The following is a 72089-nucleotide window of genomic DNA, read 5'->3' on the forward strand; positions in this document are numbered from 1 at the left end:
GAGTCACTTCTCGCGCTAAGCGCATCAATCCCTACTCATTGGCTGAAAGGGCCTCTCCGAGCGAGCCCTGTGCACTAAGCCCAAAATATTTTATGGAATTTCATCTTTTGGAATTGGGCTAAGTGAGTCATCTCGCTAAGCGCACAACTGCATCTTGCTAAGCGCCTCTATGTGCTAAGCGCAATTTCCCCTCTATTTGAACATTTATGTGAATTGGGCCCAGTGGGTCAGCCCGCTAAGCCCAAATCCCTCTCAGGTTTGGAGTTGCGCTAAGCACGAGTCTCTCGCTAAGTGAGCCCCACCACTGTATTAGGAAGCATTTTATTCGCTAAGCCGGCCCATAGCCTGCTAAGCAAGAGTTGCAGACCAATCAAAGCTGCATAACTCACTAAGCACGAACTCTTCGTGCTAAGCCCAAATCCTTCTCTAGATTTTCTAATTTTTTAGTTGGGCTGAGCGAGTCTGCCTACTAAGCGCATGGATTTGAATTTTGAAAACTCAAAATTAATTGAGTGCTCTCTTAGCAAGTGACCCGCACTAAGCGAGGCAGATGAAACTACCAAAAATAAGGCTTAACTTCCATGGGCAGTTACTTATGTGCAAAATTAAAACACTTTCTCTCAGCTTCTAGCATTTTTGCATTGTGCTCACATTGTCTCTATGCTTCTCTTGCTTTCCTCTTGCTCATTTTCTTTGCAATCCAAGTAAGTGTTTCCTAACTGTGCACTTTAACTCTTTTTTTTAACCTTAGGATTAGAATACTTACTGCAGTGGTTTTAAAGCTTTAATTTTGTGTTGATTTAATTGTTGTTTAGTTAGTTAATTGAAAGCATGTTTTTAGGGGTCTTGTTTTGCACATAATGTATGTTCTTTTGCTGTGTTTTGATTAGGTTTTGAGGCCTATGGTAGAGGGCTAAAAAGCCCCAATTTTTCTAGAAATTTTGATGTGTTCGCTAAGCGCGCATGTGCGCTAAGCGAGTTCATCATTTTTTGTTAAATTTATAGGTTTTTGGATGAACTCGCTAAGCTGGCCTTGTCTTGCTAAGCGTGTTCATCATTTTTGTTTGAATTTATGAATGTTTGTATGAACTCGCTAAGCCATTGCACCTTGGGCTTAGCGTGAGCTTAAATTTCTAGTTTTGTTTAAGTATCATATGAACTCGCTTAGCTAGCACGCCGCGCTTAGTGAGTTGTGTTGCTTGAGTCACAGTCTAAGAGGATTTTTGTCTTCTGTTGGTGCTAAGCGAGTTAGTCTCGCTAAGCCACCCAGCCTTTGTAGGTTGAATAAGCCTGGGCTAAGCAAGTCAGTCTCACTAAGCCCTAAGCAATTTAGTTTTCTGACTTCTTGTTCATGCGTTAAGCGAGTCAGTCTCGCTAAGCGCAATTTCTTCTTTGTTTTGTTTTATTTTGGAATTGCGCTTAGTTAGCCTACTTGCTAAGCCAATTAAGTTCTAGTAGTTAGTTTGGGCTAAGCGCCTGATGGCGCTAAGCCTGTTTAGTGTGTCATGCTAAGTGAGTCAGTCTCGCTAAGCGCAATTAGCTCTCTGTCATAGAATAAGGCTTAGCAAGCCTGCTCGCTTAGCCATTGTGTTGTGTCAGCTAAGCGAGTATGTCTCGCTTAGCCAATGTCTTTGTTTTTGTGTTGTCGCGCTAAGCGTGCCCTGTGAGCTAAGCGAGCGCTGTTATTTTCATAAGGCATGCTAAGCGAGTCAGTCTCGCTAAGCGCCCAGTCTGTTTTTCATTTTTGCTTTCAGTTGAAATAAAAATCTGTCTAATTTGATTCATGTGACTCTTTTTAATGTAGATGGCCTCCAGGAAGAGGAAGTCCAGTGTATCCCGGCCCCAGGAGCCTTATGACACCACCAGATTCATCTCTGAGGCTACCTAGTAGAGGTATTCCCAAAATGTTCACTCCTGATACATCCTTCTGGAGAGGAACGTTATTCTTTGTCACAGAGTATGATGAGTTCCGTCGAGAGCTCTAGAGGCGATGCTGGCATAAATCCTTGACCAGGCATATGGATGGGCACATAGATGTAGCCCTGGTCAAGGAGTTTTATGCAAATCTTTATGACCCAGAAGACAAATCCCCCAAGCAAGTCTGAGTGCAGGGGGAGCTGATCAAGTTCGATGCAGCCTCTTTGAATGCCTTCCTGGAGACACCATTGGTTATTCAGCCAGGGGAGCAGTACACTTCTTACTCTCTCTTCTGTAGGACGGGCACTGATCCTCAGGAGCATACCTCCAAGCTGTGTATTCCAAGGCGTGAGTTCGTTTTAAATGCTGAAGGAGTGCCCTGGAAGCTCCTAAGGAAGGATCTGACGACACTAGCCCAGACCTGGAGTGTGTTATCATACTCCAACCTCGCCCCCACTTCTCATACATCTGATTTGAATATGTACAGGGTGAGGTTAGTCTATGGGATAGTTATGAAGATGGACATGGACGTGGGCTCACTCATATCACACTAGATTTCTCAGATGGCCTAGTCCAACTCCTCACGGCTCGACTTCCCAGCCCTTATCACAGCCTTGCGCGTGGCCCGAGGAGTGATTTCAGATTCTCTGACTTTTGAGTCCCTCAGCCCTGCCATTAATTTGGCATACATAAAGAAGAACTGTTGGAACCTGGAAGATCCCACAATTGTATTTCCAGGGACCCGCAAGGCTCGGGCTCAAGGATCTGAGGGCCCATCTTCTTCTGCTCCCCCTGCTCCTACTTCTACACCTCCTGCTCCTTCTCTAGCACCATCTCCCTCTGCTCTACCATCATCAGTTCCAACACCTACCGACACCTCCGCTCCGAGCTCCGATGTCACAGTGCCGATGTTGCGGAGCCTCCACCATGGCTTATGCCTGGTGATGCAGAGTATCCACAACTTGGCTCAGCATCGGCCCATTATGAGCATGGAGGATTTCATGGCACAGGTGGCCTAGCCAGGAGTCCAGCCTTCTCCTTTAGGGGGAGGTGAGGCTTCCACAGCCCAGGAGCCTCAGCCAGAGCCTCAGTCGGAGGTCGCGCGCAAGGCCACACTAGAGACGACTCCATAAGTTTCACCTGCTACTTCACCTGTTGTGGAGGTCTCTGAGGATGAAGAAGGCACCGAGGACACAGATTACACAGCAAATTTACAGGAGGCGCAAAGTACCTGGGATCCCTGGCCTACAGCTGCATAGGAGACACCTCAGCCAGCCTAGGATACTCCTTCTTCACCTCATGGCGAACCTACACTAGCCCAGGACGAGTGATGATAGGGCTATGATTTATTTTTCTGCTTTATATACAGTTTATGTTTTTAGTTTCAGTTTTATATTTCAGTTTATTTAGTTGGTAAATTTTAAAGCTTGTTGAACAGTTTACAGTTTTGATTGTTATTGCAGTGGTTTGATTTGATCTGAAAATCTTGTGTTTCTTGAATGAATTGAATTGATCGATTACATGGATTGAGTGAATTGTGATGCATAGATCATATGCTTTGAATAAGTATGACTGAAAATGTTAGTTGGTTTGACAGATAAATTATGAAGGTAATCATTAGCCACAACCCGGTAAGTGTGTGATCTTTAACTGTGAGAGAACGACTAGCATTGAGTACCGATTTTTGCATGAATCTCTGATTACTAAATGAATGCATGAATTTGAAGATGATGAAGGCCATGATTGATTGAAACAGCCACTTAGCCAAAAAGCTTACCCTGTTCATGAATGATGAATCCCTTGCACCCATGTTAAGCTTGTTTTTGATTGATTGAACTAAACCTTGAGCCTATAAAGTTATATCTCCATCTACCTTGTCTTAGGTTGTAGGAGAGCATTGTGGTTCAAAGCAAATTTGTCCCAAATTTGGGGGAGATTATTGGGTGAAGATAAGAGTGGTAAGACAAATAACAACACACACAATAATATCAAAAAGCAGTAAGTAAAAGCTGCTAAAATAAAATATAAAAAAAAAAAGCAGAGAGAAATTCAAGAATAAAAGTTGAGTGTGTGCTGTTATTGAAGCTAAGTGAAGCAAAGTGCTGTAAATATTGAAAGGCAAGTAATAGAGCTGGAATAAAAGAGAAAAAGAGTTGATCTAAGGATGAATGCTCTCCTAGAACTTAAGCTTTTGCATCCTAGAAAAACCATGAATTGTTTGCAGCCCAGCCTCATTACAGGCCAAGAAAAGTCCTTCGGATTCAATTTGTGTTTTTGTGACTGTATGGCATTGGATGAAATGCAAAAGTTGAGAATTATGTTGGTTGTTGATTGATAAATAGCCAAAACACTTGTGCTTGAGTGAAACAGTGACTATCAGGATTTGGCTTGATGATCCTTTTTTTATATTTGTCTTGCTTGCTAGCTTATTTCACTTGTGTTTCTTAATAATCATGTTCCTATCTTTAAAAATCTGCATATCTTGTGAAAAGTTGTTGGTTGAAGCATTGTATGCCACTTGTGTCATGTGATTGAATGCTTGGAAACAAACACAATTTTGAATAACCACTGTGAGCTTGTCACTTGAGGACAAGTGAACTATTCTTTCTTTGCTTGAGGACAAGCAAAACTGTAAATTTGGGGGAGTTGTTAGTCGTCATTTATGACTAACTTTTGTGTTGAAAAGCTTTATGAAAATCATGTCTTTTCCCCAATTTATGGTTCTTTTTGTAGGTTTGTACATATTTTTAGGTTTAGTTTAATTTTTATGCAGAGATATTCCCTTCAATGTTAATTAATGTGTTTTCAACTTCAGTTTCAGGTGAAAAGATGAAGAATAAGAAGGTTGTTGTGGCTGGAGTCTCGCTAAGCGAGGCTTGTGCGCTTAGCGAGGCACTCAGCCCGCTAAGCGAGTTGGGAGAATCTGGAGGAGAATCTGTCAAGCATCTACGCGCCCAATGTGTCATCAACTTGCTTAGTGAGTCGTTTGTCTTCTCTCGCGCTAAGCGCACCCAGCTCGCTCAATGGAAAATCATTTACTTGCGCTTAGCACGAAAATGGTGCTAAGTGAGCCTTCGAGGATAGAAAGCCCTTAAAAGCTAAAGTTGGCGAAAAGTAGGGATATGCTTGAGAGCCTATGCAATAGAGCGACATAACAGGGCAAGGGAGCACCAAAAACCTCATCTTTCAAGAGGATTCTAAATTTGAGAGTGATCTTTAGGTTCTTAGAGGTGGAGGAGACATCCCTACCACTGTGTAGTCTGAATTTTGCTTCCAAAACCTCCTATTGTAACTGAAAGGTGATAACTTTCCATGGAAGGCTAAAGCTTTTGTTGGGAATTTATGTTGAGTCTTGATGTAAATATTCTTTACTATCTATTTAATGTTGTTTTGATGTGTTCATTGCTTCTATCTGCACTTAATTCTTGCATGCTTTTGGTTTGATCACCCATTTGTGTGTAAAGTTAGGATTTTTAGCATTGGAAAATGTTTTGAATCCTTAGAACTAGATAGAGCAGGGCTAGATAACTGTATTGTCTGGACCCGGAGTGCAAGGACTCTAGTTTGTAATATGTTCTAATCTTAATGTTGTTCGGTTAGGCTAAGTTCGACGAGGGATCTGAGAACGAAGTTTAATTAGAATTAGCCCATTCACACGAGACATTGGTATTTGGGATAATTGTCCTCAGCATAGAACATAGAAACAACATTAGATAGAGAAAAATCCTTAATTGCATCAAGTCACTCGGTAGAAAGGCTCAACGTTTTAATCATCTGTTTATTCTCACATTTACTTAGTTAATCTTGTAGTTATCTCTATAATTGCAATTATATCCTATTTTTATTTCCATTTCATGATGTTACACAAATGTCTACTTATTGAATGAACACTTTTCTAAATGAAGAAACTCCCTGTGATTCGATACTCAGTTCTTACCATTTTATACTACTTGTATGACTCAATGCACTTGCTGATAAATTCCGTAGTTTAGAAGCAAATACTTTGCCTTTGATGTTTTGATGATGTCATATGATCGTGTGATGATTTGATGTCTTATGAAAATGCACTTCTCAAGTTTAATTCAAGACAACAATCCAAGAATACAAGATACAACATCAAGAAGATCTCTAGTGTTTTAGGAAGGGAAATCCAAATTGAAATAGCAAAAGGTTTGGACAAGAAATTTAAGTTAAAAAGTATTTTTCAAGAGATTTACTCTCTGGTAATCGATTACCAGAGGAAGCAATCGATTACCAGTGGTCAAAATGATTTATAATAGCTATAAAATTTTGAATTCAAATTTTACACTGTGTAATCGATTACACAAGAATGGTAATCGATTACCAGCAGTTAATAAACGTTTTGATTCAAATTTTAAAGCCTGTAATCAATTACACAAATCTTGTAATCGATTACTAGAGGAGATTTTCAGAAAATTATTTCCAAGAGTCACAACTTTACAAATGGTTTTTACATAGCCATCAAAGGGCTATTTATATGTGACTTGGAACACGAATTTGCTCAGAGTTTTTCAGAACAAAAAGTCTTATCCTCTCAAAGAGCAAAAACATTTTATCCTCTTAAGAATTCCTTGGCCAATACACTTGCAATTCAACTCAAATTGTACAATCTATCTCTTTCAAGAGAGATTTCTTCTTCTCTTCTTTCTAATTCTCAAAAGGGATTGAGAGGCCGAAGCTCTCTTGTTGTAAAGAAATTTGAACACAAAAAAAGGATTGTCCTTGTGTGGTTCAGAACTTGTAAAGGGATTTTATAAGATAGTGGAACTCTCAAGCGAGTTGCTTGGGGACTGGACGTAGGCACAAGGGTGTGGCCGAACCAGTATAAATCTGAGTTTGCACTTTCTCTTTCCTTAAACTCTTTTTTTTATTATTGCTTTACATTTATATTCAATATTTTTTAATTTGAATCATTATTTAGAAATTCATTTTTAAGGGAACTTGGAACTTGCATTGAAATTAAAGTAGAATTTTAATTGGGGAAATAGTTTGTAGTATCTTAATTCAACCCCCCTTCTTAAGATATCTGAGGCCACTTGTCTAACACGCAGTTGTAAAGAGGAGTTTGACAAGTATTTTGGCGCCGTTGCCGAGGAGTTTCTTTCCATTTAGGAAAGTTTAGTTCAGTTTGTAGGCATTGATTCTTTTTTCTTGCCATGGAAGGCTAAAGCTCTTATTGGGACTTTCTATTGAGCCTTGATGTAAAACTATTTACTATCTATTTAAAGTTGTTTTTATGTGTTCATTGCTTCTATATGCATTTAATTCTTACATGTTTGTGGACTGATCACCCATGTGTGTGTAAAGTTAGGATTTTTAGCATTGGAAAGTGTTTTAAATCCTTAGAACTTGTAGGGCAGGCTAGATAATTATATGTCTGGACACAAAGTGCAGGGATTTAGTTTCCAATATGTTGTAATCTTAATGCAATTCATTTAGGCTAAGTTCAACGAGGGATCCGAGAACGAGGTTTAAATAGAATTAGCCCATTCATGCGAGGAATCATGGTTTGGGGTAGTTTCCATCAGCATAGAACACAGAAACAAACTTATATAGAGAAAAATACCTAATTACATCAAGTTACTTAGTAGATGGACCCAACATTTTAATCATCTATTTATCTCTCACATTTAGGTAGTAAATTTTGTAGTTAACTTTAGGATTACAAAAAATATCTTTGTTTATTTCAATTTCCTGGTTTTATACAAATGTCTACTTATTTAATGAATGCTTTTCTGAATGAAACAAACTCCCTATGATTCGATACTCAGTTCTTACCGTTTTATATTACTTGTGACTCAGTACACTTGCTGATAAATTTCGCAGTAGTGCAGACTGTTTCGGAACAGCAACCAGGTAGGGAGGTTTCCCATCGACATACAACCCACATTTCTCTTAGTCACCTATGTTTGGGTCTTGCCCACACAACATCCCTTTGTGCTGACACAAGTAGTAGTAGAACCAATCTTTGGCTCAAAAGGCAGTGCGAGTCCCTGTGATTGCATCTATGACTACATCTACGACTACATCTAGCTGAAAGACAACATTATTTGTCGAGTCACTTTTTCAGTGATTGACTCCAGGGCTTCGAGAGTCATGGACGTAGACGTGCGGGAGCTTCTCGAAGCCGGTCCAAAGTATTGTTTGATCGTGACACCGACTCCAGCATCATGGACATGACCAGAGTGCTCTGGTCACCCAATTACAGCAATCAGTACATCCTGACATCCATGGGCGACAAAGCCTCCCTGTGAGGCCTGCTCTTCCAGGGAATCCTGTAGTCAACAAATGAAACAATTTTTTTTATGATCTATTATTATTATAACAAATTATCATTGAAACAAAAAATGTCACTTACAATCCTATCTATTATTACCTTTGCTGCCTCAGAAGTCATTTAACCAGATTTTTTTGGGTAAGCCATCTTCCACTTCATGTGTCGTCTAATGGAAGATGGAGGATCAATGATTGTATCAATGCTCCTGGATTGGGCCGCTTCCTCCAATCATTTCTTTTTCTTGATATGAAGTTCCAAAAATAATGAAAATCAACTAACCTCCCATGAAGGGTATGTACGACTCTAATAAAACTGGTTCTACTTCTCTTTGCTTATGTCATACTTTTCACAAACTTTATCATCCTTGCCTTCCTTGCCATCTGCCAAAGCCCATTTGGAGGTCAAATCTGACTTAAACTACCTTCATCACTCTCTTACGGTCTAAAGGATTTTTTTTCTTCGTCCTTTGATCGAATGCTTCTGGGATATCAAATTTAGCCTGCTATACAGTAAATACATTTAACAGTTAGTCAATTACAATTTAAGATTTTTAGTACAACCAATTACAACAACATTCAACATTTAATCAAAATACTTGAATGTCTTCCCATATCAAATCCTTCTGAGCTACAGGGACTTCTTTTCAGTTAACAAATGTAACATCCACCTTGTCTCGAGTGACGATCCCCAAATATGTTCTTAATTTCTTTTTGTAGGGACCATCAACTTTCCCAGTGGCAGGATCCACACATGAACCATTGGTCTCTCTGCCCCAACAGGTCTAGAAACCAATGATCTAAGTCGTGTTGCTTTTCTTGTCTTCTTCGACATAGATGGCAAAGGTGTTGATGACTCAAGAAGAGGAGGGGGGAGCTGGGGGTGTAGCCATGTGCCTATTAAAAAAAATTAATTAAAGTCAACTCAAAAGTATATTAAGTTATGTAATTGAAATTATGAAATCAAGTAAATATAAAACAAATTGCATTATATGATGTGAATCAATTCTCCTTCATCATGATCATTACGATTTGCATGGACGTCGTCAACTTCTTCTCCAATGACGTTAGGCAACATTTGTGTGGAGAAAGGACTAGCACAAGTTTCAACAATTGAATAATCATCTTTAACATTAACACCAATGGTTTTTTGTATAGAACCATTGACCACCTTTCATCACAAGGATCTTGAACATAAAACACCTGTGTAGCTTTATCTACCATGATGAAAGACTCATTCTGATAACCAAGCTTCTTTAGATCTACCAAAGTAAATCCGAGATCATCGATTCACACACCGATATTGTTATCAACCCACTTACACTTTGAAACAAAGACAATGAATTTTACATAATTTAGCTCCTAGATTTCTTCAATGACTCCAAAGTAAGGCCTGGACGCCAAACGGGAATTGTCATCATGTACAGTAGCAAAGTGTTGAGATTCAGCCCTTAGATTAACCCCATTGTTTTGCATTATACTCTTGTCGTCTTGTGATTTTGTGTAGAATGAATACTTGTTGATATAATATCCTTGTCAATTTATAACATTTCTTTTAGGCCCATCTGCTAATTTCCTTAATGTCTTAAAAACATTATCGTCACCAAAGATTGTATGTTTAAACCAATTTAGGAAGGCTTGTTATGCTCTTTCAACACCTTATTCTTGGTCATTTTTAGGTTACTTTCCTTAACTAAAGCTTTGCCATGAACTGTGTATGGCAGAACTTCATTACTATTATTCAGTATATACAAATGAGCTTGTTGCAATTCTTCTGAACTTGGAGTGATAACATGTAATCCTCTTGAACCCTTACCTCCCACTCTTTTGTCATCCCGAGACTCGAGAAGCCCAACAAGTTTTGCTTTTTTAATGTACTATGAGCAAAACTCAATAGCTTCTTTAGTAATGTACCTTTCAATAATAGATACTTCAAGACGATGTAGATTCTTTGTATACCATTTTAAGATCTTCATGTATCACTCAATCGAGTACATCCACCACAAATAAATGGGACCACAGAATTTAATTTCTCTCACCAAATGCAAAATTAAGTTAACCATGATGTCAAAAAATGAAGAAGGAAAATACATCTCCAACTAAAAAAAGATAATAGTAGTCTCATTTTCCAATCCATCTAACTTGACAGGATCAATGACTTTGCTACACATGGCATTGAAGAAAAAACACAGTCAAGTTATGGAATGCCTCACCTAGGTAAAATGTCTTGTATCACCACGGCTAACAATTGTTGCATCAAGACGTGGCAATCATGAGACTTTAACCCAACTAACTTTAGATCTTTCAAATGCACAAGGCTCTTAATATTTGAAGAGTATCCCTGTGGCACTTTAACATGATTCTAGACCAGTTGGGGCAAAAAGACCAGTGGTTCATGTTGATCCTACCACTAGGAAAGCCGATGGTCTCCACAGAAAGAAATTAAGAACATATTTAGGGATTGTCGCTAACGATAAGGTGAATGTTATATATGATAATTGGAAACAAGTCCCTGCAGCTTAAAAGGATTTGATCTGGGAGGATATTCAAGTATTTCAATTAAATGTTGAATGTTTTTGTAACTGGTTGTACTAAAAATCTTAATTTGCAATTGACTAACTACAAATTGTATTTATTGTATCACAAGCTAAATTTGAAATTCTTGAATCATCTGATTTAAGGGCAAAGAAAAAAATACTTCATACCATAGGAGAGTGGTGGATGAAATTTAAGTCAAATTTGACCTCCAAATGAACCCTGGCACATGGCAAGGAGGGCGAGGAAAACAAAGTATGTCAAAAGTACGACATAAGCAAAGAGAAGTGGAACCAGTTTTGTCAGAGCTGTAGAGACCCTTCATGGGAGGTTATTTGATTTTCATTGTTTTTTAAACTTCATATTTATGTATTATTGTCAACCATATTAAGTTCATGGGATGTTTGAAAGAAGGCATAGGCTATTCAGAAACAAAACACTACCCTCATGTGTTATCTCGTGGGGGCTATGATTTTCTAGGACAAAAGTTGATGGGGTAGAAGAAAAAGAAACAATTAGAGAAAGCAGTCCAATCCGGGAGTACTAACATAATCATTGATCCTCCATCTCCCATTAGACAACACGTGAAGTGGAAGATGGCCCGCATGAAAAAAATCAGGTCAAATGAGGTCTGAGGCAAGGAAACTGTAGCTAGGATTGTAAATGACTTTCATTTGTTGGTGGTCATTTATTACAATAATTGTTGGGTGAGTATACCAAATTTGTTTAATCTGTTGACTACAAAATTCCCTGGAAGAGCAGGCCTTCAAAGGAAGCTTTGTCGCCCATGGACATCAGGATGTACTAAATGTTGCCATTAGGCAACCAGAAAAACATAATTATGTCCATGCTGCTGGAGCCGGTGTCGCGATCAAAAACTACTTTGGACCGGCTTCAAGGGATCCCGCACCTCTTCGTCCATGGCTCCTGATGACCTAAAGCGGCTGACACAAAAGATCAGAGACCAGCTGGAGGAGTCAATCACACAAAAAGTGACTCAACAATTAATGATGTCCTTCAGCCAGATGCAGCCACAGATTCAATCACATGGACTCGCATTGCCTCCTGAGGCTGAGGTTGGTGCTTTTGCTGCTCGTGTTAGCATAAAGAAAAGTTGTGTCGATCCTTCAAGGCAGGACCGAAAAATGGGAGACTCAAACAAAGGTGGGTTGTATGTCAATGACAGTCTTCCCCAACTGGTTGCTCTTGGAAGAGTTTATGAGGGGTCGATGACCGTCCACAATGTTCCTTTGGGCAAAGATCAAGTGAAGGTCGGTATTGAGGAACTTTGAGATGTTAAGGCCCGTGTTCCTATACCCACTCATAGGTTTAGTTAGTGGGGCAGACACTTAACACCTTCCTTACTTGACTGACACATCTTGTAAAGCCTTTTTCATAACAGGTTTCATTTTGTTTTTTTTTTTAAGAATTATTAAAAAGGATTTGTTACAAATTAAGTTTTCACTATCATTTTGTTAACTGTGTAGGAAAAAAAAGGAGCTGAGGAACCAGCAAAAACTGTAGATATGTCGGATCCTGATGTTGATTCCCTATACCTAATGGCATTGAGCATATCATAGCTTTCTCTTAAGCTGTTGCAGGTGTCGTGGAATGCTACCGTGTTTGGGGTGTATAATGATAACTTCCCATTGTACATAAAGCATGTAAAACTTTCTGAAATAGCACACGGTGGTCATTGTCTGAGCATCTCTATTATACAATTATGGATTCTGTAAGCCACTTTACATTATTGTATATTACCTAACTAATTGTTTTAAATTCATGCATAATTTAGTTTATTTTAACAATAGGCATATGAAAGAGACAAGTATGCGAGCAGGGAATGTCGATGTGTATAGATTCTTCGAGCCACAGTCCATACAAAAATATGGGCAATCACAATTTGAATTAGAAGATTATATTAAGAAATGGATGCACAATTCACAAAGACATATGTACCTAGGAGCTTACTTGAATGGGTAATAACTTAATGTTCTCCAATGCAGTGCACATTGGAAAATGATCGTTATTTTGCCTAAGGACAATGTTGTCATCTAGTTTTGTTCCTTGCGCAATAGGCCTGACAACTACTTGAAATGAATTATTAACAGGTCAGTTGTATTTTGTAATACATTTACTTTATGATTACAATTTGACATCAATATTTTAATTCTACAATACGCGTGCATGTTTCGCTTAATCAATGCTTTGAAGGGATTTAACTAGAGTCAAGGAAGTAAATCCAAAACTGTTGGTAGATGAATTGTAGTTAAAGTAAGTCATTTAAATAATGTTTCATGCCTTAAAAATTAAATGTTACTACTTTGTATACTAATTTTTGGTTAACTTTGAATATCTAAATATTCTATTCAATTTAGTGTAATAAGTACAAAGGAAACACTGAGTGCAGGTACTACGTAATGCATTGGATGTCAACAATAGTCCTAGGAGGTTTCAAGGATAACTCGGAAATGATAATTGTTTACTTCAAAACTAATTCAATTTGTTATAATTGTTATTATTTACACTTATATATTAACATATGTTTTATTATATCATGCAGTATTTTACTGATCAAATACCATTGGAACCAAATAGGATGAAGGCAATTCGCATTCAGTGAGAAAGATATTATCTAAAAGTTAAACATCCAACACTAGGAGTTTAAGTAATTTTAGAATTGTAGAGTACTTATGTTAATTTACATTAGGTTACAAATAATTTCATGTATTTACTTTCATTACTTCAAATATTTCTCTTAATTCATTGTAAATATTCAACCATATATTATGGACAAAATTTAAATTGATTGATAAAAATTGTCTGGACTGTTTCTGCTCTTCACTTTACAAGTTAACTTAAGGTAATTAAAAAAACAAAAAATATATTAAAAAATTACAAAAAACAACATCGATTTTTCCAAAAACCGATGTTGTTTCTCAAAAACAACATTGGTTTTTAATAAAATTGACGTTGTCGTTGACTGACAACATCAATTTTTCTAAAAACCGATGCTGGCAAGTATAAACCAACAACGGTTTTTTTATAAAAAAAAAACGATGGTTTTCTACATATTTTACATTTTTTTTGTTATTTTTTACTATATGACATTGGTTTTCATAAGAAATTGATGTTGTATAGTTTAGTTAACATCAGTTTTAGAAAATCGATGTTAACATTGAGACTTTTTAACATCGATAATGTCAATATCGGTTAATAACCGATGTTGAAAGTCCTTAATAACCGATGTTAAAAACCTATTTTCTAGTAGTGACTAATTTTCAAAATACAATGGATTCTCTAATCAATACTTGATGGATAAAAATTGAACCAACTTAACAATTAAAGAATTTGTCGGTAGTTTTCGACCAACATTGTCCAGGATTTTTTTGGTCGTCATCAATTGAAACTATTTTTGGATTGATGTCTGCGAATAATGGTTTTTGACCAACATCGGTCGAGACTATTTTTTGACCGATTTCGACTGTGGCTATTTTTTGACGGACTTTGGCTGGAGTTTTTTTGGTTGACATTGGCTGATGATGTGTTTTTAGCTATCATTGAATGATGTTGTATCTCGGTTTATGTTTGCAAGGCTTTTTTTGCCGAAGTCGTCCAAAAAAAAATTTGTCGACGTTGATTGATGATGTTTTTCACTGACATTGATCAAGGCTATTTTTCAGTCAATGTCAGCTAGGGTTTTTCAGCTATCATTGATGATGTTTTTCAAATCTATGTTTTGGTCGACGTCAGCTAGGATTTTTTTGACAATGTTGGTCGGTACTATCATTTTTCCGACGTTTATAAAAAAAACACTATCTAAAGTTAGCCAAAAATAGCCTTGACAGGCATCTAACCAAAAACCCTAGTTGAAGTCAGCAAAAAATATCTCGTCCAATGTTGGTTAAAAACCCTAGTCGACGTAGGCTAAAAAAATAGTCATGGCCGATGTCGGCCGAACTACATCACCGAAATTGGCAAAAAAACCTAGTTGATATTGGCCAAAAAAAACCTAGTCGATGTTGATCATAGCCCTGACCGAGGACAATTGAAAAAACCCTAGCCTGCACCAACAAAGAAATAATCCGGACCAACATTGACAAAAACAACCTTAGTTGATGTTGACAAAAAAAAAATTAGTCATGGCTAATGTCGGCTAGGGGTGTTTGAGGCTCGGTTTGGTTTGATTTTTCATCAAAAAGTGATCCAAACCAAACTTAAATAACATATGCAGTTCGATTTGGTTTCATTTTCATTTAAAATAAAATCCAAACCAAATCAAATCAATATTTTCCATTTTGGTTGGTTTGATTTTTGTAGTTTTTACTAAAATATTGTTTCATTAAAATTTATATACTTTCTTTTCAATTTTTAAATTAAATTACGTTAAAAATTGCTAATAACAATATACGAAACTTATTAATATGCTAAATCTTCACCAATAAAATCTATCAATTTTAAGCCAAACATATCTTTAAAAAGTTGTTTGAAAAAGAAAGTGATATACATTGTATAAATTCATATACATAACATTACAAAAAATTGTGAAACTCAAGTGGTATACACATAAAACGCATAACACTAAAGTAACATAAGTATTAGTATAAGTATTATGATTTAGTTTGGCTTCAAAAATACAAATCGTGAACTAAACCAAACCGATCAGTTTGAGAAAAAAAACAAACTAAACTAATCCAAAAAGAATCGGTTTTGTTCAATTTTTGGTTTTTTTAAGTAGCTTTCAATTTTTTATTTTGGATTAGTTTGGACACCCCTAATGTTGACCAAAAAACATCACCAATCGATGTTAGCCAAAAAATAACCCCGAATGATGTTGCCAAAAAAACTCTAGCCAATGTTGGCAAAGAAACATCACCAACCAACATTGATAAAAAAAAAACCGTCAACTTCGACCAAAAAAATGTTTGGTCGACATTGGCCAAAAATAGCTTACGCCGATGCCAACTTAGAAAACTTGGTAGATGTTGACCAAAAATTAGCATCCATCATGCCAAAAGCAACCTCAGTTGATGTTTGGTTGGACTGTTATTATTTTATAACGTATTGTGAATTTTCTTAATGATATTATTTTAGACTAAAAATAATCAAGTTTTAAAATTTTTTCTTTTTTTGTAGATGGATTGGATGGGTATCCATCCATAAAAAAGTTTTAATTAATGGATTAGATTGGAGTTTTTATCAAATGGATCGGACTAAATAAAGGTTTTTAATGGATTAAAATGGATAATGAATTATCTGGATCCGATCCATTAGGATATAAATTAAGAATTATACAATTCATCTATTTCATCACCCCTACTTGAAATATTATTTTTTAAAACACTAACTTTTAGTTTCTAACTTTTATATTTTATTTTCTTTTTATCCTTAATATATGTATTAATTTTTTTATTCCCTTTTTAATAAAACATGACTATTATTTATGTTTTCGTTCATTCCTCCTAGTCATTTTTTATATTACACTTCTTTAAGAAATATTTTTTTAAATGCTATCTTCTAACTTTATGTATTTTAATTTTTTTATCCTTAAAATATTTATTATTTTTTATTCATTTTTTAATAAAACATGGATCTATTATTTATTTGTTTTTTTTTCATTTATTCCTCTTACACATTTTTATACTACTATTACACTATTTTATTTTAACCATTTTACTATTTATAACATTTAATTTACTATTTCAACATCATACTTTATGAAATTGACAATGATAGTTAGATTTATTTTATTTTTTTTAATAATTTTCTATTATATAATGCATTTTAACTATTATGGTAATTAAAATAATACAATTATAATACCTGCTTAAGTGTATTATTTTTACTTTATTTTAAACTTGATTAAAAATATTTTAAGATTTTAAAAAAGAGTAATAGTAAAATATATAATATAAAAAATGTAATAATTGAAACTAAAAATGTAATGAAAATAATTTATATATAAATAAAAAATTATAAGAGTTTATATTAATTTAAAAAAATTATAATATCTCAAAATATATTTTATCTCTAAAACAATATTAAAATGTATATAAAATTATCATAAAAATATTTCTATTTATGTAATTTTATATTTTTTAACTATTTTAATAAATAATTTTATAAAATACTTATGATTTAATAAATTAATTTTTTAACTTTAATTATTTATTTTTTATTTTTTATTTCCAACTAATTTTTCAACTTTTACCTATTTCAATTTTTAACTCATTTTTTCAGTTAGTTTTATGTAACATACATCCAAAATCATTATAACATCTTATTAGGCCAAATTATTCCCATAAAAAAATTAAGCCAAAGTCTTAATGACTCATCATTAATGATTACTGTTTAACACATATGAACGTGTCAATCCTTCGTATTTTTCCCCCATAATTTTCAAACGTGTCAATTCTGGTAATATGTTTCCAGCTCCAAATCACATAATTTTGTTAATTTAAAGTTAAACTATTAAAATATGACTACTTTTTTACTTTTTATTCTGACGCAAAAATATGACTACTTTTAGTTACCTTTTTTCTCTCTTTATGTCTTCTTTCTACCTTCTCAGTTTACACCTCATTAATTTTAAAATAAAATTTATCGTTATGTATATTTATTATAATATAATTTCTTATTATATATATATATATATATATATATATATATATATATATATATATATATATATATATTAATTAGGATAAAATATACTACTAGTATATGATTAATGGAAAGAAGTGGAAAAAATATAAAAATAACTTAAAAAATTTAACATTTAATTACCTATTTAATCTTTATAATTTTTAAAATTATTTCTTTTAATCCTATAATTCCTTATCATTAATAAGTATATTTTTTTATAATAAGTTTACATTTAATCTCTAAAAAATTTCTGTCGTTAAGATATTTTAACTAATGAAGTTAAAAAACTTTAGAGAATGTTTTGAAAATTAAAACATAAACTTTACTGCTAACAAATTTTGTTATTAACAATAAGAATTAAAAAAAATTAAAAACTATAAAAATTAAATAAATAATTAAACCAATTAAATAACTCTAATTTTAACTTACGTATTTCTAAAGCTCTTGCACAAATAATTAGATTCAGTGCTTATTTATAGGATGGCTATATGAAGCCACATGGAGATTGCAGATGACGTGGCATTTTCTTAGTTGTCCATGTAGACGCGTGTATATCATTGTCGAGAAATAAAATTGGTCGTGTCTCATGAACGACTCTATTGGCTTCACCCAATAACCATTTACCACTTTCCAAAAGTAAACCTCAAACTTTTATGAGTCATTAATAGCAGAATGTAGAGAGGTGCAATACATAAATAACGTGATACTTACCTGCCTACAGTTTTTTGTCTCACTCTCTTTATTATATTTCGTAATTTTAGAATTATTATTCTCATCATACAACACTTTAAAAAGTAATGTTTTGCATGTATTTTCATTAAATAAAAAATATTTTATGTTCTTTTAAATTTTTGTAAAATCTTTAGACGACAACCAAAATTCGTAAAATGAACAAAATTTGTACAAGAAAAGTTTGCGAAAGAAATCTAAATGTAAAGATCATCAATTCTCACAACAGATAAGACAAAATCAAATAACAATAATTATATTATTGTGTGATATAAAAAAAGAGTATGTATTCGTATCATATAAAATAATGATATATTTATCGTTGAATGATTTAAACTAAAATAGAAAAGTGACAGACATTTTTCAATTCGTTCTCATTTATTGCTTAACCTTTTCTATTCCGCCTTTTCATTTATTTATCTAACACAAAATTCTCTGTACCAAACAATAAGCCCCAATAGAAAGATAGCTTATGGTCAACCACAACATCATCAAGATTCCCCTAAAGTGAAGTTTTTCCGATTTCTTTTATGCCAGTACCGTTCTTTCAAGCAACAACATAAGAGTAACATTATTTATTCAATAATCTTTAAATAAATGAGAGTTTAATTTACATTTGTTATGCAAAACTATTTTATGTAAATATATATGAATTTACCTTATCACAGCATTAAATTTATGAATGGGAAGATATCGGAAAAATGACTAAACCTTATTAAATATTTGTGTTAAAAAGTTTTATTCAGAATATTTGTATATATCAGATTTGTTAATCTACTTTTTAGGACACATTTAGTATGTTAAACCTACAATTATTTTAAATAATAATAATATATAAAATTATTTTATGAATGACATAACTCTCTGTGAATATATAAAATTGATTTAATGATTGAAAAGAAAAAGATATATAATATATTTGATAAAAAAAAAGATAGAGAGAGAAAAATACTAATAACGTTATATTTTTTTGGATTAAGAGAAAATAAAAAAATATAAATATAAATTTATTTTTTTTCCTTCTATGTTTCTTTCATTTTAAATTTAATTTTCTTCTTCTCCACTCTCTTTTAATATTTGTCTATAAAAAAAAATGACGTATCTATGTAAACATAGAAACACATAACCATGAGATTTTTTGAGCTGGATTGACAACAGCAAGGATCCATATATCCACCCACTTCACGAAGCATATCACTCCATATTTTGTGCCAAAACAGGAAAATTTGTGACCATTGTCCTCAGTAATTAAACATTTAGGATTAAATTCAGAAGAAAAACATATATCGAATACACAGCAAACAAACAGAGTAGACAAAAACCCGATAATCAAACAAAGAAAGCAGTGTCAAACCCCTCAACAAAAAACCACAAAGGGCTTAGAACACAAAGCCAAAATAAGAAAAAAAGAAGAAAAGAAAGAAAACAATAGTAAGCTACATTATAAATAATAAAGAACGTACTAACGAACAAAATTTAGGCAAAGTATTTTTATGCAGTAGTTTTGATGTGAATCTTTAATCAAAACTTGAGTTTTATCACTAATAATCATTATGATAAAACTCTAATTTTAATTAAAAACCACCAGCACCAAAACACTTGGAAATACTCCACTTAAATTTTGTCAAATCACAAAAGCATCCATAAAAGGAAAAAAAACAGAAACAGAAACAGAAACAGAGAAAAGAAAAGAAAAGAAATCTCAGTAGTCCCACAGAAAACTCTCAAAACTAGTCACAACCCCACTCTCTGGCACTACAAACTCATCTGCATCAGAACCGTCGTAGGTAGTATGCAACCACGGTATCGGTGGCTGATACATCCACGCGTCCTGCGAGTCCATGAACACAAACTCGTTCCCCAGCTCGTAACTCGTTGTTTCCAGCCTCGGCAACTTGATGATCTCGCTCAGTTCTTCGGAGGCAGTGGGCAACAAGTCAGCGGAAGTCAACGACGATAGAGAAGAAGATGACGAGGACGCGGACTGAGTAGTTGGAACCAAAGACGATGAAATGGAAGATGAAGTAGAAGGCAGGTCCATGTGGGCCGCCTTGGCTGCCGCGGCCTGGACATCGCGGGGAGCCAAGGACACCGGACGAGGGAGCGAGGCCGCGAGTTCGGGGAAGTTGAGAATGGCGCTGTTCCCCTTTATGCTTAGTGCTGCCACGTCATGCGCCCTCGCCGCCATTTCCGGCGTGGGGAATGTGCCCAGCCATATCCGCGATTTCTTCCGGGGCTCGCGGATTTCGGACACCCATTTTCCCCAGTTCCGCATGCGCACCCCTCGGTACACGGGGTGCTTGTTCGACTCGCGGTTGCGTTTCTCCGTCTTGAATTCGGATGACGGTGGTGACGACGGTGATGGTGATGGTGATGGTGGTAAGAATGAGGTAGAACTACTCTCCGTCTCGGAATTATTCTGGGTGGAAACTCTCATTGTAAGAGGTTTTAAATTGGGGTTACGATGCCGTCACTGCTTTAGTTGTGTACCGTAGTTTGGAACTATGGTTGAAATGTTTAGGAGTGTAAACAAGCAAGACATGAAAGATTGAGAAAATCAACTTAACTGAAGTTGAGACAGAATAAGCTAGTCTCTCACAATGTTGTAGATTAAGATTTATGTAATCAACTAGATTTGAGTCCAACAGAATAAGCTAGTTCCTGGTAACATTACAAACTAAGGTTTGAATTTTGTGGGAAACAAGATTGCTTTCGGAAAATGATATATGTGGGAACAAAAACAAAATATTGAGGCAAGTCAAGTCGAGAGAGAAGTTTTATGTGGAGCTTGGAAGAAGAGGAGCAAGGGGGGTTAGGAAGGCATGCAAGGGAGCAAATTGATGAGCCATGCTTTTTTTTGTTTTTTATTTTTAGAGTCACTTCTCAATGAGTCATATAACACTTATAAAGGTTGATAGAGGAGGGCCCACAAGAGAAATGGGTCACTCTGCTTGCCCCGGTGGGTACAAATAGACGATGGGTCACCCTTTCTTTGTGTCACGCAAATTTGCTTTTGGTTTTGCTCGTATAATGCTCTGTGCACTTTCACTCTTCGACAACCTAATCTTTAACCAGCCCCCGGTTTCACCCACATTGCACTGTTCATTTATCCCTTATCCGTGTATTCGTTCAAGATCACACAGCTTTTCAGCCCAATTATACATACCACTCACTTACCCTCTCTGCAGGATCTCCAATTTGCCCTTTTTTTCCTATTGCGATCTAGCATTTTGTATGTATGTATGGTGGTGTGTAAAATGTAACTTATTCGATGCATCTTGGTATAGCACGATTGGTTGGTGGATTTATGGATGTAAATGGTGACGTAACGTGATCCCACAAATTAATAATATAATTAGGCTATCATTAATGCGTTTTTTTAATATTGGCACCATGCTGCGTTAAGTCTTCCTTGGGACCCTTTTGATTACGTGCTTAGGGTACTGATATAGGCTTTGTCATTCTGAAGAAGTTTGATAGAAAGCTCTTAATTCTTTGCCCCCAAATAACTTCAACAAAAATGTGATTGAAACTAACTAACTATATCATTCCATTATCATTATCAGGTTCTAATGCCTTTATATTTGGCAGTTAACCTATTAATTAAAGTACTGATAAGAAATAGATCATTTGTTAAAGCTTGTGCTAAATAACTTGGTATACACTATATAGTAGTATATACCATGCACGTGTTAGGTTTGGTAAAATAATTGAACAAGGTATATATCATCTTTATGAGCTAGCTAGAGATTTATATTTATGAAACGAAGCAAGGCATGTGGGTGCCTTTAAAACTGGATAGTAGTAGCCAGCAATGTTTAGGTTTTTGGACCCTTCTTTGATTTCTTTCCTTTGGCTATAAATTATTTTTCCATTCCTAGCAGGGGCAATCATCTCTTTGTTTTTTCTTTAATTTCAGGGTCACAAGTATCTAGACAAATGAGTCTGGTAGCTACTTGAATCAAACTGTTCCATGTAGTGATTGTCCAAATTCACAATCTGGTAGTAGTTGCAATGTGGTAGAATTGATATCAATATCAATATCATCACCACCCCACATCTCAGGGGCACCAAACAGCAGTCACTCACTGCATATATGGGTCCCAACTCCTCAACAATGCTACGTTTGTGTCGCACGTATGGTGCACCATAGGTGGTTCCAATTGTGCACCTCTTGCCACGTGTAGATATGTGAACACCCATTTAATTCTAATAAATGGACTAACCCCTAGACATCAATTTTTTTCATATGGACCTTTTTCCCTATTATTAAGACTTGACCCCAAAACACAAAAATTGACACATTACAAATCTATGTAGTAATTTACGGTGCCAATTATTGAATAATGATTTAAGTAGATAACGAAGAAAGTTAAGAGAAAAAAAAAAAAAACTCAAAATTGAAGTGACATATATAGTGTTAATAACGACACGGAAAATTAATTTTTGTCCTCATGGTGGTTGTTTTCTATTGTACGTTCTCCAGATTATGCTTATTAGTGAGTAGAAGTTGACATTGTACCTATGAAATGAGCTGTTGTCTGTTGATGGATACCTATTTGGATCCATAAAAATTAATCTTTTTTCAATCTACAATGCCCAGGTCTTAATAAGGCTCACGGATCCATCAGCACAAATGTGCAAAAATGAAACCTCTTGAAACCTAACCATTGCCACTCATTTTTAATAAGAAAACGATTAAACAACCTTAATGCTGACACATATGGGCCATATTCGAGCATGGATCATCGTCTCAAGGCCCGACAAAATCCACTCCTACTTATGATCTATTTTGGTGAATCAATGAATTGTGATTCCTTATTCTAAGAAAGTCAAGAAAAGAAAGCATTTAATCCCGATTTCAGGACTCGTTTAATCATTGAACTCCCATCAAATTTCGAGCACTAGTCATTAATTATTTAACCGTAGAGTTACTAAACTTGAATGTAATATCTTTGGCAAATGGCACTGTCTGGTGAAACAGCAGGGCTAGTAATTAGCAACGTCCGAGATTGAGTATTCAAAATGCTTAAAATTTATGTACATAAGTATTTGTGTATGTTTGGATAAACTTCTCTATAAAAATTTATGTGTATATGTTTGGATAAACTTTTTCATAAAAATCTATAATAAAAATAAGAACCATAATGAAATAAATATTTTTATTAGCTAAAATTAACTTGTTTTAAAAACAAAAACAAATTTTCAGAGAAGTTAATATTAAAAAACTTTTATATATATAAGTTAATTTTAGCTTATATATATGTTGATTTTAACTAATGAAAGAATCTTTTTTTTTTTTGTGTAAGTATTTATTTTCTTGAGAAATTTATCCAAATAAATTCACAGAAAATATGCTTAATATCCACGACTTGAGTTGCATTTACTGAGAACTCGGTCTGACTCAAGCATACACCTATAAGCCTCCATTCTATATGTAAAGTACATGTCATCATTCAGGACTCTTTTAGTAGTTAATAAGGACTTTCCACCCTGTAGTCAAAGGTAATGGAAAATGATCTAACTGTCACAAAGGATAGGGCTTTGGTTTGGTCCATATTCCTACGTTTGTAGACCCTTCTGTATTTATGTACCGAAAACCACAATGCAGTTAAATACCTCGGGTGTTACATGGATATTATAATTGTACATCACAAATACTATAAAATAAGAAACTGCAATGTGTGTGACACTTTTGTTTCATTGGGTGGTGTGCTTCTCTGAATTTAATTATTCATGGGTCAAAATAGAGGTAAGGGAAGTGAGTGAGTCCTCATTGAAACATGCAGCTTCACCGCCTGCTAGCTATAGTGTCACATGCATTGCCCATACATGGAGGATGTAGCACACTTCTACCACATTAATTACATATGTAGCAAGTGGGGCCTCTGATTACCAAATTAAAGATGCAATAATAAATATATATCTCATGCATGATATGGTCTCTCGATGATTATGATGTTATCTCGTGTTCTATTCACATGGAATTCAGGTGATATCTGCAGTGTCTTACCAGGACTTTTTTTTTCAAGTTTTACTTCAATGTAATTCTATATTTTATTGTATACGTTTTCATTGGACAGGGGGTCTCATCCAGATTTCGTTAAGGACAAAAACTTAAATACAGTATCATAGGTATTGTTAGTACTGTTCTCCGATCATATTAGAGTTCTACTTCTGTAATACACAAAACAAAAGAATTCATTAAATATTATTTACCGAGGTAAAACTCCAAATCTGATTGCAGAACATCCACAGGCAACCGTACCTATGGTACTTATCGGTTATTTTCCTTTCTTTAATTACCATGCTGCCAGTGTGTTGTTCTATTCAATTGTGTACTACTAGTTTACGTTCATACTAGCTAGCCTGGGATTGAGATACTGAAATACGAATATCTTTTAGGTTCTTGTCCAAATCATATGATTAAATGCTTGCCGTGCCTCCAAAGGTGCATTCAGAATCTCGTGCTAATCTAATTATCTTCTGTTGTTGTGTCACATTATATAAGACAGAATGCAAGTTCCTTTCAAATGCTCTCTTTAAATAAAGTTGCTACTCATGTCTGACTCGATTACGAAAAGATACAATCTTCATGCATAAGCACGTTCTAAAATACTCCATTTGGTGGATAAATGTCATACAGCTACCTGTCCTTTCAGACACTTGAAAGTCAAATCTAGTCCCACTTTTTCAGTGGGACAATCATATCTAATAATAAGATTGTGTAGGAATCGAATTATTCTCTTGAGTTTGTCACTTATAAATATGTTCTTGCTAAGAGTGAAAATGAAGATGAGTGAAAATGGAGACTAAAATTAACAATAAAACCTCTATAAACACGGCTATATATATCTGCTAGTTTTACACTTGTGTTTCTGACCTTAAATCACTTTCCATAGTTATTATCTTGAAAAGTGAAAGAAAAAATGGGGAAAAGGCTCCACTAAAGTGAAATATCTAAAGTGCACAAGTAAGGTGAATTTTTTGCCCATTTAAAATTGAAGTGTGTTGTGAACTTTTTACACTTAAATTCAAGAGTGGATATTGTAGCCTTTAGAGGAGCCTTATCTAAAAAAGGGACTTTCAAGACAGACAATCTGAATCATGCTCAACCATGTTACCAAATACATGAGAGAAAAAGAAAAGAAAAGGAAGTAAAGAGAGACACAGATCTTAACTTCAGAGGCAAATATATAAGAAGAAATAAGCTAGTCAAAAAGGTTTGTTAGTTTCAATCTCACAGAAGTGAAACTGTCAAATAACAGAAAAATAGTTTCAATGGTCATCATGTAGATTGCCAAAGTCTCGTAAAATTGTATGTCCCTTCTTGACTCAGTAAGTTAGAAACATAAAGAATGTCTTGATCTAACAATTGTTAGATTGTCTGGCAAATTTCTTCTCCTTATTTTGTATTTTCACATTTTTTTAAATTTTTTCCCCAAGTTAAATAAAAGTTTTATGAAGCAATGTAAAACACTGCTACAACCATTTGGAGGCTGTCCTTCTTACTATGCTTTTCTTCTTTTATGACTTAAAATGAAATCATCATCATCGTCGCTCTCAACAATTCTTTTCTTGGCTTTTATGTCACCATTTTTGGATGTCTGTTGTTGCTTTTGTGAAGTTTCAGTTTTAGTTTCCGGCTGCCTTGATGACTTAACCGGAGTTCCTGTCCTTAGCTGCTTCTGTTTCCTCTGCTTCTTCTCAAATGCTCTCTTAGCTCTTTCTGGAGATAGCAGCCCATGCTCCATTAACCTGCACATTGAAGGATATACGCCTTAGTTTTTAATTTCCGAGCAAGTTTTACTCTACATATTGGAGTATATTATATTGCCTAAGTATTTAAAATGCTTAATGACCCCTTCAATTAAAGAAAGCATTATTGCATTACACCCTATCAATTTCCTTGAAAATTTTGCCTGTGATGACTGGAACAGAACATGTCTTATCCATATTTCAGGGAAGAATGGTATTATTGAAATCAACATTTGATGAAGTGAATTGCTGTCATATTTCAGCCTCTGGTATTGAGTTACATTAGAACAACTTTTTTTTTTGTATGTAAATTCAATTACTATCAATACTTCTTAAATTCAACCATTTTTTTCATCAAATCAGGCCACGAAGATGTATAGTATGAGCATCCATTGTCTAACCAATCTCTACATGGAATGCTCAACATTTGCCAGAGTGTTGCATTGTAAAGGTTTAATCAAGTTGCTGCCCTTTTCATTGTTGGAGAATATTCAACTCTAGACTAATTGTAGTTAAATCCAGAAATTCCTATGTGAATAGAAGAAAAAAAAAAGGGAAGATTTAAGCACCCGAAAATAGATCTAACATACGTGACTGTTAGGACAGAAAGATTCATGACAAGTACCATAGACAGATGAGCTTGTGTTGTACTATAGAACAGGAGCAAAATCCAATTATTAAATCCTAAATTACAGATTCCTTCCTTTCCTCATGACTAATTTTGTAAAGGATGACCTTTGTACTTGTATAGAGCATGGTTACTCAATTTACATGAAATGAAAGGAAAAGGAACATAAACAAAAAAAAATTAGGGTGAAAATTTGGAAGGTGTGAAGAAAATGAAATATAATGAAAATTCACATAAATAGTCTTCTAACACTATGCTTTACATTAACCAATAACAGAAGTTGCAAATTTCAAGTACAAAAGATCCTGCCATAGGTCTACAAAAAGACTGATCCTCTGGTTGATACATTTACTGACATTCCAAATTCCTTTAATACTGTATGATGTTCTATTATGATTAGTCAATCAATTTGTCAGTCAACGGTTAGGGTAGTCCTGTATGGAAGTACTGGAACTGGTTTGTTTGTCAACCTTCAGTAAGCACACATCTAAAAGGCAGGTATTCAGTTGAAAATGTCACCAGCAGCATCAGAACAGAGATCATTTCCATTTGTTTCAAAGTACATTAACCAATGAAACCATATATAATTATTTAACTCATCAAAATGCACCAATGCAAGTGATATGAATAAATTATTGTAATCAACTAAAAATATTCTCAATTCTAACAAAGGATTACAGAATTTGCTGAGGCAACTTTGTGGCATAATGGATTAGCTCATGGAACTTATAATTTTCAGCAGCTTTTTAGTTTAATAAAACAAGGTCATGGTCTAAAAGAAAAGTTGGAACTTCTTGTATTGTATATGGGCTTTCAAACAAATAAGGTATACTTTAAAGAATGAAAAAAAAACACATAGTGTCCAACATATAAGGTCAAAGATGAAATTGCTTTATTTTTTTTTTTTTCCAAAAAAACAATTTGATTTAAACACATAAACAGGGAAGCTATAAAGCAGAAAGAAGTTCTACATCAGGAAGCTGGAAGATAGGAAGAAAGCAGATCACAAGGATATCCAGGTTGAATCACCCTCCTGTAATAAGCATTTTACTGAGACCAGGCACAGAATGATGAAAGACAACAAGGTATACTTATGCACAAAACATTCCAGAGACCTTTACTATAGCTGCCAGTCAGGAGTGCTTATAATCTCATCTGTTATTGCCTATGAATTAGTTCGAAAAAATGGAGACGATTTATTAGACATCACAATTTATTTTAATTCTGGGGTTGGATCGGATAGGGTTTCTACCCTTGTCCAATCAGACAACCTTAGCAGTAGGACCAAAAGAGAGAGAGGCTTTCTTCAATGAAAAGGACGTCTAGGGTGGATATCAAGATTATATGATGGTGCAATGAAAGGATCTTCATCATGGGACAAAGCGTCTTCAAAAGAATGAGAGAGAAGAGGTCTTTCATTTTTTCTAAGATGTAAAGAAAGGGTGCTGCTTTGGGTGCTCGAGATTTGGCCATAGAAGGATCCAATTGTATCCGAGGAACAGAGTAATACAAAAATGTGTAGCGCTAGCATTAGTGCAGGAAAAATGGATAGTGAAATGGCACCGTTAGATCGCATAGCAAGTAAGAAAACAGTAACTTACAAAAGTCACGGAGCTAAAACTTCAAACTGGAACCTACAACGAGATTGGAAGCAACATTGCTTTCAGCTGATACATGCACCCTTAATTGAAAAGGTAGGTTATCCCTTCCTTGCTATTGACTACAAATGTTAACAGGTGATTTAAGACATGAAAGGAAAGGAGTTGTTGAAACTCTTAAAACTAATTCTTTAAATGTAAATAAGAATTAAATTGGTTTCATACTAAGATATATGTACAATACTTCCAGTCCTCCAGGATATGCAATAAGAAGTCCAGAACCGATTGGACAACAGCAGAACAAGATGCCTATCAGTCAGATCATCAAGGAATAAAAAGGATTATGAGAAAAAAGCAATGTTCCATGCCATATCTTCAGATCTATGGAAACAAACACAACCATTTCTATGGTAAACAGCTGAATATAATAGATAAATTTGCAGAAGACCCCAACTTTTGTAAAGTGAAGTTGGAATGGCCGAATGGGTGTACTGGCAGATGCTCTAGTGGTATATTATCACTAGTAGCCGAAATCAAAACGTGAATAGTAGCAGGTAGTGTGAGTCCGATGCATGGCTATGTATAATCACAGTAATAGTTTGTTAAATAATGTGGTATGAGTAAATAATTTTTGTTAATAGTATTATTATTGGGTAAGTTATTCGTTCAGAGAGATATTTAAATATATTCTAACATCAATGTGTAAAATATATTAAAAAATAATAAATTATTCAATTTGGAAAGTCTTTTAAGTATCGAAATTTTCAATTATTTACCTCATGTATATAATTCCCTCCTCGACCAGAAAAAACAAAATGTCAAGCTTCCCTCCTTCACATAAAAAGAAAATCTCTAGCTTTCCTCTTTTCCCAAAAGACCAAATTACATCTAAGCTTCTCACACATACTGCTTTGAAACAATTGACACCATATATAGTTCCTACTATTCTCTACTTGTATGGCATACTGTATGGGTTCTACCCATAAGATCCAAATGCAATATACTTTGAATCTTCTGATCCATTGTTTCAAAGCAGTATTGGAGGGAAGCTTGAGATTGAATTTGGTCTTTTGGTGAAAGAGGAAAGCTTGAGGTTTTCCTTATTTGTGAAGGAGGGAAGCTTGACATTTTGTTTTTTCTGGTCAATGAGGGAAGTATATATGAGATAAATAATTGAAAATTTTGTATACTTAAAAGACTTTCCAAATTGAACAATTTATCATTTTTTATATATTTTATGCATTAATGTTAGAATATATTTAAATATATCTCTAAACGAATTGTTTACCCTATAATACTATTAACAAAAATTATTTACCCAAATAATACTCATACCACATTATTTAAACACTAATTCGTTTCAGAGTGATCTTAAATCATCCTAATGCCTGTTTAATTACTCTAAGCAAAGCATTAAATGAGAAGTAGAGGCATCTAATTCCTTCAAAAGTCAGAAAGCTTTTAGTTTATTCTTCTTTAAGTAACTAGAAGCCTTATAAGGAGGATATACAATTATTCTCTGTTTAATTATAACAGAACAATTGTAGTTGTTAACTTATTACATAGCTATTGCGAATAAGTTAGCGTACATACATGCCCAAAAAAACCGAGCAGATATCATTATTAATCTATTTTGCATAACCATTGCTTGACTTTGTATTTGGAGTATGTATGATACCAACATTGATCAGAGAAACTGACTGAAACTAAAACTGGATATTTTTCAGCTATAAGGAATGTAGCTGAGGCAAGAGAAATTCTCTGACAAATCAGAAAATTATAGCCAAAACAGAGAAACAAAACAGGAAAGAAAACCAAAAATCTAAAAAAAGAAAAATGGAGATTAAGGACGTGTTTAATTTATATTATCAAAAACTGATTTTAGTTTTCAAAATGCAACTACACAGGGTTGCTTGAAGAAGAAAAAGAACAGGGCACACTCCTCCCCTATCCAAGGCCACCTCTATAACCAAAGATTCACAGATATCCCCTTGTGTTCCAGTCTTTCCCCTATATAATTTCCCTCGCTGTTACAATTATGATTCTCCAATTCTCCTCCGCCAATCAGAATCCAAGCAAGATAGCTTAGAATTTTTGAAACACAAGACAGCATAAAATGAAGATAACTTCAAGCTGCAATGGTAAAATCCAAAACAGAATAAATGAATTTAAAGCATATTTCTTGAATATACATTACAGGTTTTAAACTGGCAATTTCATGCTACTAATATGTTCATTCATGGGAGTGAAAATGGTGGGTAAACAGCTGTAAGATTGAAAGGATACTAACCAAAATTCTGCCATTTCACTTGTTGGTATCTGTTTTGACAATGACTCATAGAAAACCCTCAGGGGTTCTTTCTGTCAACAAAACCACAAAGATGAGATAGAGTTGATTACTATATGTGGACATTAGTTTTGTAATTCCAGGAATTAAAAGCTATGAGTTCACACCTGTTCTGGAGGATCATGCTTCTGCCCGGGCAGACTGTAGACTTTCTTCTCTCTCGCTTTTGTAGTTGTCTGTGTTACTGTCTTTGAAGATGACGATGTTGATTTCGATTTAACCTTCAAATATTTATCCAGAAAAATATACCATTTAGACACACAATCATCCTCATCATAATTAACACAATTGAGATATTAAAACATATGGTACATATGGCCAGAATTCTATTCAAACTGGAAAAAAACAAAAGCAGGTTCATGCTACAAATATGAACAGGGGAAAATCAAATGCAAGTTCTTGAAATAAATCAAGATGTATTATTTGAATAATCCACAAAATTCTGAACTCAATTTCCTCAATTGAGCACAGCACCTTTAATATCAAGCAGTCAGTGAAAACCCACCTAACACATTCAGAATTCCACACAAATTGAAACTACCCATTTAACATCCAGTTATTCCAATCCAATAACATGACCCATATGCCCAAAATTGTGCTCAAACAACATAAAATCTCCAACTTTATAACTCTCAATTTCGAAGACTAATTGATAATAATACCTCAGATTTTGTCACAGTTGAAACAGATTTCATCTTTGAATCAGCGGGGAGCTTGCTTGAGCTTTCCACTTTCTTCCTGACAGCTGAAGAATCAATCTTTCCCTTGGAAGAGCCATCTGGGGCCCTTGATTTGAGCTTCACAGTGCTGCTTTTGGTCTCTGTGGCCATACACGAATCTTAACGCAAATTATCTGAATTTAGATTAGATCTGGTTGAGCCTTCCTTTGGTTTTTGGTTACCCTTCTCAATTTTCATTCACAGTTGCACTAATCCATCGCCATTTTTTTCTTTCTCGGTGGTGAATATCTCTCTTCTCTTCTCTTGTTTGCAAATATACGAGGAAGAGAAAAAAGACAAAACTGTTCAGATTTGCCGGTTAATGTTTGTTTAACTGTCATGTTCCTACTGAGGGATAAGCCCCTTGGTCTTGGTTTTGCTATCCTGAACCTAAAAGTGTGTGATTGTAGCCTTTACAAAAAGACATTTATACCCTCTCATCAGGGTTTGTGGGAATGCATATGTTAACCAGAGGATGACATTTATACCCTCAAGTTCTTTGAGGAGAAAAACGGAAAGAACGGGAGATTAGTTTTAGTTCTATCTTTAAAATGGAAATATGTTAGTGATTGAATAACCTTTGAAATGGGTTTGAAATAATATTTCTATTTAACCTTTCAAATTACATATTAACTTTTCAATTAGGTGGCTTGGTTGAAAGTACTCATTCAAAAAATTATTTCATGAAATCTCATAAGTTTACCAATCACAATATTTACATTTCATATTTTACTAAAATTTAAAGTTCTTGTTTTATTTCTTACAGATAATCTATGCTAACACATATGTATATGCATGCACGTGCAGATACACATCAAACATTTGTTTCTGGAAGATAACACTAACATTTTGTTAAAAATGAAAACTTAAACATAATTCAAAATCTTATGTTTCTGCCATTGGAAATGGACAAGACTAATAAAGAGATAAATAATTATATTACAAATTTGGAGGTTAACAAGGAAATATTTTTTCCTAAGCATGAAAATAAACAATATTGTATAGTAAAAGTTCAAATACACAATCTCAATATCTCATTTTTATCTATAAAGTTTTTTTTAATTCCTTACATTTATCAACAATCTACAAAATATTTCAAACATTTTAGGTTTCGATGAATTGTATATCATAACAACTATTGATTCATGGAATCAAATCATATAGCATAGAATGTATCACAAATAACAAATAATTGTTATCAGGTAGGATTTCTAGCCTATTGTGGTTTATATATTAATGACTAATGAGTAGTCATTACTTGACTTATAACCTAATGAAAGTCCTTATTAGTCACGAGAGTTCAACTGGATAGTTACCCTAATGAAAATCCTATTTAAAATTTTGAACACATAGTGGTGATGTTGACCCCTAATTCGAAATGAACACTTTGGCTTTGCAAAACATGGCGATAACAAATTAAGGGAAGAATCAAAATGAAAATTTGTTATTTACAACATGAAGCCCCGTTAAATTCTAGAATGATGATCCATAAAGCTTATACGAATCAAGTTGACCCGTATGTTGATATTACACATATGGATCAACTTGATCCGTATAAGCTTTACGGATCAACTTGATCCATATGGTTTACTCATGCTCATCCAGCTTTATGGATCAACATGATCCGTATGACTCATAGGGATCAACTTGATCCATATGACTCATTCGGATCAACTTGAGTGAATGGTATTTTTGCCCATTTAGTTAAAATGTTGCGCGCACCAACAATAATGCTAGGTGCACCTAGAATCACCCTTAGAATAATGGGTTAAATAATAGGTACCCATTTAGCTCTTGGTTTGTGAGAAATGGGCTATGGGCTTGTACAAGTACATTAAAAAAAGGGGGGGAAACTTTAAAACGGTTTAGTGAATTTATAATTTAAATAAAATTAATTTTTATTCCATAATACTATATTTCTCTTTTGCTAGTATAATGCCACAAACAAAAAGATTGTTGCAATAAAGATTATAACATCTATTTTTTTATTTTATTATGATAAATTTTAAATTTTGTTAGAGGTTGATATTTTTAACTTATGAAGTTCTTATCCAAAGACTTAGAAATGAAAGCAAGAAATGGAAGATTTGGGATTTAAAATTTAATTTCTAAAATTTTAAATGTAAATTATTATTGGTGTTATTACAAATTATGTGTTTGTGAAATTAATTTCATTTTATCTATCAAAACAATTATTATAAAAAATTTGTTTTCCTTTTATTTGATTCAACATGCTAAAGTTCTTTTATATGTTTAATTTTGAAATTAAGAGTATATTATATTAAGTAATATTATTTTGTTTAAATTATTCTTTATCCTCATGAATAAAATTTCTGATAAACAAGAACCATTATTCTTTATTCATGCATGTATGATAGGTGTAGTTCTACTATTATCTTTTTTTTTTTTTTAAATGGTAATGTAGACATGTAGTCGAGGGTGTCAACCTTGTAACTTATTAAGAGGATGAAGACAAATGATACCAATTGAGAAGGTTGAATTTGGTTATCAAGGTGGCATTGTAATGAAGCTCAATAATTATGTAAAAAGGGAGGGTTTGTTATGGATTCCTCTATAATTAATGGGACTTCCACATTCAAGTAATCTTAATGAATAATTAAGAGTTATAAGGATATAAGGAGTTGTGAAGTTTAGTCACCACATTCAAGTAATCTTAATGAATAATTAAGAGTTATAAGGATATAAGGAGTTGTGAAGTTTAGTCACCACATTCAAGTAATACTATTTGAATAAAAGTTATTAGCAATATGAAAATTGGTCCGATCATTGATCTGATCAAGGCAGTGGGTCAACGGATTAGTAGCCGAACTAGTGAGTAACTAATTGAACCAGTTTGACCCGATATATATTAAAATATTAAAAAAAAGATTAAATTTGTTTTTGATCCTTGATATATACCTGAATTTTACGTTTGATCCATGATAAATTTTTCCTTCTTATTTGTTCGCTGATGTTTGAAAAGTTTTATTTTAGATCCCTACCGTCAGTTAAGTGATGATGTGTATGTTAAATATTTGATAATGCGATTTGTGTCTGCTCAAAAATTGTCAATGTTGGTTTCAAAATCAAATTTAAATTTTCTGTCAGTTAAAACCCCCCAAAATTAATTAAAGTAAAAAAAAAACATTGAGAAGGTCCTCTCTTTCTCCCTCCTCTTCCGCAACCACCTCTTCCTCTGTGCTACCTCCTTCACCACTCCCGTGTCCTCTGCATCTCCGCCAGAGCCGATCCGCGATGGCCCCCCACTCTGCCACCACTATGGGCTTCCACCGCTACAATTGCATGTCCCAGATCTCTAACGCCAGATTCTTGGACGCGCCTCCCCTTATCAAGACAACCATTGAGGGAGACGCGGTGGATCTCGCCGAAACCATCGCGTTATCAATGTAGTAACCATCAAATTCTTCTTGAAGGCCTCTCGCATTAGCAGCAAACCTCTTATTGAAGGAAACAACAAAGATGACGGTGATGGTACCGTGTGACACCCTTTATCCCACACATATATGTACTAATAATAAAAGGAATAAGAATGCGAAATTAATTAAAAAAATTTAAAACATATTTAAATAAAAGCATTTCAAAAGGGTAAAAGACTCACATTCACTTTTCTAACATCATAATAGAATGTGTCCAAATAAATAATAAAATCATCTCGTCTCAAAACAAGGTTATCCAAGACTTCATGCAATTAATATAGAAACCTATGCCCCAATGTCACATTCTATCAGAATATTATGTTCCAACACCCTCTAGCATGAGGTTCTTTAAAGTCATCCACCTAGTCATCTGCTCCTGTTGGACAAGTGGCCTCAGAAATTTTAAGAAGGGGGGGTGAATTAAGATTTCGTTGACTATTCCTAATTGAAAATTTCCCTTACTTAGATATTCCCTAGATTCAATTATTTCTTTAATTATAAGTTACTCGAATAATAAATACGGAGAAGTAACCTTAAAGAAATATAAACACAACAGAAAGTAAAAGAGATTAAGGGAAGAGAGAATGCAAAATCGGATTTATACTGGTTCGGCCACAACCCGTGCCTACGTCCGGTCCTCAAGCAAATTCCACTTGAGCGTTTCCACCAACCTTGTAAAATCCCTTTACAAGCAATGAACCACAAAGGACTTCCCTCCTTTGTGTTCAGTGTTTACACCAAGAGGCAATCCCACCTCTTGCAATGAACCCCAAAGGATGTTACTCCTTTGTGTCCAGTGATTCAACCAAGTAGACCGTCTCTTGAAAAAATTGACAACTAAGAGTCGGTCTCTTGAAAAGCTTTTTGTAAGAATGGAGGAGAGGAAGAAAATAGAATAGCACAAGTTTTTGCCCAATGAACTTTTCTTGACAAAACAAATGTTGAAAAAAAACTCTTTGAAAGATGTTGAGAAATTGGTTGTTTGAACTTCGTGTCATGATCACATATTTATAGCCATTTGATGGATCTTGAAGAACCCATGTTAAAAGTTGTGACTTTTGGCAATTTCTTCAAAACCAGTCACTTTAAAAAGTTGTGACTCTTGGCAATTTCTTCAAAACCAGTCACTTTAAAAGTTGTGACTCTTAGCAATTTCTTCAAAACTGGTCACTTTAAAAGTTGTGACTCTTGACACTTTCTTCAAAATCAGTCATTGGTAATCGATTATCATAATGGTGTAATCGATCACACAGTTTATTTTATCAAAAGTTGTGACTCTTCATGTTGAGTTTTGAAATCCAACGTTCAAAAACCACTGGTAATCGATTACAAATATTGTGTAATCGATTACACTATTTTGAAAATATTTTTGAACGTTACAAGACAATGGTAATCGATTACATGCCCATGGTAATCGATTACTACTTTGTAAATCAGTTATAAAATGTTTTGGGTTTCTGGTAATCGATTACTATCTTATGGTAATCAATTACCAGAGAGTAAAAACTCTGGTAAAAGATAGTTCTTGAAAAATTCTCTTGGACAATTTTGTGATGTTCAATCTTTTCTTTGAAAAATTCTTTTTAACTTACCTTGATGTTTTTCTTGAGGTTCTTGCATATCTTGAGTCTTCTCTTGAATCTTCACTTGAATCTTCTTGATTCTTTAATCTTGTTTGAATGAATCTTTAATAATCTTTGGCATCATCAAAATACTCTTGGAAGCTTTGCTTCTACAGCTCCTACGAACACAAGGTTCAAGATCATCATAGGATTCAAACACAAATAACACATAGGGAGCGAGTTATCATATTTCTAAAAAAAATACGAATAAACAAAGACGTAATCAAAATAAATTATGGAAGTATACATAGCTCAACTTAATACAATCCACGTCACTTCACCACTTTATCATTTAAAATTCATTTTTCAATCACCAATCACATTACACATGAATCACACACTCGGGTCAAGACGTAATAACACTCATCAATTTCATAATAAACAATTAGCAAGCGTTATGCAATAATTATACTAAGACTCAAGCTTATATGTAATGTGGTACCATGTCAGTGAAAAATCACACTAAGGCACTTAGGAGTACATAACAAGACACACCACATAATGGGTACGTCAGGTCACTCTCACTAAGTAAAATCATAAGGTGACCAGTCATGGTCACTCTGTTTTGTGAGAATGCTCCAACCATATGGGATCAACATAGGCTTAAAGGAGCACTCAAACTGAGTGTCTTTACCCCCAAGGCCTAGACTCTGAAGAATCCGTTAGGGCCTCACCTTCCTGATTCAGGTCCAACCCCTAAAATAATTTTTGCACGCAGACACTACTCATGAATTATACAATGCCCACGACCTCACACTCACATTTCAAACACGTTTAACACATTGCATTACAATTTAACACTTTAGATTCCTAACTAGAAACCTACATTTTCCCTTTAACACTGTGCATAAACATTTTTCTCAAGGTAAACATCAATCAGGTTATTGTATAATTCACAGCTCACAACACAAGTATTGTTACATCAAGTGTTAACCACACACTTACTCACAACCAAATCTCATGTCCACAATTTAACATCTCATAATGTCACAATACACTATCACATGCTTACGTGTATCTCTCAAATTAACACATGTTCAACTTTGCACTTATACTTAAATCTCAATAACAATATTATAATCTCAAGGCAACATTTTATCCCACAATTCATCACATATTCAATTTATCACTTATACACAAATTTCAATCACAATTTCATGATCCCAATATAACTATTTATCACGCTAATCTTATCCAAAACACAAACAAATTATACAAAAATATTTCTCACAACATGGGGAGTAAAACCCCTAAAAAAATTTCACATAATCATACAGTAAGTGTCGCAACATGCCCTTTTGCGGGCGAGCGAGGCGAGACTCATGGGTGCGCTTTCCAAAGGAGGAAAGATGCGCGGAGTCGCCACCAACGTTTATTTATGGAAAACGTCGGGAAAACCGAAGGAAACCAGTCAAAATGAAAATTCTAAGTTCGGGAGTTGTATTTACGTTTGAGGAAGGTATTAGCACCTCTCACGTTTGTCTCGAAGGACAACAACCTATTTTTTAGAATTGTGGAAATTGTGTTACCTTAATTTTTATTTCTTTTTATTTTTTGAGGTCGACAAAAGCGGGGCTTTTGCTCCTACGTACCCTCCTTTGGAGAGGAAATCAGACCTACGTAGTTCTTTCTTAAGAGTGAATCAAGTGATTCTTTTTACTTGAAAAGTGATCATTTAAAGGCGTTGGACCTTAAAATGATCCATTTACTTGGTAAGGAAAACTGAAATGATAAACTTTCAAACCCCATTTAATGATCTTTTTTGTGGACGAGCTTGACAAGGCGAGTTGATTTTAGCCTTAGTTTCACTTTAGTTATTAGTCAATTCAATTAAGAATGAGAAATCCCAAAGAGAAAACGTCCGATTGATTTTTTCGCTTCATTTTACTAAAAGATATTTTTTATTATTATATTATTATTTTACCTCTTTTTTTATTTCCAACGTGGTTACGGCACGACCGAACGGTCGGAATTCATTTTAACAGAAATTAACGAACGATACGATTCAAACGATCGGTGGAAATTTATTTTATTTTTTGATTAGGCGAGAAATGACGTAAATAAATGACTGAAACACGTCAAAAGGGGGTATAGAAAGCGAATGAAAACGAGAATAAAAGTACATGAAACAAAATGTGGACCACCACGGGTACATAAAATGAATTGAAAAACTCGGTTTGGGGTACTTACCAGTTGAAGACTGAAGAAAACGAAGAACGAACGATGAATGTCAAAGAACGGTTGAAAATCTTCGCATAATTACTCACGGGAACGTTACGGAAGCGCCTCGGCTTGGATTTTTGTCACGGAAACAATTTTCCTCAGCAATTTCGAGAGAATCAGAAGTGCCAAGAAGGCTGAACCCCTTCTCCCTTCATTCCTCCCCCTATTTATAGCAAAATAGGGAAGGAGCTTGCCACCCAGCTTGCCCAGGCGAGCAAGGTTGCTTCCTCCAGAAGCAACAGCCTTTTGGAGGAAGAATCTGGAAGACCCAAGTGGGCCTGATTGTTATTTGTACCCCCATTTTTACTAAATGCACCCCCCTTTACCTTTTTTGGTAATTCTTTTTCCGTAACGTTACGAAACTTTACGAATTTCGTAACGATACTTATTTTTCTTCCGCAAGGTTACGAATCCTTACAGATTATGTATTTACTCTTTTTTAGCTTTCGAAGAAGTTACGAAAACTCACGGATTGCGAAAAACACCTCCTTTCGATTTCCGTCACATTACGGAATTTTCACGGATCGCGTAAGCCTGTTTCCTTTTGATTTTCGGCACGTCTTGGGACTTCACACATTGTGCAACAAAGGGTGCCAAGTATCTCGAAGCGGCAAATCAAAGGTTGTATATCATCAAATAATAATCCCCGGACGAAATTAGGGTATGACAGTAAGAATTACAATACAATAAACATCCCAAAATAAATCGCAACTTGATTCTCTAAGGACCCTTACAAATGTTCATTCTAACCCCAATTGCGATAAATTCATCCCTTATCTCTAAGCGGACTCTTGTGTATATTCCGGCAGTGATAGTGGCATCTCTAGTAGTTTTCTAAGATTCCTCAAGTTTTACCTCTGGTTGCTCTATTAAGGTTTCCAAGCATTAGAGCAAAAGAGAAGGGATTAAAGCCTCCATTTTATTGTCTTCGTGCGAGGAATTTTTCTCTCTCCATGGACATTTCACAAATCCCAATGGTGGATGTATGCGAAAGTGAATTGCAACTTGGTGTTTAAATTTCACAACGGTCCAACGGTTAACAAGTCCAGGATCATAGTTTTACCGGAACAAGTTTGGGTGTATGCGGGAAAAAGAAAGCTACAATGCGAAGGACATTTCTCTCACCTCAAATATTATTTCGCAAATTACAACGGTTAGACTGTTCAAAAATGAGTTTCAAACTTGGTTCTCAAACTTCATGATGATTCAACGGTTAACGAGTCCAGGATCATCATTTTAGTGAGACAGGTTTGGGTGTATGCGGGAAAAAGGGAGAATTTTGGGAGAATAATAAGGGAAACGAAATTGAGAGGAAGAGGAAGCATAAAGACTTAACTGACCTAACATGTCTCTATTTATAGTTAGGGTACTCTTAGCCTATTATTTGCTATATTTTTCTTTATTTTTATTATTTTATTTACAAGAACTCTATTTTATTTCCTATCAAATGAATAAATAATTTTATTTTTTTATTTTCCTTCAAACCAGTATTTTAATTAATAAAGTTATTTCTCCTTATTTATTTAATTATAAAAACCTCATCATTTTCTAAAACTATTTATTTTTAAAGAAAAAAAATATTTTTAATTTATTTTACGAAAAATGGGGTGTTACATATCGTGTCGCGACATTGCATTCTGTTGGAGGCCACAACACTGTAGAAACTGAAAAGTGATATGGAGAGGCTATCGAAGGGGACCAGAGGATAGAGGAGTTCAAGGATGTCGCCGTCGAGGGTTAGGACGCAACACTACTCGTCAGGTACGGCTGGAAGGAAGGGATGGGGATTGTGAGGAATGCCAAGGAAGGATTATGGTTTGTTGGTGATGCTCCTACTATGCTCCTTTTGAGCAACAATGAGAAGGACAACAAGAACAAGGAGAAGGGGAAGAGTGAGAAGGAGAAGGTTGTCAAGATTATTGGGGGAAGAGATGTTGGGTTGAAGGGTGGTGTTGTGTCCAGGACTATTGATGGTTATCTTGTTTTGGAGCTTTCAAGGAGTGGAGAGAAGGTGAAGGTAAAGGTTGGTTGTGACACCCTCTACCCCGTACATATATGTACTAATAATAAAAGAAATAATAAATTAAACTTAATTAAAAGTTTTTAAAACACATTTAAATACAAGCCTTTCAAGAGGGTAAAAGGCTCACATTCACCTTTCTAACATCAAAATAAAACTTGTTCAAATAATTAATAAATTATTTCGGCTCAAAACAAGGTTGTCCAAGACCTCATACAATTAATATAGCAACTTATGCCCTAATGTCACATCCTATCAGAGCATTGTGTCCTAACGTCCTTCAGCACAAGGTTCCTTAAAGCAATTCACCTAGTCATCTGTTCCCCCAAACACAAAGTTTAAGATCATCACAGGATCCAAACACAAACAGCAAAGGGAGTGAGTTATCACATTCCTAACTAATAGATAAAAATAAGACAACATATAGATATAAATATTATATAACAAAATACAGTTTACTTGAGCATAACTCACGTTATTTCACCACCCGTCTCATTCATTTTCACAACATCCGCGTACTCAATAGTTAAAACACAATATCATCAAATCAATCAATATAGAACAATACACAAGCGTTATGCAGCAGATACACTAAGACTCAATCCTATATGCAATGTGGTACCATGTCAGTGAAAAACCTCATCGGGCGCCTAGGAGTACATGACAAGACAAACCACACACTAACAAGTCAAGTCACTCTCACTAGGTAATATCATAGGGAGACCAGTCAGGGTCACAGTGTTTTGTGAGAATGCTTCAACCATATGGGATCAACATAGGCTTAAAGGAGCACTCAAATCGGGTGACCCCCAAGGCCTACACTCTGAAGAGTCTGTCAGGGTCTCTCCCTCCTGATTCAGGTCCAACCCAGAAAGCATTTTAGCACACAGACTCTATCTATGAACTGTACAAAACACACAACTCCTCAATTGTTCTCAAATATTTTTAACTCGTCGCCCTTTAAGGGTCTTAGCATTAAATCGTTGCCCTTAAATGGTCTTAGCATTAACTCATCGCCCTTAAAGGGTCTTATAGTCGTGTGATTGTACAATCCACAGTTTACAACTCAATGCATACAACATCTCAATCATGTGCATACTCAGTTTATCACATACACTTGATCTCAATCACAATGGTATAATCTCAAAATAGCATGTTATCACACCTTATGAATCATATTCACTTTACCTATGAACTATGCAATACACACAACTACTCAATTATTTTCAAAATCATTTTAACTCGTCGGGTTCCCACAGTGGATCCCATCACAATACTCGTCGCCCTTAAAGGGTCTTACAATTGTGTGATTGCATAGTTCATAGCTCACAACACAATACACATCTCAATATACATGTATTCCGTCATTTATCACATGTTCAATTCACCACATACTCACAATTTGAATCATCATTTCATATCCTCAATATAACAATTTATAAAAAAGACTATCACAACCTGGACCCCTCAAATAATATTACACAATTATATCAAAATCATAGGTCAAAATATACAAATATCAAGAGCACAATTTATCAAGCAATTCTCATCAGAACATCAATATTTTATTTATAATCATAAAGGAAAAATTGTAATTTAATAAACATCCCAAAATAAAACCCTAATTTAATCCTCTAAGGATTCCTACACATGTTCTCACTAACCCCCAATTGTGAATAACTCATCCCTTACCTATAAGCGGACTCACGTGTCTTCCGACAGTGATAGTGGCATCTCTAGCAATTTCCTAAGATTCCTCCAGTTTTTCCTCCGACTGCTCCGATAGAGTTCCCAAACAACAGCGAGACACAAAAGGGGTTGAAGTCTCCATATGTACTATCTTCGTGTGATTCCTTTTTCTCTCTTCATGAATATTATCTCGCAAATCCCAACGGTGAAGATGTGTGGAATTGAATCTTAAATCACATATCAAAATTTTGTGAAAATTCAACGGTTAAGGAAATCGGGATCATAGTTTTACTGAGACCGTTCTGGGTTTCTGCGGGAAAAGAGAAAGCTACGGTACGAAGGGCATTTCTCTTAGATCTGACATGATTTTACAATTCCCAACGGTGAAAATGCTCGGAAATGGGTTGCAAACGTGGTGCTCAAATTTCACGATGATCCAACGGTGAATGAGTCCAAGATCGTCATTTTTCTGAGATAGGTTTGATGAGCTGCGGGAAAAAGAAAGGATTTTGAGAAGAGAAGGGAAAAAATGAAAAATGAGGGAAAGAAGAGGCACTGTCAATATGAAAATTGACCTAATGCTATTTATATCTAGGTTTACTCTATTTATTTATTTATTATTTTATAAAAACAAACTCTATTTTATTCTCTATCAAACAAATAAATAAAATATCATTTTTATTTTCTCTCAAATCATTATTTTAATTAATAATTATATCTCCTTATTTATTTATTTATAAAATCTCATCATTTTTTTAAAACTCTATTTATTTATAAATAAAAATTCTTTTTTTAAATTAGCTTACGAAAAATGGAATGTTACATTGGTTATGTTGTTGAATTGGGTTCTAAGGAGGAAGAGGGGTGTTTCAGAAGATCGAAGGCGTTGAAAACTGAGTGTGAGGATAAAGTGTCAATGAGTAAGCGTGGTAAGGACGAGGTAGAGGAGAAAAGAGAGGATGCTTAATTTTTTTTACTTTACTTGATTCTGACGGTTGTTAACCGCCAATAAAATTAAATTTGATCTTGAAACAAATAGTGTAAATTTTTTAGTTATCACAAATTGCGTTATCAAATATTTAACGAACACATCATCACTTAACTTATGATAGAAATCTAAAGAAAATTTTTTCAAATATTAGGAAACATGCAAAGGAAAAATTTATCAGGAATAAAACATAAAATTTGAATATATATCATAGATCAAAAACATATTTAAGCCTTAAAAAAATATAATATAGCTAATATAATTTAATCAATCCATACACAAACAAATTATTATAAGAACAATTAATAACTATTAATTTTGCTTCTAATAATTAGTATTGGTCATAATTATTTATAACATTTTTTTACAAAGTATACATTTTAATATATTTACATAGGGGATTGCTAATGTGCACCCACTCTTTTTTGAGTTGGAAAGTTGTATATTTTTCAGGTTAGGAATGTCCTTCTCCAGAACAATAACTGCAAAGGATTCCCAATTCTGAACCTCAAAAAAGGGTGGCACAAAATTGTCGGATATTATAACCGGAATGCATTCATAGAAAATGGCTTCCACCAGTGTTGGACTGTTCACTTCATAGGCTTTGGCACAAATGCAGTACTTACTGCTCTTCATGTACTGGATGTAGTTCCTGTTGCCCCTGGTCTTTGGCAATCTCTCAAAGATTTTCATGTCAGGGTCTTTGTTTTCCCAGTGCTGCAACAGAATTGGCCTCGCATATCCATGCATGCTCCCAGCAAAAAATGCCTGAGTTGTCCTCTTCGAAGCTGAATTCCCACCAAGATCCTTAGTGGGGATCTTAGCATTGTGGACATATGTCTCGGGAAGAGACGCATCCTTCCCAAAAACAAATCATTCTTTCACATCAGCATTACAAAGGGATTGTATGCAATTAGCCATGTCAACCTTAGTTTCTTCAGGGGCCTGCATAGTGGAGAGTATCTTGTATCACCAGATAAAATTCATGAGACTAATGTGATAAATATCCAAGTTTTTGTTTGTATAACCACTAAGGAGATAGCCATTTGTTTAAACTTAAAAGTACAAATTTGATTGTAATAATTTATGATATAGTATTTTTACTACATTTTTTTTAAGAAAATTCTTTTTTTTTGCTTTTGAGGATGAGCCTTGTTGCCATGATATGGTTGAAATCTTGTGACTCACAAGTTCAAATATACCTCTAATTTCCAGAAACTTCTAGAATGAAGTGCACTTTAGAAGATAAACTGCAATAATAATCATTAATTAGAAAATCAAATTGTGATTAATTTTAAATTTTGTTATATATATATACTTGATTTTAACACAATCCTTGATATTTTAATCAATGATCGCGAGTGCACTTTATTCTCTAAGAATAATTAAATATTTTTTAAAATATATCATATAATTAAAAAAGCAATGTGAAATGACAAGCACTTAGTGCTCCAAATAGATTAACACAGAAATGACAACAATTGAATCCAGAAAAGCATACCCTGTCATGGCAACCAACGACAAAATGATCAGCGACTCCAGTTCTGTTCAAGAAAGTATATTTCCCCGCAATCATTTCTGCATAGTTTTGCAGATACTGAACCAAGTTTTTATGATTATGTCAATTCTGCACATACAATGTTTCCTCTAGCATTTGAGAACTGAAAGGTAAGTAAAACAAGGTGGCCTTGTTTGGATCCCTAGTTACAAATCTCTTGTTAGCTTCCATTTGCTTCATAAAGCATCCCTCAGAAGCATAAAGTCCTGTGAAAAATGGTGAGTGCATTATTGGTCTAGCTCCTTCGCTGTATACGTACACTTTGAGAGTCTTTTCCTTTAATTCATAGCTCCTGAAAATTTGACAGTCACAAGAGTATTAGAAGGTGAAATATTCAATAACACAAACAAGAATATTGCATTATGCATATTGCTGCTTCACCAATGGACACTTCTTTTACAGAACCACTAGTAATCTCTTCAGTTGTGACGAACAAATAGTATGACTAAATCATTATCCTTGCATATGTGAAACATTGAGGAAAAAAATAAATAGTAGACCTCCTTAACTTAATATTTCCACATTTAGCTAAATGAACAAATCAACCAAACATAATTTTCCGGGTGAAAAGCAAGGGGATTCTTTAGCGATGCAGCAATGTGGAAGACGTATGCTAAATTTTGTCTGAGATAACCAAGACAATGATATATATGTGAGGAAATTTTGTACGCACAAAACAGATTGCACTTGTTCCATCAGAATGTGAAGATACATGTTTTCTGGAATAATTTGTCAGTAACAATTTCAGTTTATCTTGTCAAAAGATATTCATATTTTGGTAATTTCAGCATAGCAATTTCACTTCTAGAAGATACTTCTAACTTTTTGTTTTTTATTTTGGCAGGGGGGAAGGGGGCAATTAATCAAATAATACCTCTTGAACATGGAAACATTATGATAAATGTGAGCATAAAAATTTGGATCCTTCTTTACAATTGGTGCTTTTTCAATCTCTGATCTGGCCTGCAGTAGCTCTTGATCAACAGCTGAAAACCAGCTTGGTCTCTAAAATGAAATTAAAAACATAAAAGAACACTGTAATATCAGAAAGGCAAAAGTTTCCTAGCCATTACAATAAAGTTGAAATTTCACAATTTAGTCACATACCATAGAACAATATGAAGCATGGCTTTGGAGTAATAACTTGTTCATTTCAGATACTGTTGTAACTTCTGGAATTGGTGTATGAGAATCTTTCTTCTCATTAGGATGACCTAACACTACTATCTTCCTTTATGGAGTTAGTTGTGTTGTCTTTCTGGAATAAAGATATTGAGGAATCATTTGATAACACTGCAGTTACAATGTTTGTGCTTATATTTGTCGAAGAAGCATACGGACTTCCAGATTTATGTTCAAGTGATGCAAGGTTGTCTTCTTGGGAATGGTTAGTGGAGAAACTCAAACCAATAGTATTGTTGAAACTGCTAGGTCCAGGATCTCCTACCAGCTGTGTTTCAGATACATTTTCTGATCTATTAATACCAGAGACATTGTTTGGTGTGCTTCCTGGTTCCAAGACAAAACCAGTTCTTGGAATGGTGTCGTTTTCTCCAGACATTGTTTTATTAGCTATCTCCAAGGCTTGGTCACCAGCAGAGTTTGCTGGATTGAAAAGTGTCACATTGTTAACCAATTCAGAAATAGACGGCGCCTCTGAAGCCTTTGAATGTACTACTTCCTGGTGTTGGTATCTTGTCAGAAGAGAATAGAGAGAGTAGAACAGTTCCGTATGGAAACTGAAGGTACTGAAATGTTAAGATCACAGAAAATGAAATGCCAATAAGCCATAGCAATCTCTTTGCTTCCAGCTGAAACAAGGATAAAAATTCTTGACCCATTTAACTGAAATTCTTCAACTTGTCATTTGAAGAGAATGTTCATAGCACCTCTGCAGGTAATACCAAAGAGAGAAATAATCTCATTATAAAAGTAAAACAAAGGTTACGCAAATTTTTGCTATTTACTCGTAAAATTCGTCAAATTGAGATAGAAAACCATAGGAAAATTGACAATAGCAAAAACGCTAACCAAACCAAACACTATACAAGAATTCACTTGAAGGGAACAAATTCATTAATTTCCAAACAAAAATGAATATACCCTTTTGCCAATTTACTCAACTCAAGTATAATTGTGGTTGTATGTGGTGAAAATAAATGTTATAGGTGAAACTTACTACGAAATACAGAAGAAAAAAAAGAGATAAAGGAAATGAGAAGAAAGGAAGGTAATTTTTCACAGAACAACAACTATGGTGTTGCAGAGAAACCAACTTATCTCCTAATTCTGAAGCAAGAGCTAACAAAGATCAGAGAAACACGACAAGATGTTATCTTACCACTTACCAAACACCAAACTAATAGTTTACAGCGACATGCAAACAAGAAAGGCTCAATTCTCGTGACACCTCTTTCAGCATGCAAATCCCAATTCAACCCACAAGTCTAATTCCATACTACAGGCACCACCACATCGACCATTTCTTTCCATATCTCCTAAGGCATGAAAATCATCAAGAACATAAAAAGACCAAGAGAGAAAAAAAAAAGAAGAAAAAGGTTCCAAGATTTGTTCTTTTTCTCTCATTTTTTGCATGCAGCTTGGCAAACACCAAGGTGGGGTCAGTGTAGAATTATTTAATAATTAATAAAAATAAGAAAAAATAAAAACAGAGTTAAAAAATGGGTTGGAACCTTACGTGACACTGACTCCGACGCTGGACGTTCCTTCAACGCTCATCTCATTTGAAGTTTGTAAATAATGCTTTGAAAAGGAACTGATGTTTGTGACTGATGCCTACACTTGTGAACCTTGCTTAGGGCTTTTCAATTATTAAAATATCACTGGATATGGAGCTGAAGTAAAGCTCATCTCATTTGAAGTTTTTATTCTTTATGAGTTTCTTCATTTTGGAAAACAATAGTATAGTTTTGCTCTTTACTTGCAAGTTAACAAGTTGTTTGCATTTGATTATTTGTTTGTAAATGAATTCATCAAACCTTGGTTTCAAATCCATTTTACTTGTTAGTTCATTTAAATTTAGTCATTCATGGTAAGGTTGTCATGTTTCAATTATGCAATTATAAAGAAACTCTTTCTATATATAATGTTGAACTCCAAGCTTGGGCAAGATGACCAATGCACCATGGATAGTGGCCCTAAGCCAGAGGATATGTGCATGCCCACCAAAGTGTGCCTCTTTGGCATGTAAGAGTAAAGTTGTAGACATGGGCCTGGCCCGATAGAATTGGGCACTGGGTTATGTATGCTGGCCCATCAGCCCAACTTGTTCTCAATTGTCTAATCCCATGCCTGTTCAATTTTATTTAATTTAAAAGTGTGTAAATAAATAAAAATAACTTGTGAATAAAAGCACTCAGTGCCTACATTTGACAGATGAGGAAGATGTGAGAGGGTATATGTGATTTATAACAGTTCAAATCAGTTTCATATATAGTTGGTAATAACTTTTAGTCCTACATACTTTTTTTCGTGTAAGGATTTAATCTTTTATAATTGAATTATGTGAAATTATTAAGGGTAAAATAGGTGAAAATAATGTGAAAACCAAATGGGGTTATGGCCATTATTAGTAGTATAGATAGTATTAAATGGCACATAAGACTGAACCCAATCTTGTGGCATTCTTTTGCACCCCTTGTGTAGAACATCCAATTAAAGGTCACACCACATAGGTCACACCATTCACCTAGGAACTAACATTGACTAACTAAACTCCCTTAACTACGAAAAAATTTAATGCATTCACCTGCTATTTAATTTTATTCAATATTATAACTACTTGATAATACTTAATTAATGTTTGGAATTCATTATGTAGCTCTAATAATGCTCAATGTAATTTGTAGGCACTTTTTCACTTTTCTATTTGCATCGTGATCTCGACATTCGTTGTTGGACATTACAGTGACCATCATTACATGTATGAATGTTTTTCATTAAATTTTGATGCTCTTTTTTTACGAATACTTTTATAACTTGTTGACTGTGATTAATGACTATTGCTTTATATACAATTGATGTTCATGATGAGTGAACCTTAGAGCCCTGTTTGAGATTCAATACAATAATTCTTCTAGGATTAATTGTTGTATTAAATCTTGAATTGCTCGTTTGGACAGTTTGAGAAGACTCATTTTTTATAGTAGATTCATACGTAAATGTAAGTCTTTTTTGTTAAATTTGATGAAATTTCGGTACAATGCATTTCTAGTTGTTCTCTGAGTGCATACTTGATTGTCGGGGATTAATGTCACCGCTTTCATGTCGTGTACTTAGAGATCAATGTGAAATGTTGTCGAAATTTCGTCAAATATAGGAAAAGAGACTTAACCTTGACATATGAATCTACTATAAAAAAATGTCTTCCTGAATGGGATAGGGCCACACCTTTAATGAAAAAGTGAGATTTTCGTGCATCAAAAAACTTTGTGAGCGTCAAATAGTTATTAATTAGATGGATCGAAGTTGGATGAACGCAAGTCGAATGAGCTCTACATATAAGGAAGGGGTGGAACAATTCTTGGAATTTGCCTCCAAAAGAAATCAATTGGATGAGGACGGAAAATATTGTTGTCCTTCTATAAATTGTTTGAGTGGGATACGACAAATACTCGATGATATATGGGAAAATCTATTGTGTGATAGGATTAAGAAGAATTATACAACATGGATATGACATGGTGAATTGACAGGCATGCAGAAGGAGTCCCAATGTGAATCGTTTGATGTACAAATGGGAGATCACTTAGAGGATATGGTTCATGATCTTGGACAAGAGTCTTTTCAGCAAGCACATGCCCCTATGTATGATACATTGCAAACTGATTCGAAGAAGCCTTTGTATTTGGGGTGCAACAAGTCGTTGACGCTGTTGTCAGTAGTGTTAAGTCTGGTTAATGTGAAGGCGAGATATGGGTGGAGTGACAAAAGCTTCAGTTCACTCTTTCAACTAGTGCATGATAAGCTCCCAGAGGAAAACACATTGCCAAAAAGGTACTATTAGACGAAGAAGATATTATGTCCGATGGGTATGGAGTATTAGAAGATTCATGCATGCCTTAATGATTGCATGTTGTACAAACATGAGTTTTAAGAAATGCACAAATGCCCTAGGTGTGGGGTATCACGATACAATGTGAAGGATGATGAAGACTTTAGCAATGAGGAAAACTCAAAGAAAGGCCCCCAACAAAGATGTTGTGGTATCTTCTGATCATTCCAAGGTTTAAGCGTCTGTTTGCTAATGGAGTCGACGCCAAAGGCCTTACATGGCATGCACATGGGAGAAATTGCGATGGAATGCTCCGCCATCCGATTGATTCTTCCCATTGGAAGAAGATTGATCGTTTGTATCCGGATTTCAGCAAAGAGGCAAGAAATCTTAGGCTTGGACTTGACACAGATGGAATGAATCCCTATGGCAGTTTAAGCACTCAACATAGTTCGTGGCCTATTTTTCTAGTAATTTACAACTTGCCGCCTTGATTGTGCATGAAGCAAAAATACATGATGTTGTCTATGATGATATCGGGCCCAAGACAGCCAGGAAATGACATTGATGTTTATCTGAGTCCCTTGATTGAAAACTTGACAAAGTTATGGGATGAAGGGGTTTTAGTGTTTGATGGGTTTTGAAATGAGACTTTCGATTTGCGCACAATGCTATTTTGTACCATTAATAACTTTCCATCATATGGGAATTTGAGCGGATACAGTGTTAAGGGCCATCATGCATGCCCTATCTGTGAAGAAGGCATAAGCTGCGTACAACTTAAACATGGAAGAAAAACATGCATCAATGTTTTCTGAAACCTTATCACCCTTATCAGCAATTGAAGAAAGCTTTTAATGGAAGTCAAGAGCATGAAAATGTGCCGATAATGTTAACTGATCAGCTGGTTTTTTAGAGGGTTGAACACATGGATACTATATTTGGAAAAACCCAAAAGAAGGAAAAAAGTAAAACTTACATATAGAAGAAAAGGTCGATATCATTTGATCTTTTGTACTGGTTCGATCTAGATGTCATGCATTGTATTGATGTTATCCATGTAGAGAAAAAGCTTGTGACAGTGTCATCGGGATGCTTTTTAACATTCAAGGAAAGATGAAAGATGGTTTGAATACTCGTCAAGATCTAGTTGAGATGGGTATACAAGACCAGTTACATCCAAGTTCTGGTGGTAAGAAAATATAGTTGCCTCCAGCTTGTCATACTTTGTCCAAAAAGGAGAAGATAAGTGTTTGGTTAGTGTCTACATCATGTCAAAGTCCCACAAGGATACTCTTCAAATATTAAGAGTCTTGTGCAGTTCAAAGATCTAAAGTTGGTTGGCTTAAAGTCTCATGATTGCCACGTCTTAATGCAACAATTGTCAGCCGTGGTGATACGAGAGATTTTGCCTAACAAAGTGAGGTATGTCCTAACTCGCGTGTGCTTTTTCTTCAATGCCATATGTAGTAAAGTCATTGATCGTGCCAAGTTAAATGAGTTGGAAAATGAGGTTGCCATTATATTGTGTCAGTTGGAGATGTAATTTCCTCCTTCGTTCTTTGACATCATGGTTCACTTAATTGTTCATTTGGTAAGGAAAATCAAATGTTGTGGCCTTGTTTATTTGCGATGGATGTACCCGGTTGAGTGATACCTGAAGATCTTAAGAGGGTATACAAAGAATCTACACTGTCCTTAAGCATTTATTGTTGAAAGGTACATTGCAGAAGAAGTTATTGATTTTTGTTCAGAGTACATTGAAAAGGCAAAACTTGTTGGGCTTCCCGAGTCTTGACATGATGAAAGAGTAGGAGGTAAGGGTTCAAGAGGAATGCATGTTATCACTCTAAGTCTAGAAGATTTGCAACAAGCTCATTTGTATACATTGAATAACAGTAATGAAGTTTTGCCATACATAGTGCGTCACAGAGGTTTAGTGAAGGAAAATAATCCAAAAATGTCCAAGAATAGGTTGTTGAAAGAGCATAACAAGACTTTTCTAAATTGGTTTAAAGATACAATCTTTGTTGATGATAATGCTTTTGAAATGTTAAGAAAGTTAGCAGATGGGCCTAAAAGAAATGTTATAACTCGGCAAGGATACGATATAAACAGGTATTCGTTCTACACGAAATCACAAGACGACAAGAGTACAATGCAAAATAATGGGGTTAGTCTAAGGGTTGAATCTCAACACTTTGCGAGTGTACATGATGACAATCCACGTCTAGCTTCCATCCCTTACTTTGGAGTCATTGAAGAAATCTAGGAGATTAATTATGTCAAGTTCAGCGTCTGTGTTTTAAAGTGTAAGTGGGTTGACAACAACATTGGTGTGTGAACTAATGATTTTGGATTTACGTTGGTAGATCTGAAAAAGCTCACCTATCAAAATGACCCTATCATTATGGCAGAACAAGCTAAACAAGCATTTTATGTTCAAGACCCTTGTGATGAAAGGTGGTTAGTGTTTCTACACGGCAAAAACAATTGGTGTTAATGTTGAAGATGATGATTCAATAATTGATACTTGTGTGAGTCCTTTGTCCACAAAAATGTCGCCTAACATCATCGGAGAAGAAGAAGTTGACAACGTGCATGCAAATCATGATGATCATGATGAAGGAGAATTAATTAACATCGTATAATGTAATTTATTTTATATTTACTTGCTTTCAATCCATTCAATTACATAACTTCATATATTTTTTTGACATTGTTTAATTAATGTTGTTTTTTGTTGACAGACACATGGATACATCACCCATCTCCCCTCCTCCTCCTGATTCAGCAACACATTCCACTTCTACCTTGAAGAGGACAAGAAAAGTGACATGGCTGAGATCATTGGCAACTAGACCAGTTGGCATGGAGAAACCACAGGTTCATGTGGATCCTGCGACTGGAAAAGTCAATGGTCCCCATAGAAAGAAGTTAAGCACATATTTGGGGATCATTGCTCATGATAAGGTGGATGTCATATATTAAAATTGGAAACAAGTCCCTACAACTCAAAAGGATTTGATCTAGGAGAATATTCAGGTAGCTCAGTTAAATGTTGCATGTTGTTGTAATTAGTCTTTCTAAAATTATTAAATTATAATTGACTAACAATAAAATGTATTTTTTGTTTCTTAGGCTGAATTTGATACCCCTGAAGCATCTGATTTGAGGACGAAGAAGAAAATACTTAAGAACATGGGTGAGTGGTGGAAACAGTTTAAGTCCGATTGGACATCCAAATGTGCACTTGCAAATGACAAGGAGGGCGTGGATGATACTGTATGTGAAAAGTATGACATTAGCAAGGAGAAATTGAACCAGTTTTGTTAAAGTCATAGAGACCCTTCGTGGGAGGTAAGTTTGTGATTTTCATTGTTTTAAACTTTATATTTACGTATTATTGTCAAACATAATAAGTTAGGCTAATGTGTAATTTTGATAGGATGTTTGAAAAAAGGCACAGACCATTCAGAAACAAAGCATTGCCCCTCACGTGTTGTCTCGTGGGGGTTATGATTATCTAGAAAACAAGTTGATGGAGGAAAAGAAAAAGAAATAATTGGAGGAAGCAACCCAATCTTTTCTACAATTGAAAGATGGCCTAGACAAAGAAAACTGGTTAAATGATTTCTGAAGCAAAAAGGAAATTGCAGACAAGATTGTAAGTTACTTTCATTTGTCAGTGATCATTGTTTAATAATAATTGTTGGATTGAGTAAACCAATTTGTCTTTTCATTATAGGATTCCTTGGAGGAGTAAGCCTCACATGGAAGCTTTGTCGCCCATGGATGTCAAGATGTACTGACTGTTGTCATTGGGTGACCAGAACACCCTGGTCATGTTCGTGCTGCTGGAGCCGGTGTCACAATCAAACAAATCAAGGACCTCAAGCAGCTGACACAAAAAATCAAGGACCAGCTATAGGAGTCGATCACAGAAAAAGTGACTCCATAACTAATGTTGTCCTTCAACCAGATGCAGTCCCAATTTTAGTTATAGATGCAATCACAGAGACTTGTACTGCCTCCTGAGCCTAAGGTTGGTCCTTCTGATGCTTGTGTCAGCATAAAGGAGAGTTATGTTGATCCCTCAGGGCATGACCAAGACACGGGTGACTCAAAGAAATGTGGATTGTATGTCGATGAAAATCCTCCCCGCCTGGTTGCCCTTGGAAGATTTTATGAATGGTCGACCACCGTTCACAACATCCCTCTGGGCAATGATCAAGTCAAGGTCAGTGTTGAGGAAGTTAGAGATGTTGATGCTCACTTTCCTATACCCACTCAAGAGGTTTAGTTAGTGGGGTAGACACTTAACATCTTCCTTGCTTGGCCGACACATCTTGTGAAGCGTTTTTCAGAACATGTATTTCATTGTCTTGCTTTTAATAATTATTAAAAAAAGGATTTTTTACAATTAAAGTGTTCACTGTCATTAAATTATGTTTATACACTGTGCAGGAGAAGCGAGGAGTTGAGGGATCGGTGAAACTTGCAGATAGGTCGGATCTTGATGTCAATCCCCTATATCTGATGACATTGACCATCCCATAACTTTTTCTCAGGTCGTTGCAGGTTATGTGAGATGCTACCGTGTTTGGGGTGTATAATGACAACTTCCCCTTGTACATAAAACATGAAGATGCTTCTAAAATAGCACATGGTGGTCAATGTCGGAGCATCTTTGTTATACAATTGTGGATTCTATAAGTCACTTTACATTATTGTTTATTAGCTAACTTATTGTTTTAAATTCATACATAATTTACTTTATTTTAACAACAATAGGCATATGACTGAGACAAGTATGCAACCGGGGAATGCCGATGTGTATGAATTCCTCGAGCCACAATCCATACAAAGATCTAGGCAATCACAATTTCAATCAGAAAGTTATATTAAGAACTCGATGTAGAATTCAAAGAGAGATGTGTACCTAGGAGCCTATTTGAATGGGTAAGTTAAACTGAACAAATAAATTTACATAATGTATGCACTATAATAACTTACTGTTCTACACTGCAGTGCACATTGACAAATGGTTGTCATATGTCATAAGGATAATGTTGTCATTTGGTTTTGTTCCTTGCACAATAGGCCCGACAACTACCCGAAAGGAATTATTAACGGGTTAGTTGTAGTTTCTAATACATTTATATTATCATTAGTCTGGAACATCAATATTTTGATTGTACAATACACATGCATGTTTCTATTGAATAATATTTTGAAAGGATTTGACGATAGTCAACAAAGTAAGCAATGCTTCTTTCCTTAAAAATGATATTTTATTACTCTATACACTAATTTGTTATTAACTTTGAATATTTAAATTTCATAATGTATTTAGTGTAATAAGAAAAAAGAAAGCACTGAGTGCGGGTACTAAGTAATGCATTGGATGTCAACGATAATCTTAGGAAGTTTCAAGAATAATTGGGAAACAATAATTGTTTACTTCAAAAGTAATTAATTTTGTTATAATTGCTATTATATATGCTTATTAACTTATGTTTTATTATATCATGCAGTATTTTAATTATGCAAGACCATTGGAACCAGAGAGAATGAAGGCACTTCGTATTCAGTGGACAACATATTATCTGAAAGTTAAAAATGAAATAATTGATGTTTAAGTAATTTTAGAATTGCAGTTTTCTTAATTTACATTTTTTACAATTCATTTTATGTATGGACTTTATTTAATTTAAATATTATTTTTAATTTATAGTAAAGATTCAATTTTTGTGGATTTTTTTTGCTAAAAATGGTTTGAAAACTGCCTGAAAATTATCTGGAGTGTTCTGATTTTCAATTGGCATGTTAATTTGGGGTAATTAAAAAAATAAATAGCGTATTAAAAAAATCAACATCGGTTTTACAGAAACTGATGTTGTCTTCTACTTATCAACATTGATTTTTAATAAAACCGATGTTGTTGTTAAATAGCAACATCAGTTTTCACTAAAAACCGATGTTGGTTACCAGATCATTGGTTTTTAGATGTTGGAGAATACAAATGAACATTGGTTTTTGCAAAAAACCGATGTTGTAAGTCTAACATAACATCGATTCTTATAAAAACCAATGTTGTTTTGTACAAATTTTAGTCTTTTTTTTTATTTCTTACTATACAACATTGGTTTTTTATAAAATCGATGTTGTGGGGTTTATGTTAACATCAATTTTGTAAAACCAATGTTAACAATATTACTTTTAACGTCGATACTTTCAACATCGGTTAATAGCCGATGTTGAAAGCCTATTTTCTAGTAGTGTACCATTTGTGATTGATTCATCTTGTTCCCTAGCTTTTGAATTGTTAAAATCTAAACTTTCTTTTGCACCTATAATTGCTGCACTTAATTGGAAATATGGCTTTGAATTCATGTGTGATGCAAGTGCTTGTGCAGTAGGTATTGTCTTGGGACAAATAAAAGAAGACAAAATTTTCCATGCAATGCACTATGCTTGTAAATTTATTAACTAGAACCAAGTGAATTATGCAACAATCGAGAAAAAGATACTAGTCATCATCTATGCATTGGAAAAATTCAGATCCTACCTCATTGGCTCTAAAGTGTTTTTTTATATTGACTATGGAACAATTAAGTACCTCTTAACTAAACTTGATTCTAAGCTGAGGTTTATTAGGTGGATACTTATGCTGCAGGAATTTGATCTAGAAATAAAGGATAAGAAGGAAAGTAAAAATTTAGTAGTTGACCACTTATCTAGACTTGTGAATGAAGAATTCACTTCCAAGGGACATGTTTGTCATACTTTTTCAGATGAAGTTTTGCTTGTTGCGCATGAGTGTCCTTGGTTTACTGATATGGCTAACTATAAGGCAATCGAAGTAATTTCAGAAGGAATCAATTGGCAACAAAAAAAGATATTTCTTAGGGATACTAGTTTCTTTGAGCCTCAATCCATACACAATGCAAAGGATAGCTATGATGAATGTCAAGTTTACATTAAAAGATAGCTGCAACAGTCACAAAGAGAGATGTACCTAGAAAAATACATGAATAAGTAAGAAAGATTTTACAAATGCATTTAAATGATGTTTGCATTATAACTAATTATTTTCCAATGCAGTCAACATTGATAGCTCCTAGATATCTGTCCTGGGAACAATGTTGTTGTGTGGTTTTGTTCCTTGCATAGGAAGGTTGACAAAAACATCAAAATCGCACTTAACAAGTTGAGTCTCAATTTGTAACACATTTAGTATTATACATCAATATTTTGATCTTACAATATACATGTATGTTTCTTTCTTCTAACTAGCGTTTTGAAGGAATTTCATGCCAAGTATCTAGCATAAATATGATGTTGATTGGATTAAAGTAAATGTAAGTAATTTAACCAACAATGCTTTAATCCAATTAATAACATTTTGTACATTTGTAGTTGTGCAGCATAACTGAATTTCATATTGAATTTAGAGTCATCTTCAAATAGGAGGCTCTAGGTGTGGTTATTATGTAATGGATTGGATGCGGATCATAGTCATGGGGACTTTGAAGAATGAATGGAACATGGTATACTACTTTACTTTATCAACAAATATTTTTTACACTTATAATTCTTTAATATAGTATTTTGTTGATTTTTTTTAAAATATACTAGTTTACTTTAACATGTTTCATTTAGTAGAATTTTGACTATTTAGTGTGATTAACTTGTGTTTATTATATGTTGTTGTTGTTTAGTGATCAAACACCATTGGAATTGGAGTGAATTGAAACAATTCGTAAAGAGTGGGCAAGTTGTTTTGTACAAGTTAGAAATAAAGCACTCAACAATGTTTGAGAATGTCTATGATAGTTAAACTTGTATTTTAGCTTAGCTTTAAGTTTGATTTACATTGTAAACATGGAAAATGTTGAACTTTCTTGTTTGATGTATTTAATTTGATTTTGTGGGATCATTTTATTGATATTTATTTTTATTTATGAATTTATTGCTTTTGATTGATAATAAGTTGAATCTAATTATGTATTTGTTTGTTATGAATTGTTTGGGTTTGGTTCTGCTTGAAACTATAAGTTGGATTTGTTGTCAAAACAAAACAAATATTTTTAAAAAATTTCACCAACTACATCTGTTGGCACAAAACTGATATAGAATGATGTTTTTCAAAACTGTCTTTAAAAATACGTATTATACATTGGTTTTGGAGAAAAATGTTGATAAAAGCGACTTTCTACATCGGTTTTGGACAGAACTCTCATGGAAAATGACATTCTACATCAGTTTTCCTCAAAATCATCTTTGAAAACTTTTCATAAAGAGACAATTTTGATATGATTTTAATAATGGTTCTAAAAAACCATTGGTGAAAAGTTATTTTCCTAACGGTTTAGAACTGTCATTGAAAGTGTTTGACTTTCAATGATAGTTGTTTCAACATCAGTTAAAAACTGTCATCAAAGCCCTTCTAGAACAATCGTTAAAAACTTTTTGGTTGTAGTGTAAGATTTTGGGTTGAAGTGTGGTATCAACTTCACTTATGTGCTTTTCTTGGTGGCCCATTTGTGAAAATCTCTCTAGTGTTAAAACAATCTTACACTTAAAGCAGTTACTACCCAAGATCCACAAACTACAAACTACTTAAGGTGAAGTCATATCCTCAGAAGGGCTTCTCTCATCTCCTGAGGAATCCCATTCCACGTCATTGGTGAAATCCCATTCCTTGTCATTCTTGTAGACACCCTAGTAGAATGCAATCTCGAAAGGCGTTAGATCCTCATCATTGACAAAATCTCCCACATCCTTGTAGACTTCGACGGTTGTATCCTGACAGAAGGTAGATCTAGTGGCCTTCCCATTGGCATCATGCTCGAAGAAGTGTCGTCTGAACCACAGTGGGTTGTTTGGCCGCTAAAATCCCAATTAGGCATAGTAGGAAATAACATGGTTGGTGTAGCATTGAGGAGTATGCTCAAAAGGAATGTGATACGTAACGTGTGTCTCTACGATGATCATTGGTATCTGGGACTAATCTAACAACAAAAAGTGGTGCCAAATGTAACCAAAGTGTGCGTGGAGGTGCACCTTTTCCTTCATTGTATAACTATAGGAATATCTACTAATCCACGTAAACATCCTCCGTTAATGCTTCATGACCTCCTCCTAAAATTGGTGGTTGTAAGGATGAGTCCTTTGCTCCTCAGATGCCATAAACAATAGACAATAACAGACAAAACCAAAACATACAATCTATGTAACCACCACATGTGGTTATCTAAACAAACAACTCTGTTGCGTCCTAAGTGCGTAACTATCACACTTATTTCACAATAGGGCCCAATCACTGCCACCAACCCTCCTAGGTCTTGATGGTCTTACAAGATCATGTGGATGACAGTTGGGAGTGATCGCTACATACAAATATTTTGTACACCAATCCCCCATCTCCTAACTCAAAAAACATAGTCTTGGAGTCCGTCAAGAGTAGCAAAGTGAGGCCTATGAGTTACCCATGCCAAATGATTGCACCAAATGCCAGGTAGTCACCACTTGCTAATTCCCCTAGGTTCTTCAAACTTCTCTGCCCACTATACCCCAGTGTATCTCAGTCCATCATCCACTTCCTCAATGTAACCTCACCTTCTCACAAAAGGAAATAGAACCTTTGGTTCCTTAATCTCTATCCAATGCTCTTAACTGTTACCGCTACACCGCGTGTGTAGCCCTTGTTCCACATGCATCACAAATGCATGCAACTAAACAAGCAAACAAGAAAGAGTGATGAGGCTTAAGTCTACGTACTATGCTCAAGGAACTAGTCATGGTCCCTTAAGCAGTAGAAACCACTTGTCACCCAAACAAACAGACAACATAATGACTGGAATCATAGCCATCTAAACAAACATAACAAACAATTTGTCAAGGATCGAACACCCTCAAACCCAAACCACAACACGTACAGATAAAAAATGGCAATATGCAGACATATATATAATAGAAAATAAATTTTCATGCCATAGATATAATTTTTAGAGTGCACACTCTATTGGTCTTATCATTCAAGAATAATAATAATAAATATACGTGCATGGATTTCAGTAATTTTACCAGTAGGGAATCATAACAATTCTAGAACATTCACTAACCATAAGATGTTGCAGTTATCTTAGCAATATGATAGCAAATAAATCAAAAATTCCAGAAAATAAAAAATTCTAAGGTAATTTATACAGAGCCAAGGATTTTCAATTTTAAGTTGTCTACTGTCTAAAATCACTATATCGCTCAGTTTTACAAAGTTTCCCTCCTAGCTTATTTTCAATGTTCTAGGTGCTCCAGGAATCAGTTTTTCACAAATCTTATATGCTACCCTATATTTTAAAACCTAAAAACTCATTTTTGAGGCAAAAAATATTAGAAAAATAGTTCATACTGCTATAACACTCAATCCAATTTCGTGACAGATTTTCTTTCTACCAAACATTCTTAAACTTGTTTTACTCATAACTTTTGCTAGAAAATTCCGATTTAAGTGAAATTTAAGGCTAACCCTATGTTTTAACATACAAAGAACTTATTTTTGGCATAAAAAACTCAAGGAAAATAGATCAGAACACAGATCCAGAACATGGCAGCGAGGACGAAAATTTCAAGACACATGTTCAAGGAAGTTTAGTAACAAGCATAGGGTTCAAGAGTTGGAGAGACCCCCTTACTTACCTCTGGATAAAACTCATGAAATTTAGAAGGAATAATGAAGAATGTTCAACTTTCAAAAGGTTTTTCTCCATGAGTAAAAAAAGGACAATTTTAAGTTACTCGAGAAGATAGAACAAGAAAATGAAAAGAACTCAAGTTTAGAATGAAGAATGGAACTTATTTACCTAACCTTGATGGATCGATGACTCTAGAACACTAGGAAAAAGTTTGGAAGAGAAAGAAAAATGGACTCCCCTCCCTCAATGTAGAACTCGTTCAAAATGAAGGAATGAAGGCTTCGACGGATTGTTTTTTCAAGGAACAAGGAGATAAGACATAGGCTTCAATGTGACAAGGCTTATTGACACTTGAATGACCCCTACCTGGCCATGTTTCAAAGTGCCACCCTATGCCTCAAATGGGTGGTTTTTCTTTTTGCAAAACTACAAAAAATGGAAGGGATAGGATTTGCTAAAAATGGATATTTTTGTAATCTTCCTAGGAATACGTGTACCCAGAGTGAATCTCACATAGAGAACACTCTCACATAGAGTTAAATTACTATGTTACTCAGTGCGTGGTGCAATTTCACTATAGATGAAAATTTTGTTCTGGTAGTTTCCAAATGTCTGTTAACTAAGTAAATAAATTATTTACACTAAAAGATAAATATGACTAACGCAAAACTTATACAATTAATATCATACAGAGAATAAATTAAATCATACAGACATATAACTAAATTACACAATGCATAATTCCCACTGTCTAGTTATTAACAGTGCAATTTTACACATGTAAAAAAATAAATTGAGAAGGAAATTTTGGGTGTTACATTTATCCCCCTCAGATGCACAACAAACAACTATATTAATAAACTAAAGGCTTAGTTGCACGTTTTACTCTCAACTTTTTAAATTTTGATGAATTTTACCTCCAACAAACTAATTTGGCACGTTAATTTTAAAGCCAACTTTTAAGAAACTTTCAAATTTTACTCTATCTCATTTTACTCGTAACATAATTGCACGTTTTACTCCAAACTTTTTATTATTAATTTTTTGGCAAATTTTGCACCCAACTTTTTTTTTTTGGAAAATTTTTATTGACAACTTTTGTGTTTATCAATAGATAAATGATGGAGGGTAAAATTCACAAATTTCTTAAAAGTTAAGAATCAAATGTGGCAAATTAAAAAATTGGGGTAAATTCACCAAAAATTAAAAAAATTGAGGGTAAAAAAGAAATTTAGCCTAAATTAAATAATAAAAATTAATAAATTAACATGACCTAATCCAAGTTGTCCATCTAATTAAAACTATATCCACAAATTTGAACTAAAATAAATCCTAAGAAAAATTGAAAAAAAAATATAAGAAAAATGTAAAGCATAATAATGGGATTTAAGTAGTCTTTTGTTATAATTTAAAATACTTTGGTAGATCAAAAGTTTTAATAATAAACCTTTAATGATTATATAGAAAAAATGTTAACAAAGGAGGTCTTTGTTGTAGACTTCTATGGATTTACACAAGATGTTTTTCTGCTCTCATTCCTAAAAAAAGATGAGGTGAGTTTTATTAAAGATTTTAGACCCATTGGGTTATGTAATGCTGTCTATAAAGCCATTGCCCACCTTATCTCTCAACATCTTTGTGGCTTGATGGGAAATTTTGTTGGGCCTTTCCAATCAATTTTTGTTCCTACTCACTATAGTGAGGATAATATAGTTGTTACTTAGGAGATTTTTCACTTATTGAGGACACCTTGATTGACTTAGACAAGGATTATGATAGATTTAAGTGAAAGTTTGTTCGAGATACATTGATTGATATTGGGATTCCTCAAAATATTGTGAGAATTATTTAGAGTTACACATCTATTTCCTTTATGAGGTTATTGTCAAATGGCAAGGTTCTCCCAAAGTATTCTCCTACTAGAGGCTTCCATCAAGGAGATCCCATTTCTTCTGTATGTTTATTGTTTGTATTGAATGCCTTTTTTAGTTAATTTCTATTGTGATAGATCAAGGAGTTTGGTGCCCTATTCATCTTTCAAGACATGGACCTAACATCTCTCATTTTATTTGTGGAGGCCTCGATTGATCAAGTACAATAAATCAAGAATATTTTAAATATGTTTTCCAAAAGTTTTTGGCAGAAAATAAATCTGGAGAAGTCTCGAATGTTTTTCTCCAAGAATGTGGGGACTAACATTAGGGACCAATTAAGTGAAGAATAGGGCATCTAGTGGACTAAGGATCTTGGGAAGTATCTTGGTGTGCTTATCTTTCACAAATGAGCTCTAAGAGTACCTTCCAATTTATTTTGGATAAGGTTCAACAAAGTTTGAGTTCTTGGAAAACCATAACACTATCTTTTGCAGGTAGAGTGAATCTTGCTAAGTTTGTTTTGCAAGCTTTCCCTATGTATGCTATGCAAAACATTATGCTACCCAAGTCTATTTGCGATGAGGTGGAAAGTGTGCGTGGAAGGTTTATTTGAGGTGATGGTGTCGATGGTAGGAAGATTCATTCAATTTTTGGGGATATGATTTGTAGGCCTAAGAAGGATGGTGGGTTGGATTTGAGGAAGGCTAGAGATATAAATAATGCCTTTATGTTGCATGCTACTTGGAGGTTTTCTGTGAGGGATCCTCCAATTTGGGATCCTATTATTTGTAATAAATACAGATGTGGTAAAGCTATTCTTCCAAGTGTTAATATTTAGAAGGATAGAAGCAATATTTAGAGAGGCTTATGCTCAACATGGGACATTTTTCTTAAGAATATTATATGGAGAGTAGGAGATGGTTTATCCATTTTGGCGGGATAATTGGACCCTTGATTGTGGTTTTCTTTTGGATTCTTATACATCTACTATCCCTGAGGTGGAGGATAGATTGTATGGCTCAATATCTTCCTCAAAATCTTGTTACTAAGATTATGCACATGGTTGTTCCTGACAGAAATTCTGCATGTGATATAATTGCTTGGAGTAAAATCAGTGATGTTTTTCTCTCTATGAAGACCACTTATGAGATTGTTTCAAATTCTTTCCCCTTTCCTTTTCAAGGTCTTTTTGTTAGCCAACACCAATGAAAAGACATGAGAAAGTTTGAGTGTTCTTGTGGAAAATTTTTCATGATGTTGTGCTAACCAATGTTTAAAGACTAAGTATATGTATCAGTGATAGTAAGATATGTTGTGTTTGCAAAGAGCACGAGAACACTCTATTTCACACATTTAGAGATAGTTTTGAAGTTTTTCTTATATGGCATTATTTTATTATAATTGATATTGGTGAAAATTTTATAGTGGTGCAAATTGGATAAGTTGGTTTCTTAATAATTTGTCCCGTGATCAAATGGTGTATGAGTCCCCTTAGGATTATTCTTAATTTTATTTGGTGGAGAAGCAATAGGTTCATCTTTCAGAATGATTTGTGGTCTGCTTAAGATGTTCCCTAGAGGATATTGTTAGGTCTGGACGGCCACTTTTTACATCTACCTTGAATTTTGATGATTAACAATAAGTGTAAATTATTGACGTTTTAATGAGTTTATGACAAATGGGCAGGGTCAATGTTATTAAAGGATTTAACTATAATCTACATGTATTGCATGTCCTCACTCAAAGACGTTAATGCTCTATTAAATATTAACTATTGTCCTACACGCTAAAACCAAGGGCATCCTTTCAAAATGATCAACATAATCCAAAAAGGTCGTGATAGTCGAAAAGGGAAGTGCACATATTCTCTCTCTTTGATTTTAAGTTTGTCTCTCTTTATTTGAATTGTTAACATTTGAATATAAGGAAAAGATAAAATAGAAGAGAATAGAAGGTTTACAAAGAATATTCCTCATGGGTCACTTTCATCAAGTACATGAAGCACATGCAGTTGTTTGTATTGTTGCTCATTTCCTCCCCAATCAAAGCATGCCACGCAGCCTTATCTCCCGGTGTGAGAGAATGGTCTTTTCAAGGAATCAACATTGATCCCATAATGAATCTCTCACTAAAGTCTATAAAAAGGCAGACACTAGCCAAAAAGATGACAACGAGAACATTACGAGAAAAAAATCTTTGAAGCAAAAATCCATCGAAATTTCTAGACGACTGATTTAAAGCTTTTATTTGTTTATCCTTTGGTAAACAAAGTTATCTTATATTTGAACTTTATTGTTTATTCACTCATTGAGTATTATTGAATACTCCTATTCACTCTAACTACTATTGTTGATAGCCAAGAGTGGCTTAGTATTAAACAATACTTGGGTTTCTTAGATTCTGGGGGAGTCTAAGACAATGACATAAGTGGTATTAAGAATAGTTATATAGTTAAGAGTGACAGGAGAAAATACTTGTTTTATATTCAAGTTCTTATTAGTGGAATCCTTTACTATTGTGTAGGGAAGAATTGGATGTAACTCAATTTGAGTGAACTAAATATAAACCAAGTGTTTATACTTTTCTACTTTACAGTTCATTAAGCATTCTCTTAACACTTTTTGTCATTCTTCTCATACCAAGTATTTGCTTGAAAATTTGTTTTAAAGACTCTATCCTATTCAGTCATTAGATGATCAAACTTGACTTTACTAAAACCTATTTTCTTTTCAGTGGACAACTTATCATGCATATTTGTCTATTTTTGTGATAAAAGTTTGGAGAAATTATTGTCTTTGATTGTTGTTATTTCATATTTTAGTCCTTTTTTATGTAATTCACCAAAAAAATAACTTGGAAGAAATTATTAGTTTTTTAGTTTTAAAAAAAGAATTCACAATTTAATCACTCCTTTGGTTAGAAAAGCATATAAAAGATATAAGGAAGAAAAGAAGAAGGCACACATAATTTATACTAGCTCACCTTACAACTTAGAGCTAAGTTAGTAGTCCTTGGTATGCACTTAAATTTTCACTAAGATAATATACAAGTACAAGGATATATGTAATCCTCACTTTATTAAGTTTTTTTTTTCAAGCCTCTCCAACTTCAACCTTAAGCATTCTTCCCCAAGTCCTTTTTAGTATTTTTTTAACAAGTTCAATAGCAAAGGTAAACTTAGATGATAAAAGCGGCCAAGATGTTTACGCATAAAAAAAGAAGAAGCAAAGATCCTTTTTTTATACTAAACTTATGGTATAATAGAAAATTATTTACACATAAGAAAAACTAAACATTTTTTTAAGAATCAATATTATAAATATAATTCAAAAACTTCACATGCTACAAAACCTTCATGAATTTATAGACAAAAATAAGATATTTACATTAAATAATTATAGTTTTTTTTTATAAAATTCATATTATTTATATTATAAAATTCACTAAACAGAAATGTGATTATATATCACTCTTTTTACATGGGGTGTTAATCAACCAATGTAAATAGTGACACAATGATATTTTTGTTAATAACTTAAAGTGGTTTACGTTGGTTCAATTATAACCGATGTAATAAACACATTATTATACCCGTGCTAGTTTTGAATAGATGTAAAAATGTCTTTATTACTATTCTGTTTCAAAATATAAGATTTGTTTTTTCAATTTGGTTTGTTCCTATTTTTATAAGACTGTTGTCTTTTGCCTTAATTATTTTTTGACTCAAATACCTTTAGTTACTTTACAATAAATGTAAAGTATTAAGAAGATAAATGCATTATCTCTCTTATAAGGATTGGATAAGAAGACTATCATACATTAATTAATTAGGTGAAAAAATATTTAAGTATAAAGAGAGAGATTGTGAGTCTCAATAATTTTATGAGTAATTTTGTCAAAATAATATAAATTGTTAAAAAGACTATTTTGATAACTATATTAACTAATTTTTTTAAAGGATTTAAATTAATTAAAAGAGTCTTATTTTGTCACCGGAAGTGCATTGGTTGAAATTGGAAGCTATGTATATTATGTCTTAAAACCTGTTGGCTATCATTACTGAAACACTTTTCCCCTTCGTGCGAAAGAATCCTAAACCTTTCCTCCCTCATTCTTTGCTCCTACGATGACTCCATTGCTTTGTCCTTTGCTTCGACAGCGACGAACCTCTACTCCCTTACTCTTTGCTCCTATGAGGACTCCATTATCGCCATTGTTTGCATCTGTATTTTTTAGTCTCATAAACCCTCTCCATTGAAGAATGTTTGATTTCGTTATCCCTTCCTCTCCCAACCATTCTTAATAATCAATCTCTAAAATGTTTTATTTTTATTTTTTAATTTCTTTTTGCTGGTCTTGCATCCTCTTCCTATGCCACCAATCTTTTCTCCAATGTTGGTGGTTAAGGTACGAGCATCATTGTAAGTGTCAATTTTTCTTCTTTTTTAAGTTCTGATTGTGAAGATTTTTTGTTGCTTGGATTTTGGACGTTTTGATGTTTTGTGTTGTTTGAGTTAGGTTTGTGATGATTTTTGTTTGTGAGGGACAGGACAAGATGTTTCTATGCTTGAGTTAATGAGTTAGCTTGACGTTTGTGATTATAGTTATACTTAATTAATTGTTTCATGTATTTTCAACTTTAGGTTTGTGATTATATTGCAATTTTGGACTTCATTACTTCATTGCTTCCAAACCGTAACTATTTCTCCATCCATGTTTGCTTTCAAAACTAGCTTATTCGATCATTTTCCGTTTTTTGATGCACCAATTTCCGTTTTTTATGCTTTCAAAACTAGCTTATTGTTCGCTTATAACCGTACAACCCATGAGAGATCCAAAATTTTATTGTCATTTCCTTGTTGAAAATGATCATTCAGCTAGTTAATTTCTCAATCTAATTCATCTTAAGTCTCATCCAAGGTTATCAAAACTGGACCGGACTTGACTAGTCGGTTCAACTGGAAATCCGCCTGGTGTGCTGTCCAAATGAATCATAAAATCACCTTGTTAATAACCAGATAGAAATCCGAAAATCGTCGTTAAATAGAGTGAAACGGTGAAAACTAGGTTTAACTGGTTCTCTTTGTTGGAACACACACTGTTCTTCACTCAATTGCAAGAGATGCAATTCACTCCCTCACACATTCACTTGTGTATCACTCACTGTTTTCTAAGCACAGAATTGCACACACACTAGGAATAGCACTAGAGACTGAAAATGATAGAATGAAAACAACCACTTTATTAAGATGTATGATTGCCCTTTTATACAAGCAAAACAAAGTAACAACCCTTCACTCTTAGACTAGCACTTATAACAGAATTTTAAAATTCTGTTATTCTCTCTTATACACAAAGCCAAAACAGAATTAAACTCTTACACCCTCCCTTAATTCTGATCTCCTAAGTCCATCAAGCCAATTCTGTCCCTTAACATTTTAAACCTCTCCCCTTTGAGGGGTTTGGTTAAAATATCAGCAAGTTGATCAAATGTGCAGCAGTACTCCACTTTCAATTTCTCTTTGTTCACTTGATCCCTAAGATAGTGAAACCTTGTTTCTATGTGTTTGCTTCTACCATGAGAGGTTGGATTCTTTGACAGGCTTATAGCTGACTTATTATCCACAAAAAGCTTAACTCCATCACTCTCCTTGATTTTTAATTCCTGTAGTAATGTGTCCAACCAGACAGCTTGACAAGCACTCATTGCAGCTGCAACATACTCAGCTTCACATGTTGATAGAGCCACTATGGATTGCTTCTTAGAACACCACGATATTGGTGCTGCACCATACATGAATATGTAACCTGTAGTACTCTTTCTGTCATCTCTGTCTCCTCCCCAATCTGCATCAGTATATCCTATCAATTCCTCTGAGTTGCTATTGTCTTTATTTGGAAATAAAATTCCAGCATTGATGGTCCCTTTTATGAACCTTAGAATCCTCTTGGCAGCTAGGAGATGAGGAATTCTGGGTCCTTTCATATATCTACTTACCAGTCCAACAGCAAATTCCAAATCAGGTCTTGAATGACACAAGTACTTGAGAGAACCAACAATCTGTTTGAACTCAGTTGCATCGACTTTGTCTTCCTTGCCCTCCTTTTCAAGTACAAGACCTGCCTCTGTTGGTGTTGCTGCTGAATTACATTCAACCATGTTGAATCTCTTCAATATTTCTGTTGCATACTTGCTCTGGTGCATCAAAATACCTCTCTCAGTCTTCTTGAATTCAAATCCAAGGAAATAGGATAGAACCCCCATATCAGTCATTTCAAACTCACTCATCAATTCCCTTTTCAGTTCTGCTATCTCACTTTCATTACCACCAGTGATCAACAAATCATCCACATAGAGGCATATAATAATGACATTACCTACTGATTTGGATCTTACATAGACTCCAAACTCACAGCTACACTTATCAAAGCCAATTTTCATCATAAAACTGTCAATTTTCTTGTTCCAAGCTCTTGGGGCTTGCTTAAGTCCATAAAGAGCTTTTCTCAACCTGAGAACCTTTGACTCTTGGCCAGCTATAGAGAATCCAGGTGGCTGAGTCACATAGACCTCCTCATCAAGAGGACCATTTAAGAAAGCACACTTCACATCTAGTTGGTGCATTGTCCAATTCTTTAGGCTAGCAATTGCCACTACTGTTCTAATAGTCTCAATTCTAGCAACTGGTGCAAACACCTCTCTGTAGTCAATCCCAGCTTTCTGTAAAAATCCTCTAGCCACAAGTCTAGCTTTATACTTGACCACCTTGCCTTCTAGATTTGTCTTAATCTTATAGATCCACTTCACATCAATGGGCTTCTTCGATTTTGGTTGAGATACCAGCTCCCACACTTGATTTTTCTCAATAGATTTAAGCTCTTCTGTCATAGCTTCAACCCACCTTTGATCAGTCATAGCATCTTCAAAGTTTATTGGTTCTGCTTCAGAAAACAGAGCAAAATGTACAAGATTCCCATCTGCACTTACATCAGCATCAGACAACATCTCAAAACCTTGAAATCTAGCTGGTTTGGGTGCATTTCTCTGGGGTCTCACTTCTCTTTGAGTGGTATTACCATTCCCTTCAATTGTTTCTTCCTCTTCTGACCTTATCATTATTGAAGGTCCCTTCATTTCAGTATTCTGCTCCCAGTTCCAGCTTCTAGATTCATCAAATACCACATCCCTACTGATTATTATCTGCTTACTCTTCGGATCAAACAACTTATAGCCTCCAGTTGAGTGATATCCGAGTAAGATCATTTGTTCACCTTTATCATCTAGCTTCCTTCTTAACTGATCTGGGATATGCCTAAAACAAAGTGATCCAAAGATTCTGAAATGGCTCACATTTGGTTTAGCACCACTCCAAGCTTCTTCAGGTGTTATTCCTTCCAATCTCTTTGAAGGGCTCCTATTCAAAATGAAGACAGCTGTAGACACTACCTCTCCCCACAAGTACTTGGACAGACTCTTGCCTTTCAACATGCTCCTTACCATATTCATTATGGTTCTATTTTTTCTTTCTGCAGCTCCATTATGTTGAGGTGTATAGGGAGGAGTCACTTCATGAATTATGCCTTCTTGATCACAAAATTCTTGAAATTCTGTAGAAACATATTCACCACCACCATCTGTTCTCAATATCTTGATCAATGAGCCACTTTGCTTTTCTGCCATATTTTTGAACTTCTCAAAGACTTCAAAGACATCACTCTTCCTTCTTATTAGGTAAACCCATACTTTCCTAGTCAAATCATCAATAAAGGATATGAAGTATTTGTTTCCACCCAGAGATTCAGTTTGCATAGGGCCACACACATCAGAGTAAATCACCTCAAGTTTCTCTTTTGCCCTGATTGGTACATTTTGTTTGAAAGTGCTTCTTGATTGCTTACACTGTAAACAACCATCACATACTTCACTAGGAGGCTTGATCTGAGGCAAACCCAGCACCATTTCTCTTGAGTTTAGCTTACTCAGATCTCTAAAATTTAAATGGCCAAATCTGTAATGCCATAACCACTCTTCACTGTTTACTGTAGTAGTAAAACACTTTTGTTCTATCACATCAATCTCAATTTTGAATGTTCTATTTTTTGAAAGAGGGGACTTCAAAATGAGCTTGTGATTTCTGTCAAACACTCTCAACATCTTGTTTTCAAGCTTAGTCATAAAGCCCTTTTCTAATAATTGACCTAAGCTGAGTAGATTACTTTTCATACCTGGTACAAAGAGTACATCAGTGATGCAAGACTGACCTCCATCCTTTGTTTTGATAAGGACCTTCCCAATTCCTTCAGCAGTCAAGATTCTATCATCAGCAAATTTGACTTGGCTCTTCACAGATTGATCAAGGTTGAGAAACCACTCTCTTCTTCCTGTCATATGAGTGGAGCAACCTGTGTCTAGGTACCAACAATTATCACTTGCCCCTTCAATTTGAGTAGTTACCATTAGCAGTACCTGTTCAGTGTCATCATCTTCTTCCTGAGCCAATTTTGCATCATCACCTTTAGGTTCTCTTTTGTTATTGGGTTTGCTGTAACACTCATCAGCAAAATGCCCAAACTTTTGACAGTTAAAGCATTGAATACTTCTTTTGTCAAACTTCTTTCTATTTGAAGAGTTTTGGGAATTGGATCCCCCTCCTTTCTTGTGGTCTTTATCACTGTTCTGATTTCCCCTCCATTTATTGCTCTTCCCTTCAGTTTTGTCTTTCTTCCATCTATCACCATGCTTCTTTGGATTAGACCGTGCTTGCAAGGCTTGTTCACTTTTCTTCTCATTTATCCTTTCATTCATTCTCTGTTCATGAGATTCCAAAGATCCCTGCAATTCCTCTAGGCTAAGCTCTTCAAGATTTTTGGATTCCTCGATGGCTACCACAATATGGTCAAACTTGGGTGGCATGGTTCTAAGCACTTTCTCTACAACTGATTGCACAATTATCTTTTCTCCATAGCCCTTCATTGAATTCACCACTGTCTGCACTTTTGTGATGTACTCAGCAACTGATTCATTCTTTTCCATTTGTAGTAGTTCATATTGTCTCCTCAGAGTTTGCAGCTTGATCTTCTTGGTTTTTGTGGCTCCATCATGAGATTTCTGCAGAATGTCCCATGCTTCTTTGGAGGTTTGAGCCATTGCTATCTTTTCAAAGTTAGCAGCATCTACACTTTGGTGCAAAATGAAAAGTGCCTTGCAATCTTTCTTTTTTTTTTCTCTATCAGCAGCCTTTTGTTCCTCTGTTGCTCTCTCTCCCACAGGTATATAACCTTCTTCTACAAACTCCCAAACCCCTTGGAATCGCATCACCACCCTGATCTGAATCTTCCAATTTTCATAGTTCTTTCCTGTGAGAACTGGTAGATTTGCAGGAATTGAGCCAGATATTGTAGCCATCAAAGAACTCCTTCAAGAACACCTCCAAGAACCTTTCTTTAGCGATTCTTGCCCCTTCTATCGAAACCAATGCTCTAGATACCAATTGTTGGAACACACACTGTTCTTCACTCAATTGCAAGAGATGCAATTCACTCCCTCACACATTCACTTGTGTATCACTCACTGTTTTCTAAGCACAGAATTGCACACACACTAGGAATAGCACTAGAGACTGAAAATGATAGAATGAAAACAACCACTTTATTAAGATGTATGATTGCCCTTTTATACAAGCAAAACAAAGTAACAACCCTTCACTCTTAGACTAGCACTTATAACAGAATTTTAAAATTCTGTTATTCTCTCTTATACACAAAGCCAAAACAGAATTAAACTCTTACAC

General features: G+C 34.5%; 2 protein-coding genes and 1 pseudogene across 2 annotated transcripts; all 3 read right to left on the reverse strand.

Annotated features, from left to right (window-relative positions):
• Positions 1–19324: 19324 nt before the first annotated feature.
• Positions 19325–21284, reverse strand: LOC114384218 (ethylene-responsive transcription factor TINY-like). Its single transcript, XM_028343878.1, has one exon. The coding sequence runs from the start codon at positions 20555–20557 to the stop codon at positions 19823–19825; it is 735 nt and encodes a 244-aa protein (XP_028199679.1). The 5' UTR covers positions 20558–21284; the 3' UTR covers positions 19325–19822.
• Positions 21285–25296: 4012 nt separating this feature from the next.
• LOC114383303 (uncharacterized protein DDB_G0284459-like) lies at positions 25297–31513 on the reverse strand. The gene is made up of 4 exons (XM_028342951.1): positions 31114–31513; positions 30559–30672; positions 30395–30465; positions 25297–25878 (listed from the first exon to the last, which is right to left on the reverse strand). Exons 1-4 carry the CDS (start codon positions 31279–31281, stop codon positions 25632–25634), a joined length of 600 nt encoding a protein of 199 aa, XP_028198752.1. The 5' UTR covers positions 31282–31513; the 3' UTR covers positions 25297–25631.
• An 11960-nt stretch (positions 31514–43473) lies between these two features.
• LOC114384564 lies at positions 43474–47562 on the reverse strand (annotated as a pseudogene).
• Positions 47563–72089: the final 24527 nt, after the last annotated feature.

The sequence above is a fragment of the Glycine soja genome, chromosome 14 (genome assembly GCF_004193775.1).
Source record: "Glycine soja cultivar W05 chromosome 14, ASM419377v2, whole genome shotgun sequence".
Taxonomy (NCBI): domain Eukaryota; kingdom Viridiplantae; phylum Streptophyta; class Magnoliopsida; order Fabales; family Fabaceae; genus Glycine; species Glycine soja.

Bases quoted from the DNA above. Each gene is read 5' to 3' on its own strand.
- LOC114384218 (XM_028343878.1), bottom strand. From the start codon at position 20,557: ATGAGAGTTTCCACCCAGAATAATTCCGAGACGGAGAGTAGTTCTACC.
- LOC114383303 (XM_028342951.1), bottom strand. From the start codon at position 31,281: ATGGCCACAGAGACCAAAAGCAGCACTGTGAAGCTCAAATCAAGGGCC. The intron at 30,466-30,558 runs GTGTGAACTCAT...TTTTGTTGACAG, and splicing joins AGCATGATCCTCCAGAACAG to AAAGAACCCCTGAGGGTTTT. The intron at 25,879-30,394 runs GTTAGTATCCTT...TTCAATGTGCAG, and splicing joins AGTGAAATGGCAGAATTTTG to GTTAATGGAGCATGGGCTGC.